This window comes from Protomyctophum parallelum (genome assembly GCF_964188405.1).
Source record: "Protomyctophum parallelum genome assembly, chromosome: 17".
Taxonomy (NCBI): domain Eukaryota; kingdom Metazoa; phylum Chordata; class Actinopteri; order Myctophiformes; family Myctophidae; genus Protomyctophum; species Protomyctophum parallelum.
In genome coordinates, this window is record NC_139719.1 from 18,734,654 (window position 1) to 18,806,742 (window position 72,089).

Here is a 72,089-nt window from a genome sequence, read left to right on the forward strand (position 1 = left end):
TAAAACATTTCAGATAACTAAAGCAAGACTATAATATTATCTTTTATATTCAAAAGACTATGACTAAAACTAAGCCCAGAGCTCTCATCTTTGTAGCCTACTGTACATGATAGTTCAGGTGAGAAAGACAGTATTGAGATAGATATACTGTATAACCAAGAAAGAGAGAGAAGAGTGAGAAGAGAGAGAATATATACAGTAGAAGGACAAATCAACAAGCGAAGCGAAGAGAATAAATAATTCGGTCCACATCACAGTCCATGGAGCACGGCGGCTTTGACAACAAACCAGCAGAGGTTAAAAATGTCCAGTTCTGTAGCCATGCCAGTAACGAGGAGAGCACACAGGCCAACCCACATCATCCCAAGACTTGAACTCAGCCACCATGAAGTAAAGATACCCCCCTATGACTTAACACAGGAAAGACCAATTTATATGTACTGTACATCGTGTGACAAGAGATTCCGTCACTTAGGTAGACTCTCAAGAGACACGAGCGTAGTCACACCGGAGAGAAACCTTTCCACTGTAAACAATGTGACGAGAGCTTCGGTCGTGCAGCTCACCTGTGGAGACACCAGCGTATTCACACCGGAGAAAAAACGTTCCAATGTACACATGCAGTGCGACAAAGCGTTTCAGAGTGTTAGATGGCCTATACAGATACACCGGCGTGCTGTCCACACCCGAGAGAGAGCCTTCTGCTGTAAACTGTGCGAGATGAGTTTCAGTCGCTCAGCTGACCTAGAGGTATACACCGGTGTATTCACACCACGGAAAGGCCTTACCGCTGTAAACAATGTGACAAGTGCTTCAGTCGTGCAGCTCACCTACGGAGACAACAGGAGTTTCAATGTGCTATAGCTAACCTACGGAAACAACTGAATCGTATTCACACCGGAGAAAAGGATTGACAGTCACAGTTCTTGTTTTTCTAAACATAAGCTCAATAAAAGTATGCCTAAACCTAACCTCAGTAAAACTATGAAAATGTGTTTGGCACCGGACCCCCATCTAAAAAAATTGTTGTGGCAGGGATCTCCAGAGCTCATATAGCGCCATCCAATCCCCCAAATGGAGTGGGAATATGCCCCGCCAATCATCTCCTGGCCTATATTATTGCAGCCATCCAATAAAAAGAACATTCATTCTCAGAGAAACCCTATACCCTGGATAAAATGAAGACTTTATTAAGAAAATGCCGTGTGCCGGCAGCTGTGTCAACCGCATCGCAATGTCTCCTTTCTGTTCGGTTCCTTTTCTCCCCCGTTCGTCCCCATTTCGTGGAGCATGGCATGATGCCACATCCGACGTTTCACTGCGTGTACCTGTATGCTCAGTGACAAATACAGGACTCTTGATTCTTCTTGAAATCATACCGGAAGCTCTTCTGAAAGTGATCCACGAAACCGTCCCACGAGTTGTTCCGGAGCAGCCAGTCGCGGTGGTGCGACAGGAGATAGGTGGAGATCTCCCGGCTGACCAGCTCCACGCACCGTTCGCTCTCCCGCTCCCTCATCAGGTCCTGGCACACGAGAGCCCCGAAGAACAGCAGGGTGGCCACGTGCTCCCAGGTGGTGGTGGGGCAGGCGCCGAAGAGGGTGTTCGCCGCGGCCGCTACGAAGCTCATGTCGTCGCCCCGCTCGTCCAAGCGGAGCTCGCTGGTCACGACGTAGCTCGTCATGCCGTTGCCGTAGTGCCGGTCGATCTCGATGAAGTCCTTCACGACCTTTTTCATCGTCGAGTGAGCTTCGCTCTTCTTCTTCCGGTGAAACACGCCCACAAAGTCCAACAGGAAATTGGTGATTAGCCGTCTCGTGTCGTTCTCCAGGATCTCTATCGTCTTCCTCTCGTGCTCCCGCCGCCTCAGCGTTCTCTCCGCAGCCTTCAGAGCGACGCACAGTGCCGCTGCGACACACATGCCCAACGCGTTCACGTTAATAAAGTAACACGTCATTAGTGCTAATGCCATCGCAGCCACGCTAATGTGAACCGCGTTCAGGTTAAGCATCGTTTAAGTTAATTCCAGTGCTTCAGCACCGACTGCAGATGATTCAGGAAACACTTCTTCCGTTAAGTTCTGAACTCTAATCAAACCCTGGCACATTTATTTGTATCCCCAAACTCTCCCAAGTTGGCACGCCCTGGCCGTGCGCTGATTGGACAGTAATGCGAGGACGTCATAGTTTGATGTGGCATGGGCGCCTACACATGGGGCAAGCCTTAAATTGTGGAATTCTAAGTCGAAGCATGTAGCTGACACTTCATTTCCTGAGCCCTTTCTAGTCTGATACGGGCTATAGAATCAGACTTCACTTCAGCAGTGTGCGTGTCCGTCAATATATCTGCAGGCTGATAGAACAGATGAGAGTGAGGTGGTGTAGGTAGGAGAGACAACTAGTAGCGACGCGAAAAGCAAGACAGACAATAGAGGGTATGCGCGTGCATAAATTGAATAGCAAATCGAGTGGCAAAGTGACTTTAACGCAATTAGGTGGGACTTTTCTGTTTGAATGCATGGGGCTGTCCAAGGCCAGAAAGTAGTTTTTCTTTGCCACTCAGTAGGCATTCCTACATAACTCCCGGGTTTGATGATGATGTCACGCGCATACCCTGTATAGAAAGCTGGGTGTAGGAGAGACAGACAGTAGTCAAGTTGTGATGGAGACAGTGTAGGTCAGACCGACGGTGGGAGCGCTGTGAGGGAGACAGCGTAGTGGGGGACCGAGTGTAGGAAAGCCGAAAGACATTGTAGAAGAGACATACTGTACAATAGAAAAGCTGATAGGGAGACGGACAGTATAAGCTGAGAGAGGGTGACCAGAAAAGAGACGGAGTAGACTAGACGGTGTAGGACGGCTATAAGATGTTGGCGGGATTTGATCCCGCAGTCGTGTAAATACATCTGAATGAACTCATAGCTATAGGAAAGTTCCTCCGAGTGCAGATCTCTGCCAGGCTGGGTTGTGTCAGTCATGGGATTCAGCCGCCAGGACACGAGGATGGCTGTCTGTCTCTCTTTATGCGTAAAGAAAGTTAAGATTATAACAAAAGATTGACGTGTCCAGAGTTTGTTGTAATCTTACGTGTGGATTACAGGCAACAATACAAACAAACAAAAGATCTAAACTGGGTATAAGTAATCGATAACCTTCCCTAACCAAAAGAGGCCAAAATACAACTTAATAAACGTAACGCAAGAACCAAAGAATCAAACAAAACATGGCAATCCACTCACCCATACTGGCTCTAAAGTAAAACAATAACAGATGATTTCAGATTACACACATTTCAAGCAGAAGTGTGATGTGTTGGGAGAGGAGAGAGATGGGAGGTATCTGTTCTCCTCAGAGAGAGGAGAGAGATAGGAGGTATCTGGTCTCCTCGATTGTGGACGTCCTCATAGATCAGCCAAGCGGGAGGTTGTCCCACCAACCTGCTACATAAACGGCACACAGACACTCCCCCCACACAGAGAGTGCGAGAGAGGCAGGGCCTTTCGGGCGAAAATAGCTTAACTACAAGCTCTCAACGTTCAGATTGTCGGGGCGCAAACTATCTACTGGAGATGCTGTGTACGACATGGATTTAGAAAACAAATTAGTTCAACACAAAACACTGTGTTCAATCAAGTTCAGGAGACTTCGGGAGAAAAAAAGCAATTCTCCTGAACGCTGCCTTCCGGTATGGCATGGAAAAGGAGTGGCATTTGCATTTCTTTCACCATAGTAACTGATGCATTCATGGTCCGGAGAGGGCAGTTAATTGTTTTACAGAGGGGTAAAAGCCCCGTTTGATGTCTACGTGTGCACATGCATGCCTGATCATCCATCCAATAAAATAATAACAAAAAACACTAGTTGTAACACCATGATTGGAAAAATAACTTTCATACTTGGGCACACCTGGGATAAAATTAAAAAAGTCTGACCAGATGGTGTGTGTGAACGAACCTGAACCCTATGGTCGCAATGTCCCCGTTTATTTTTTTCCGTTCCGTTCTTCGTTTTCCCGCTTGTCCCTGCTTTGTGCAGAATATGCGACATCAACATGTCACTATTCGCGCCCTTATACGAGTGACAAACTGGCTCTTTTTATTTCAAACCCGACTCTCAATGGGACTTTTTTGGCAAAGTAACGTTGCGGAAGTGTTCCACGAAACCGCCCCACGAATTGTTCTGGAGCAGCCAGTCCCGGTGGTTAGAAAGGAGATAGGTGGAGATCTCCCGGCCCACCAGCTCGACACACTGTTCCCCGTCCCTCTCCCTCATCAGGTCCTGACACACGAGCACGCCGAAACACAGCAGGGTGGCCACGTGCTCCCAGGTGGTGGGGCAGGTGCTGAAGAGGGTCTCGGCGGCGGCCGTCAGGAAGCTCATGTCGTCTCCGCGCTCGTCCAGGTGGAGCTCGTCGATCACCTTGTTCATGTAGCTCGACATCCCGTTGCCGCCGTCGTGCTGGTATATCTCGATGAAGTCCTCCACGACACGCTTCATCGTGGCGTGAGTCTCGCTCCTCTCGCAACGCGGCTGACCCACAAAGTCCGACAGGACATCTCTGACGTGCTCTCGCGTGTCCTTCTCCAGGGTCTTCGTCTTCCTCTCGTCGTCCTTCCGGATCATTCTCTCCACAGCCTCCAGGATGTAGTACAACGCTACCGCGACGCCGATGCCACACACGTGTGAGTCAAACAGGTAACCGATTATGATCGCCGATAACACCGCCGCGACGAAAATGTGAAACGTGGAGTGTTCTTCTGAGATGTTCCATTTCATCATTTCGGTCAGGTTAAACATAAACTTCATTGTAGCTGATCTTCGGTGCTTCAGCACTCACTTCAACATTCAATTCAACACTCTACACACAGAACACTCTGTCTGAACTCTAATTAAACTCTAGCGCTGACACATCTATTTATATCCCCCAAAATACTCACAAGTTGGCGCGTCACAGCTGCACGTTGATTGGACAGCATTTTGATGACGTCACAGTTGAAGTGGCGCATGGCGGAGATAAAAGTGTGTTGATCCTTTTGAAACACTCAATCATTCGACGTGTTCAGCCTGTCTTTCGGTGGCTATCCGGCAGACAGTGGCCAGCCCCCTTGGAGTTATGGGTCTTGTTTTGGTGAGGTCAGAGCTGGTCTTAAGCTGAATCGTAATTTAGAGAAAGGAATAGCAGTGGCAGCCATTTTTTGGTGGCATACATATAGAAAAGCCATTCATTAAAATTAAAGAAAGGAAGCGTACATGGTTAAGAAACATGTCATGAAACACCTAGGGAGTGGACCTGCACCCAGGGGCGGCATTAGGAATCTGGAGGCCCATTTCAAGGCCAAATACGAGGCCCCCATACCTGGGGGGCATCCTTTTGTCCGACAACTCATAGGCCCGACGGGGCAATGCTCCGAGGTGCACTGCGGGTGGGGAGAGGGTTGCGGTTAGGTTTAGGTGTCTGCCCCGGGGGAGGTTAGGGTTAGGGTGAGGGAGGAGGTAGGTTGTCGTTCGGACCAATGCTCCGTCGGATGAAAGTACTGCACTCCCCATACCTATGACATAATAATTCTGTTGATACAGGCGTATTGATATAAATACGCAGCAACCAGCTCTCCTCATCCTGTCGTCCCTTCACAATAAAGTGTCCCCCCCTTTACCTCCCAATGTCGCATTTCTATATGAATCACTATACCTTTCTTACTGACTTACTTTAGCCTCTGTTGAAGCCAAAAGAAGCAATGCTCTGCAGTGACACCAACTGTAAAAATGAGAAACATGGGATAGATTTACGTTTTTCTTATAATTGTATTGTTCATGTTGCTTCTAGTAAGTGAGTTACACAGTGCTGCTAGAGGTGCTTGTAAATTATGGGCAGAATCTGGTAGGTCATGAAAAAAATCACTCCCGTGTGAAGTGAGGGGCGCTCTTATCATTGTACATCATCATGACGTAAGTTACGTAACATGTCGATTTGGTCAGATACATGACATACATTATCCATTCATTGTCAAGGGGAATCACACAAAAATCACACCCGTGTGAAGTGAGGGGCGCTAATATATTAAAGTCTAACTCATGTTGCTATGAATAGGTGATGTAATGGTGATGTGAAACAAACGGTGACAAAACAAACATTAAATTCTCTTTATTGTTAATGGCATTTGTTTGTTAGGGACAAGACGAAAATGTTACCTTCATTCTCAATGGAGTTTTTAAAACAAACATTGAACTAAAAACAAACAAACCTGTATATACATACGTAGGAAAATAGTCTATTTGCTCTTCCACATGACATACATTCTCCATTTATTGAATTTAATGTTTGTGTAAGACTACACTAATAGCTGAATATACTGTAGGAGGGGCTAGTGCTCCTCAAAAATGAGAATAAAATGAGAGCTGACTCTCTTGCCAGAAAGCTGCGCAAAGAGGTCAGGGTGTTAAACAACAGTAAAACTCCCCTACCTTCTTCCATTGATGGAGTGTGTGGATCAATAACATTGCTGAACTGTGGCGACAACACTATTCAACTGTGTTGAGAACATGACAGTTAGATCTGAGGAGTTGTAATGTGTGCTGCTTGTGCCAGTCATCAAGGATGAAGCCGGGGAAATTAATAGTATGGATAATTACCGACCTAATGCTCTAGCTAGCATACTCTCCTGGAGAGTGCTGGAGAATATATCCTGTTGAACAGGCTGTAATGGTACATTTCAGTTCAGTTCAGTTCAGTTTTGTTTGTTTTCAGAATAAAATGTGGACATACAGATATATAATTATGAGTGTCTGTTTTCTACAGGCCCTACCCCTGGAGTCCATTTACTTACTTACTGACGGCGTGTGGGTCTTTTCTGAATACATCATTATGAAAGGCACCCCTCACTTCACACAAGTGTGATCCCACCCCACCCCCCTTACGAAGCATGATATATATATATGATGTTACGACCCTCTTCGTCTCTATAGGGCAAGGTTCACAATTGAGGGAGACAACAGCTTTTGTACAATTAATAGTGAACAACGTATTAACAGAAGGAATAAGTATGCTTACAGAAAAACAGAAAAACAGTACAAACTTAGACCAGGCGAACTTCCACGGGAAACAAAACTAACTAAACCTAAACTAAAAGATCTTTAACGGATCAAGATAACATATGACTTGATTTGTGATTACTGAGTCTTAGGGCTGTATTTTGCGTGTCTTAAGTACCAGGTCTTATTCCCTAACTTGAGTAAACTAAAGACCTGGAGGCGTGATAAATGCCATTTGGCTATTCTGAGTGGCCAAAGAGCATTGATCACGCCTCCAGGTCTTTAGTTTACTCAAGTTAGGGAATAAGACCTGGTACTTAAGACACCCAAAATACAGCCCTTATTGTCCCCCAGGAACATCATATTTTCTTTCTATTCACTGTCACATGATGGTGGAACTATAGGTCTCTCCATTCACTGTCACATGAAGGTGGAACTATAGGTCTCTCCATTCACTGTCACATGAAGGTGGAACTATAGGTCGCTCCATTCACTGTCACATGATGGTGGAACTATAGGTCTCTCCATTCACTGTCACATGATGGTGGATTTATAGGTCTCTCCATTCACTGTCACATGAAGGTGGAACTATAGGTCTCTCCATTCACTGTCACATGAAGGTGGAACTATAGGTCTCTCCATTCACTGTCACATGATGGTGGAACTATAGGTATCTCTATTCACTGTCACATGATGGTGGAACTATAGCTCTCTCCATTCACTGTCACATGAAGGTGGAACTATAGGTCGCTCCATTCACTGTCACATGATGGTGGAACTGTAGGTCTCTCCATTCACTGTCACATGATGGTGGAACTATAGGTCTCTCCATTCACTGTCACATGATGGTGGAACTATAGGTCTCTCCATTCACTGTCACATGATGGTGGAACTGTAGGTCTCTCCATTCACTGTCACATGAAGGTGGAACTATAGGTCTCTCCATTCACTGTCACATGATGGTGGAACTATAGGTCTCTCCATTCACTGTCACATGAAGGTGGAACTATAGGTCTCTCCATTCACTGTCACATGAAGGTGGAACTATAGGTCTCTCCATTCACTGTCACATGATGGTGGAACTATAGGTCTCTCCATTCACTGTCACATGAAGGTGGAACTATAGGTCTCTCCATTCACTGTCACATGATGGTGGAACTATAGGTATCTCTATTCACTGTCACATGATGGTGGAACTATAGCTCTCTTCATTCACTGTCACATGAAGGTGGAACTATAGGTCGCTCCATTCACTGTCACATGATGGTGGAACTGTAGGTCTCTCCATTCACTGTCACATGATGGTGGAACTGTAGGTCTCTCCATTCACTGTCAGATTGTGTGTATAAAGTTCTGTTTCACCCTGCAATGACAGTCAATGCAGACAGAACTTAATGTGTCACTCACAGCAGATAATTCAGTTCAAATATTACCGGTACATAATAAATACTTGTGTTATTGTTATATTTGATATTGTATATTTATTGTTTTGATATAGTTCCTCGTCTGTATTACGTTATTGTTTCTTTGTGCTTTTTGAAAAGCACATTGTATCAAACAGTTACTGGGTGAATTTAACTTGATGAAGAAGAAACTTACAAGTAAAATGTATGGCTTTGATTGAAATACTTTATTAACAGTTTGCATCGACAAGCATAGAAAAGTACTGTACAATACAAGCTCTGCTAAAAGGATTTATCCAAGAAAGCCTATGACTTGTTTAATTGAGTATCAAAAGTAAAACCACTATTACCCAGAATGTCACCATTTCACAAGCTGTTGGTAATGTTAAAAAAGTGAAGTGATTAATGTATGTTTTGTAATAATAATAAAACATAAATTTGTTGTCCCTTTGAGGACACAGCAGGCCGGATGGAGACCATCCAACAGGCCAGTCCTGGACCCTGGAGCCTTATGTTGACCCCCATGTTGTGTGTTCTAGTCAGAGTCACTGCTGCAAGCACTGCTGGAAGACTGAAGACACACCCGCGCAAACGCACATGCGCGCAAACGCACACGCACACGCACACGCACACACGCACACGCACACACACACACACACACACACACACACACACGTGTCAATGTATCAATTTCGTCAACTAAGACTATGACAAAAAAATGTTGATGTCTAAACTGAACTACCTTTTTAACTGATGAAAACTAAATCAAAAACCCATACTGACTAAAAGACAAGTCATTTCATGCTTGGTCGTGCGACCAAGCATGAAATAGCCGATCAGCAAGCCGATCTGAGCTTGTAGATCAGCTATTTTCTGTCAGGCATCACGGACGGTGCCACCAAGGCCTGCTGCCAACACACACATTTTATGAGTCAATCGGGGCTGATAAAGAAGGGACTCTTACGCCATGGCTGTCCTTTCCTTTCTTGTGGCAATGGCGATGCTTATGGCCGCCTCTGTGCCTATGCCTGTTCCCTCCGTGCCCGTGACCATGGCCACGCCCATGCCCATGACCGTGGCCATGCCCGTGACCCTGGTCATCGGAGTCGGAGTCACTGCTGCAAGAACTGCTGGAATACTGAAAACACACACACACACACACACACCATTGTTAATTTTGTGGCGGAAAATGGTCAGTGCCGCCGCTACCTATACGTGCAATACGCACTGCGAGTAGGGCAACACACCGAGGGGGGAAAGAAAATGTGCCAAGCCGACCCTCAAAATAACAAATTTCTCCACGGCTCTGCCGCGGCCAGCGAAAATAGCTGATCTGGATGAGGAAATGTAGTGCTCTTATCGGGAGGGGGGCAGCACAAATATCCTACGAGTAGGGCAACCAAATGTTGTTTGTGCCAGCATGGATGATTACATTTATTTCTTGATTGACTCTTGTCTTGATAGTTTCAACATGACGTCATGGGCCGCTATGCTCGATAACAGGCTTGATAAGCCCACAGCTTATTGATAACGGGTACTCAATAAGCTTGTTATTGGGGTTTTTTTCGGTTATCGAGCTCCAACCCTAATTACGATGTCATCGGGAGTGCCTGCCAAGTTACTAAATCAACTAGAATCAACTAGATTTAGTAATATTTAGTCAAAGTTAGGCATAGGCTACTAAATCAACTAGAATCAACTAGATTTAGTAATATTTAGTCAACTAAAACAAAGTAAAACATTTCAGATGACACAAATAATAGCCTACTAATAACTGACTAGTAATTATATTCAAAGGACAATATTTTCTGTCAAAGGTAACGCTGAAACAAACAAACAAACAAGCAAAGTAAAACATCAGTTCACTCAAAAGGGGATAATAAATCCAGTTCCTAAAAGAACCACGTGGGGGCGATATGGGACTGTCAAAGATTAATGACTGTATGGACACTATTAATGTACTGTATCATTATTCCATTCCTTGTTTAATCTGATGCTCTGACGTGTTTGAGCCCATGAATCTGAGGCACCAATCACAGCTTTTGTCTTGTTATTATAGGACAAAAGGTGTCGGTTCTTTTGTTAAGGCTTGATCACCTTTATTTGAACATGCAAGCGTGTAGCACAAAAGATGAACTTCAATGATTTTCCTTAGCGTCTTGACGCTGGACAGCGAAAGCCGTAGCTATAGTTCAAACCTCCCAAACCCTGAGCTTTGACCCGGGAGGTCAGCGCCAGCACCTAACTGTTTGGGATGTCAGTGGTCTTCTTTATAATGTCGCTCTAGTATAGCAATGTGTCAGACACTCTTCGGAGTCAGAGTCGGAGTCACTGCTGCAAGAACTGCTGAGATACTGAACGAGGCAGGGCCCTAGCAACCGTGCCTAGCAACCGGAGCACTTCCAAAAATGCAAAATAGCGAGGCATTCTTTCTTATATCGATATTAATCGCCGTAAAGATACTCGTCTAGAGCATCTATTTAATTGGACGAGTATACCCGTCCTTACAACATTTAGGAAGCAAGCCCAAATAAGCACTTTAGAAACAAACAAGCCCCAAAAACGCAACCCATAAACTATACCAAGCAACTTCGCAACGAGCCTATAAAGCAGACCTGGCAACCCTGTCGTATAGACTAGTGTGGTGGAACTGGCTGATAAAGAAGAGACTCTTACCCCATGGCTGTCCTTTCCTTTCTTGTGGCAATTGCGATGCTTGTGGCCGTGTTTGTGCCGATGCCTGTGCCCGCCATGCCCGTGTCCATGCCCACGACCATGCCCGCGGCCACGCCCACGGTGCCCATGTCCATGTCCATGTCCATGTCCATGTCCATGCCCATGGCCTTGGCCTTGGCCGTCGGAATCGGAGTCGGAGTCACTGGTGCAAGAACTGCTGGAATACTGAACACACACACACACACACCATTGTTAAGTTTGTCGACTAAAACTATGACGAAACATTTTGGTAACTTGGTTGACTACCTTTTTATTCACTGACGAAAATAAAAACGAAATAAAACATATGCCATGATGGCCAAAAAGAAGAGATCCTGTAGAACTAAAGGCTATACCCACTACACACTGTAAGATATTTGCCACGATTATGCTGTCCTGTCGCTGACTTTCTTTGGCCCTCAGCGACAAATCCCTGTGTGAGGCTTTGAAAACCGATGGATTGTACAGTCCAATAAATAGGAAATGAGCCATTACCCGAAGTGAAGGAGTTTAAATATCTTGGGATCTTGTTCACGATTGAGGGGAGGACGGACAAGGAGATCAGCCAGAGAATCGGAGCGGCAGGGGGCGGTATTGCAGACAGTCGCTGTACCGCACTGTTGTGATGAAAAGAGAGCTGAGCCAGAAGGCAAAGCTCTCTGTCTACCGAGCAATCTTCGTTCCTATACTCTCACCTATGGTCATGAAGTGTGGGTCATGACCGAAAGAATAAGGTCGCTGATACAAGCGGCCGAAATGAGTTATTTTATGATTTTATTTTTTACAGCAAAATATTATTTTAACCGCTACCAGGCAGCGACGCGACCATAAATGACCGGAAATAAAGCTTGTTTTGATTACAATCTGAACCTGGGATTAGTATCAGAGATAAAAGGGTGTTAAGATTTCGGCTATCGTTCAAGTCAAACAGGGGGAACCTTTTTACTGACAGACCGACCACTTCCAGTTTATCTCCTAGACATGGAGACGTTGATAGACAGTAGCATAGCCGATATAGCGTGATCTCAAACTGAATCAATATAAAACATTAAGCTATTCTTGACGGGAACCACAAGCATCATGTTTTACTTTAGCTATTGAAAAATAGCAGATCTACAAGCTCGTAGCGCGGCACAGAGAGCTTCTAGATCTGCTTTTTTTTTTTATCGTGAAAATGTGGAACAAATGTTTGAATATATATTCTTTCAGAGCGAACGATTTTAACTCAAATCTTTGCTCCTGGAACAACATATTTTGAGATGAGGGTCTGTGGCCAAATACAGATAATTCTGGGGGTTCTCGACATGAAAAAGGTTGAGCACCACGGACATTGAAACAGGTTTTTCATAAAACTGTTAAGATTTAGAAAACCTTTTTAGAATCTGATCTCAGGTCTAAAAGGGGTTAAAGACGGAGATCTCCGTCCGTGGCAGTCCGTGGCTGATAAAGAAGAGACTCTTACCCCATGGCTATCCTTTCCTTTCTTGTGGCAATGGCGATGCTTATGGCCGCGCTTGTGCCGATGCCTGTGCCCGCCGTGCCCATGTCCATGTCCATGACCATGGTGGCCGTGCCCATGTCCATGTCCATGCCCTTGGTCGTCGGAGTCAGAGTCGGAGTCACTGCTGCAAGAACTGCTGGAATACTGAACGAACACACACACAACTTTTTTTTTTTTATAGTTTGCAGACAAATACATACATACTAAATTTGGAGGTCCTTGGCATGAAAATGTAGGTTTAAACAACATTATAGGAACATGCACAAATAAGCACTACACTTTAGAAACAAGCCCCCCCCCCCCCCCCCCCCGCAACTACCAATAGTAATATTTACAACTATATATATAACAACTTCACAGGAAAACAAACCCAAAGTCACTTATAATAAGCAGACCAGGCAACAGTGGCCTTGTGGTTAGAGTGTCCGCGCTGAAACTGGGAGGTTCGGGGGTTCGATCCCCGGCCGGGTCATACCAAAGGCTGTAAAAATGGGACCCAATGCCTCCCTGCTTGGCACTCAGCATCAATGGGTTGGATTGGGGGGGTCAAATCAACTAATGATTCCCGAGCGCGGCGCACGCTGTGGCTCACCGCTCCAAGAGATGGGTCAAATGTGGAGAACAAATTTCACTGCGGTAACGTGTGTGACAAATCGTAAGACTAGCGTGGAATGGACTGATAAAGAAGGGACTCTTACCCCATGGCTGTCATTTCCTTTCTTGTGGCAATGGCGATGCTTATGGCCACGTTTGTGCCGATGCCTGTGCCCGTGACCATGCCCATGCCCGTGACCATGACCATGACCATGACCATGACCATGACCATGACCATGACCATGACCATGACCATGGTCTTCGGAGTCAGAGTCGGAGTCACTGGTGCAAGAACTGCTGGAATACTGAACGAACACACACACACACACACACACACACACACACACACACACACACACACACACACACACACACACACACACACACACACACACACACAAACACACACCATTGTTAATTGTGTGGACTAAAACAATGACGAAAGATGTTGGTCGTCTACCTTTTGTTCAATGACGAAAACAAAATAAAAAACGAAATTAAACATAAGCCATGATGACCAAAAAGAAGAGATCCTGTACATCCGTAACTATAAGTAATTTTATGCTTGTTTGGACGTGTCGCATTGCGACATGTTTTGGATTGGATTGATAAAGAAGAGACTCTTACCCCATGGCTGTCCTTTCCTTTCTTGTGGCAATGGCGATGCTTATGGCCGCGTTTGTGCCGATGCCTGTGCCCGTGACCATGCCCGTGACCATGGCCTTGGCCTTCGTCATCCGAGTCGTAGTCGGAGCTGCTGCAAGAACTGCTGGAAGACTGAACACACACCATTGTTAATTTCGTCAATGAAACTATATATGACTGCTCCTGGTCGCTGCCCGCACAGAGTACAAAACTCTGAAGCTGGCATTCAAAGCAACCAAAGGTATGAATATCTTAAGTCTGATCGAACCCTACAAGCCCTCCCGCTCGCTCAGATCAGCCGACGCCAAGGGAAGCTGGAGGTACCTTCACTAAAAACACCGGGACAGCGCTCCACACGTCTCAAACTCTTTTCCCTTCTGGCTCCAAAACTATGGAATGCACTTCCCATTGCAATCAGAACTGCAGCATCACTCCCAATCTTCTGCCGTAGTCTGAAAACCCACCTCTTCAGACTCCATTTTTGCCCGTAGCACTTGCTGTAGCACTTGCCATTGCCCCGACGACCTTACAGGCATACGCAAAGGCTCAACTTGTGTAATTTAGATAGCATTTTATGTAGACATAGCACTAGTATGCATACCGTAGTTCATTATATAGATATTCCACTGTTAGGTTATTAGCATACGTATATGCTTCATGATGACTATGTTTATGTATTTGATGTATTACCATGTCTTTTGTTCCTGCTTAAATCGTTCTGGATTAAGATGCTAATTTGCCTACATTGTAAATTGTATGATGAAAATTGTTGGACAACTACCTTTTTTTTCACTGACAAAAACAAAATAAAACCTAAGCCATGGTGACTAAAAAGAAGAGTAGAACTAAGACAGACGGGTCATTTTATGCTTGCAGGTTGCATGTGGGTATCACTATACCAAAACAGTCGAGCTTGTAGAACGGCTAAGAATAAATCAGGCAGTAGGCAATCTTTTTGCCAACAGCTGATTCGGTCTGGCTTATTAGCCAGCTAGGCTAGTAATTTACGACACCAGGCATCAAGGCCTGCCAACATGAATTGTATCAACTGTAGATTTAGTCTACTAAAATCTTATATTCAGACATTTCAGATGACTAAAATATGACAATAGAATAATTGAATAATAATTTTATTTAAACTATATAGGCGCCCTAATTTCACTGGCGAACTTCTTTGCCTTTTTTATTATTTTTTATTTATTTTTTATTTTTTTAAACATCTTTAAATATTTCAAATCTACAATCTACAAGCTCACAACGTGTCAGTGTAGATCGGCTATTTGAAATATTTTAAAATGTTTTTCAAAACAGTAAAATAAGTTTAGGGATTAGGGTTAAGGCACCAGCAAGAATAGGGCCCTATCGGACTAAACGTAATTCAACATTTTCTCAAAAGGGGAGGGGAGAATAAATGCAGTTCCTAAGAGGACCGTGTTGGGGCGATATTGGACTGTCAAATATTGATGAATGACTCTGGATGCTGTTACTGTATTTCATTATTCCATTCCATCTGATGCATCTCCTTGTTTCATCCGATCGATGGCACTCTGATGTGTTTGTATCTGGGGCACCAATGACTGCTTTTGACTTGTTAGGACAACATTTTTGTCAACTCCACACTGTCACAGATTAATAGTGTGGACCGGGCTATGATAAAGAATTCAGGGACTCTTACCCCACGGCTTTCATGTCCTTTCTTGTGGCAACTGCGATGCTTATGGCCGCGTCTGTGCCTATGCCTGCTCCCTGACCCATGTCCATGCCCACGGTGCCCATGGCCCTCGCCTTCCGAGTCCGATCGGTCACTGCTGCAAGAACTGCTGGAAGACTGAACACACACACACACACACACACACACACACACACACACACACACACACACACACACACACACACACACACACACACACACACACACACACACACACACACACACACACACACACACACACACACACGATATGTGTGTATGAGGCCTATGGTCTCATAGTCACATTTCAAACGAACATTCTGTGTTCCGTCTGTGTTTCATGTGTTTAATGCTTTTCCAATGCTGGAAGTCACGTGGTTTGACCAAACACTTGTGTTTGATGGGGGGGAGGGGGGCAATCAAACACAAGTGTTTGGCCAAACCACGTGACTTCCATTGGAAAAGCATCGAGGCGGCCATGAAACACAGACAGAACACAGAATGTTGGTTTTAAATGTGTGTATGAGGCCGAAGTGTGTATGGGGTCCATATCAAACGCGTGTTCTGTCTGTGTTTAATGGCCGCCACACAATGCAATTCCAATGGGAGTCACAGCATGGTTTGACCAAACATTTGTGTTTGATGGCTACGTGTTCTGCCCACAGAACACGCATTCCATGTGAGGCCTTAATAATTACCCCACGGCTTTCATGTCCCTTCTTGTGGCAACTGCGATGCTTGTGGCCGTGTCTGTGCCTACGTCTGCCCCGTCCGTCCTGAGTTGGGCAGGATGGGCGTCCTCCTGGCTGGTCACGGCACCCTCCCTGGTCGGGGTACCCTCCCCCACCCGGGTCCTGGTGACCTGAGGAAAGATTCACCCATGGTCAGTGGGGGGAGGGGAAGTAGTCACGTTTTGTACTTGCGTAAAAGTATCAATACTGCAATGTAGAAATGCTCTGTTACAATAAAGTCCTGAATTAAAAATGTACAAAAGTATTGCTATCAAAATGTACTAAAAGTAAAAAGTACTATTTATGCACAATGTCCCATTTCAAGATTTCAAATGTATTAAAAATATATATATTTTGAAAATGACGGATCTACAAGCTCACTATGCGTCGCAATGCGACGTATTGTGACCTTCTAGATCAGCTATTTTCAAATGGCCGAAATGTATGGAGGGCTGAAGTGGTTAATGTACATGTTTTGCAATGATAATCAGAGTTTACAAAGTCTACAAAGAAACAGTAGGCTACTGGAAATTGGAAATACTCAAGTAATGTAAGAAATACCTCAAAATTGTACGTAAGTAATGTACTTAAGTAAATACCACTGCCCATAATGCATCAAATAGTATTGCTATTATTACTAAACTAAGTTCTGAAAGTTTATTTCGGTCGATGTTTGCTCCCCTTCAATAATACTAATTGGTATCGTTGGAAAGACAATGTGCCACAATCCCCCGGCAGTTGTCCTACTGCACGGGCCTTATCCCCAAGGGACAAACGTGACATGTTAAATGAACACATCAGTACTTTTCAACCCATCTCCATATCATTATATATAGTCCTCACAATGTCCATGATAAACTGCCAGATAGGAGGGCTGTGGGCAGTTCAGAAACCCGTCCACAGTGACATCATCAATGGGGAATCCAAGCTAATAGAAACCGCAGGCTTTCTATTCCTGAAAAGTTGCAATTTGATAATGGAGGCCATCCTTCTAAAATAAAACAAAAAAAAACTGCCTAACAATGATATCACTGGCGGACAGGTTTCTGAACTGCCCACAGTAGTAAAGATAAAAATAGTATGCTATTTTATCATGAACATTAGTGAGAGGACCAATTAAATGAAGATAGGTTGAAAAGTGGTGAAGTGGTCTTTCAATGCTTGGAGCCAAACACACAAACTCAACAAAGTTGCAGGACCTGCATGATCAGGTGCCATGCAGTCAGTCACACTGTCACAGTGTCAGTCACCTGTGACCAGCACACACCTGGCAGCACCTGACACTTAAAACGAGAGTGAATGCCAAAAGGAATTATATGGGGATTTTCAAACGGTTTAGCTGTGTTGTTCAAGCCTTACTTAAGCCTTACTTAAGTTGTACAGTACCTCGTTGTCAAGGTGACTAATCTAGGCTTTCCAACGATATATAAGATGCAATATCAATGGTGTTATTGAAGGGGAGAAATAATTTCGTGAATTAAAGTAATAAATAAAGTTAATGAATAAACGCATAAGAATAAATCAGACAAATCAACAACATCTTGTGAATTACCTTGGACGTGTTGGAACATGTCTTAGTCTTCTCAATGCAGATCCTGGAAAGAATAGGAAGCATAAATAAATAAAACGTCTATAAGACATACCACCAAGCGCAAGCACGCACGCACGCACGCACACACGCACACACACACACACACACACACACACACACACACACAGTCGGACCGGTTGGAGTAGGTACAGGGGGGCAGACCAGGTGAGGTGAAAAATACTGTAAATGTAAACACCTGAACTGGAACAGAATAGCATTGTTGTCAGGCATCATCATTATCAACATTATCATCAGATTCATAACCTTTATTTAAACTCTGAGTACAGTTGACGGGCATGGCAGGGCCCTCGTTTTCACAGTAGCCGACATATAGAGGGTATGCACATGCATGGAGTGAATGGCAAATCGAGTGGCAAAGTAAGTTTAACATTGTTTAATGTTGTTTACTGCAATTAGATATGACTTTTGTTTGTATGTATGGGCTGTCAAGGCCAGAAAGTAGTGTTTAGCCACTCAGTAGGCATTCCTGCATAACTTCCTGGTTTGATGATGATATGTCACACGCATACCCTCTATACAGAACACAATTCAACAACAATATTAAAATACATGAATCAGGAAAAAATACAAAAATAATTAAGTAAACTCAAAGTACTAAAACAGATAAACCAAAAATGTAATAAAGTTATACAACCAAGTGTTGGAAAACCATTGCCCTGAATTGACCCCAAAAACTTTCTGGAGCTCATTCCGGAAACCTTTTTGTCTCCACATTCTTCCCCCTTAAAATGTACAAACTTATACTTGGTCATACTGTACTATACAGCGTTACACATCCACAAGCTACTTTTCAAATAGGGTATAATTTCGTTTTTATGAATTATTTTGCCACTCCCTACTTTTTTGTTCTATTGAATGACGTCTCTGCTCTGATATGCCATACTGGAGATGAGGCATGTTATTTTAGCTCTGAAATAAATCACCCGTTGAACACACACCTAGAATACCTCAGATAACTTGACATGACAGATGAGTGTCTTGTCGCTTCATTCAAGCATGTTCCAGCCATCTAATTATCTCCTTTTCTTATCTGTGCACCGTCTACATTCTATCTTGGGTGTTTTCTTTGTGCCATTGTGTGATCGCTCAGATTTTTGGACAGCACTTTGGCAACTCCTCTTTGAAAAAGCAGCAGCGTGGCGGGGTTCGTTCAGTTCAACTGTAACCTTTCACCAGCTCGACTGCAGAATAAAATAACAGTTCACAAGACAATCTGTCATATTGTCATGCACATATGCATACAGTACTGTAACACATAGATGACAAAATCAGTGCACAGCCAAGAATAAAAACGTAGTGCAGGAGCGTAGACAAGTGCACAATGCACATCAATTATAAAAGAATGCCTGAAGAATATGTGCCCAAACTCGTGCACTGTGCAGTGTGGCAATGTGCAGGCGTGTTCTTTTGTTATTGAGGTAACTTGTGTGCTAGTGCAACAATTAAGTGCTACATAAATAGTTATACAAATGTTTCCAAGCAGACAGTGAATAAACAGACCATAAGATTTGTTAGTAGGCTACAGTACTTAAATAAATGTAAATAAGATGACATTTCGCTGTGCCAAAACCCTTCCTGATTCTTGAGATGATATTCAGTCTTGCATTGCATACTACACTACTATTGCACTACAATAACATTTATCTAAGACTTATACTCAACAAAACCCATATAAGATACATGAATATATGTTTATTAGATGTGCAGATGTGCAGAATAAGCTTATTTGTGCACATGGAATGGCAAACTTCCCATCAACACAAGATAATTTGTCCTGTAATTTGCCCTGATAATTTGGTAGTGTATGTGGGCCAAGAATGCAACCAGCTCTCCAAAAAACACTCAAATGGCAAAATTACTAATGAATAGTGTCATTTTTTGCAAAAAGCACTATGTTTTATTCACCAGTGTCTAGCAACAAAATGTTGTTCAAAGAAATACAGCAACAGTAGATGGCTGAACTGATTGGCCCTCTTTGGCCCTCCCTCCACTATACAGTCCTACATCGACTGCTGGACCATAGAGTGACAACAGCCCCCCCTCACCAACCCTGCTATTCATTTCAGTGGAAGTTGCTCAGTGGCTTTTTGAAGCACCCGGAAGAACGGTCCTTTTTTTTATTTATTTTTTTAGGACACCATTTGAACTATACAGTACATACAGACAGGAGTCAATTATTTGAGATAATCACAATTGTTTTGTCATAGTCGCACATTTTTGCCACTCCCTACTTTTTTCTTGAATGATGCCTGCAGTTCTGAAATACCGTACCAGAGATGAGTCATGTTATCTTATCTCTGGAATCACTTGTTGAAAACACACGTACCTCAGAGCAATGGTTGTCCCACTCAACCGTAAACAGACTAACATTTACACAATTTTACAGTATAAGTGCATGCAGGTAGACTACCGTCTGCACATTTCAAAAGTGAAAGGTCAAGGGCTTTCCTCACCTTTTTAATAGGCTACCTCTAAAATGTAAATAAATACAGACTACGTCAAAAGTTAACCAAACTATATAGGCCTACTATAAAAAATGTCAAATATTGGCCACATTGTCAAATATTACCGAAAGCCTCTTTTTTTTTAAATAGCCGATCTGCAAGCTCACAATTGCGAGGCGTGGTGAGCTTGTAGTTCGGCTATTTTCACAATGTTTCTGTAGCACCGAGCGACACAAAATTAAATGCCTCAACTCCTACAATTCCAACACTTGTCCGAGTGTGTGTGTGTGGGGGGGGGGGGGTTCAACAGGTGGTCAGTACAGTACATGGAAGTATTGCATGTGGTCCCTGACCATTCATTTAGTAATGCAGGATTTGTTGATTTTTAAACGTTTCTTTAACACCTGGTGACCTATGATGACCGTCCGTGTAGTCGTTTACTGACAGGTTGGAGGTCAAGAAATTCAACAGAAAAAGTCGAGTTTGAATCTCAAGAGGGGGAAGTGCATCGTATATTATCATTATTATCAGGAAATGAGTAGTCATGAATGGACCATTGTCTGAGAAACAGTGGCATGTATACACATGGGATGCATAGCAAGTGTTACAAATGCACTACTAGGCCATTAGCCCATATCCCCACCCACCCAACACAACAGTGGTCCCCAGGTTGATTCTATCAGGGTGGTGGTCCCTCGTTCACAATCAGTTGAAAACCCCTGTCACCGTCACGGCCTGAAAAGGTTCAGAATCAAGCTGCCTCAGTCAGATGACAGTATTCTTTTAAATAACACGCGTTCCTCTATCATCTCCCTTTTATATGTGGTCCTTCTATTCTCTTTTGGGCGTTTTCTTTGTGCCATTGTAATGGGACTTTGGTAACTCCTGTTTAAATAATTCGTTATTATATGTATAAGACATAGGTCGGTCACAATTCGTCTAATCACAATTTTCTGAGATAATCACAATTATTTAGTCATAATTGGATTGTAGCTCAAATCAACAGTTAAAAAGGCACCCAGCTAATATTGTGGGTTTAGGGGTAGGGGCAGCCCTAAAAACAGCACAAATTCTATAACACCGTTGATCCTGATCGAGCCACACCCGTACATCCTTCCTCTGAAAGGGAGTGAAATTGGTAGCCTTGGGGAGGTAAGAAATTAGCGTAAAACAAATCTATGAATAGAATTGTACATGTCGAGCAATTACACCCACTTTGAGAGGAAATCACCGAAAAAGCCTTTAAGCCTTTCGGCTAAACTTTTGTAAGCCTGTGGTATGTATGCAAATGTACTGTATTGTACATGCCACATAACCACTGTGTTTGTATTGTGCAGTAAGTACACACTCACTAAATGTCCTTGTAGACGGTTTATGCATTTCTTTTCTGCGTTTTTCCAGATCCCTGCAGGCAGCAGCCTGCAGGGACCATTACCACTGCACATTATTTTGCGGTTGAATGAAACACACACCGTCACTGTTGGATGGAAATCTGGCATGTCCAAACACAAACCTGTTCCTTTTTCATTATTTAAAGGAAATGTAAATGTGATGCGTTGTGAGCTTAGTACTGTAGATCTTCTATTTTCACTACTTTTACGTGACACTCTTTGACTCTTGTTTGAAGAAGCAGGGCGTTAATTCGCAGGAAAGGAAACAATCAATTGTCAAGCATAGCCTACAGTATGAGGTGAAATATGGAGATAAGAGTTGTGCATGTGAAACAGCATGTATATACTTGAGGAGGGGAAAAGGGAGAAATCTATGTACAGACAGACAGACAGACAGACAGACAGACAGATCTTACTTGGTCTTGTAGATCAGACGGCATGCAGCAGGTAGAAAGAGGTGTGCTTCTCCAAGCGCACCGGCCTTTTATGTGCAGACCTCACCCCGGCCTTCTACTGTAGCCCCGCCTCCTTCTGACACGACACCCACAGGGGGAGCGACTATGATGATCTCGTACCACCCACATATAGGGCATAGCAGGGGTGGGCATTTTGTGGTAACACAGATAGAAGAGCCATTCATTTTAGCCTACACAGATTTCCGAAAACATTGATCTAAATTATTTTAAGCATGGAACGAAGCCAACCAAGGCTCCCGGTGAATCATGACCATAATGCTGCATTCACAATTTCACATGGAATCAGGCCAGCGGTAAACGGCAAAACGGACTTCATGTTAGTGGACGGGGCGGCACGGCAGCCCGGCAGCCAGAACCGGCGATGGTATCAATGTTAAAATATTTAGGCTTTTTACCGTGCCGTGCCGTCCGGCAGGTTTTGCCGGGTGCCGTCTACCGCTTGCCTGATTCCATGTGAATGCAGCATAACATCAGCTGTGTCCAAAAATATTTGAAAAATGCAAACAAAAATAATGAAATATTAAATTATTTTGGGACACAGAATCAAAATTTAAATTGCCATTTTCCAGCCATTCAGTTGAAAAACAAAAACATTTTTTTTTTAAATTTATTTGGGGACGCCCGAAATAATTTTGGGGCCCCCCGCGGGAAGGAGAAAATAGAGTCTGTGTATCCTACCTCTTCTCACAACATTGACGACACATGGGTCGGGTTCTTTATAAACGGACATTTATTCGGGCATTCTTCTCATCCCTCAGTTGTTCCGTGAGAACTGTATGTTCACACAAAATAATAAACGATAATCAACAAATTACATCACAGTACATAATATTGATCAAACAAATTAAAATACAAAAGTACAAAACATGTAGAAATGCACGATGCACACAGCCAAGAGAGATAGGCCTATACCTCGTTGGCCGCTTGTGGTGTAAAAGAGGTTCTTCGTTCTTCTTGAGTTGCATACAAGTACGTCTTTAGAATGTCTTTGACCGTCTGTCCTCGGCATTCAGACATATTTAAATAACTTTGGCAGTGCGATGTAACACTAGCTGCAAGTGTACAGATCGACCTCCTTACATGCAGAATCCGAGTGAGTGAGACAAAAATGTTTGCACCATCTGTGTGCAATGCCGATACAATCATGCATCAATCAATCAATCAATCATGGTCCAGTGTAGCTACTGACAGATAGGGAACTTTGTTCTGCCTCAGAAAGTTATCACGTCATGTTTTTACATTTTTAAACTCATATGAAATCAATAATGAACCACTTATGTATTGTGTATCATGACATCATTATGAATTATGCTTTATGAACTTATGACCATGAATTTTAGTATTTGAGCAATTTTAGTATTTTATAGTAAGCATTTTAATGACAGCACTTACAGTCTGCAACACTGGTTTCTACTCAGCTCATCTGGTTGTGTTTCAAAACCTGGTTGGATCTTCTTCAGGAATACTACAGCTTCCACTGTGATAATGAGCAGTGACTAGAACCACCTGAGCTCTGTGATAGACTAATGAGCAGTGACTAGAACCACCTGAGCTCTGTGATAGGCTAATGAGCGGTGACTAGAACCACCTGAGCTCTGTGATAGGCTAATGAGCGGTGACTAGAACCAACTGAGCTCATACCAATCAACATGTAACCATTTCTCCCACACAAGGCAATAGTATACACGCATAACAAGTTTGCATAATGAATCCCAAATAACAAGATATAGCCCTACAAAATAGATAAAATTAATACGCACGACACTCTAAGAGATCAGTATCAGGGATCCAGTACAGGACACAAATAGGTAGCAGTTAATCCCATTTCATTTCAGAAGTTACTTATTACTTATTTATTTCTTTTACATTTTGTTTTGGTTTTTAAAGGACATATCGTTGGGAAGTCCCAAACAAACCTACTGGCAACCAATTGTGTCCCAAACTGTGAACAAAATGGCTAAAAGAGAGAAGATATTGAATTAAGAGGACTAGTAGATTTTCGCACTGGGGTCCTTAAACATCACAGTCCTTAAACATCAGATCACCTACAGAGACCATAGAAGGAATGAGAAATGTTATGTGAGTCACTCAACATTACAGTGTAGGGCCCATTGAAATACGGTATGGGTTCAAAACAACATGTAAAGGGAGACATTACCCAAATTGTAATCTGGTATACACTACTGGACAATTGGGCTCTCGCCATAGTAGTATACATATAATATATCATTGGGCACCCTCTTGAATTCTTATAGGTGACCTCAAGCTACAAGAATCACTTTACATTTACTGACGAAACCACGTTCACCCCCACAGCTCCCGGACTATAAAGTCAAACAGCGCTGCGTAACACAAGTGAGGCTGAGGTGAATCACCTGGCTGGCAGTGGAGTTAGTCGGACATGCACTGCTTGTTGTCAGCTGTCAAATAGGAGTCTGTGCGACAGGAACACTTGTAGCCCCCTCCAGGTGAGAGCAGACACAGGTGACTGCAGCCTCCATTGTTGGTCTGACATGGATGACCAGACACTGCATGGGTGGAGAAAACATGCACACATGGAAGGAATATGAGAACACACACCAAATATGTTACAACAGTGCTTTTTAAACCTTTTTAAACCCAAGACATCAAGACTCAACATCATAAGGCACACCAGTCTTTCTTTCTTTCCTCATTATTATTATTATTACTAGAATTTCGCCGCCCTTCGGGAAGCTCATCCCAGTTACGTTGCATGCGCACTCACTCGCACACTTGTTAATTCACGTCCCCCCGGCCCCGCAATGCGAGAGAGAGAGAGAGAGAGAGAGAGAGAGATGCGTGTGGGTCTCACGCTTCTATCACGGCATCCTGTATGTGCATGTCAAAATTAATTGGAATAAAAAACATATGTATCGGGTTTGGATCGCATCTTGGTGAACTCTTGCAGTGTGTGATTTCTGGTCGGAAATCATCCCGGTCACTTGGTTCATGTAACGCGTGTGTCACTGTGAAGGCCGTAGACTACAATGCGCCATTGGACTGGCCCCATGAAGTGAACGGAGTTGGCATAACTTGGCAAAGTGATGACGATTTTGACGTAGGCTGGTGGCGCAAGAATGTGTTTTCATATAAATGGGTATTGTACTGTAAAAATATTATTATTAATAATAATAATAATAATAATATCTCAAACTTATATAGCGCTTTTCTGAGTACCCAAAGACGCTTTACAGAGGTAACAACAAAATAAAAACGACTTTATTCGAAAAAAGAAATAAACACTAAAAGCTATGAAAACATAAAAAAACAGTGAAAAGGGTTAGCTAGGGAAGGCAATGTTGAAGAGGTGGGTCTTGAGGGCGCTTTTGAAGGTTTGGAGGGTGGGGGCATCTCTGAGTGCCTTAGGGAGGGCATTCCACAGGGTTCGGGCAGCAAAGGCAAATGCTCTGTCACCCCATGTACGGAGTTTGGTCTTATTATTATTATTAATTATGTATTTATATATTATTATTATTTTGGTGGGTGGGGTTGAAAAATAAATAGTGCTGAAATAGCGTATAGCCGATCTACAACTTCACCACAGTATACGTTACATTGTGACATGTACCAAGACCTGCTATTTCGTGGTGGGGAAATGCGGCCTAAAATGGAAGCAAGCGGCGTCCACACTTTTCAAAAGATATCAAATAATACAATTATATTACAATAAATAGAGCATGTAGAGTAATAATGAGAGTGTTACAGCAGGCGGTACAGACCCTCAGGTTGTCTCTTGGGGTGGTAGATGCGGATGTCTAATGTTAAGGACGGGTGGTTGAGGAGTCTGGTCTTGTCGATGCCATGAGTCTTGTTGGCTCTGTCGATGGAGCTGTTGGGCTGGAACCACGTTGCCGCCCACTGTGTCCAGTAGATGTGATCCTCAAACACAGTAATAGCCATGATGTTGTGCTGACCCTCGACAACTATACAGATGCACATACAGAACCAAAAGATTCACAGTGCTATAAAATGCAGGAACAGGATGTATTAAAAAAATGTTCTTTCCTTGCTTTTTCGTACTCTTAAGTGTTAAATACTAGGAAAAAAAGAAGAAGAAAAGAATAATAATAATAATAATAATAATAATAAAACATTTAACAAGAAGGCTAAAGCTGTGTGTGCGTGCGCGCGTGGGTGCAAGACAGACCTGTGTGTCTGTCGGTTCCATCCAGGTTGGCACACTCAATGTATGTCCTCCCATTGGTCCAGTAGATGCGATCATTGATGTAGTCTAACGTCAGGGAGCCTGGCCAGGAGAGCTTATCCTGCACGATGACTGTCATGTGGGTGCCGTCCATCCCCATCCTCCCTATGTTGTTGTTATTTATGTCTGACCAGTACAAGTATCTGTAAGGGAGACACTGTGTCAGGGTCACTATTCACAACTAATGTACAGGACTATAGTGGACATACAATATTGAAGAGTTCATACCAACTAAAATGAATGAATGAATGATTCACTCTATCACTGTAGAAAAAAAATCACACCCCCTCTCTCTCTCTCATTAGCAGGCAACAGTGCAGCATGTGCAGCACTATCTCTCTCTCTGTTTCTGGCACAACAGCGCCCCTACTGGTACCAATAGTCATACTGGTGCTCATTAACGTCACATAGGCGGACACATACTGTAGGTCACAGTAGGTGAACCAACACATAGGTAGGTGAACACGGACATTGCTGTTCCTTGGAGTGGTTGCACCACTCAAAAACAGGGATCTGGGCAGGGAAACAAACCTACCTCCTATGATGTCACTCAGCATCATGGAGGTACTGAAAACCCACCCATCAGCAACGTTATGAAAATTACAAAAATATAATTCACCCTTTGTCAAGTCCCGCCCCTGGTTGTGCCCCTCTTCGCACCCATTGGTTGCCGTTGTGTGGTTTGACAAAAATCCTTTCTCTCCATCCACTACCATTGAAATAACAGTGTTTATTCAGTTTTCCTGTATCCGTGGTGTTTCACAGGATGCTTGATGAATTCAGTGTGAGGTTCATAATGATCTTGTTCTTACCCGTGGCGTACATCCACAGCTATGGCGTATGGATTGGAGTTGAGCAGGGCAGTGTTGACCAGGACTCTTGGGTACGACCCGTTTAGTTTGGCCACCCGTATGCCACCCAAGCCACACAGGTAGAGGTTACCTCCGACCCAGTCAACAGCCAGACCCGTGATGTGACCCAAGTGGTGGAAAATGACCTGTCAATGAACCATACATGCACTCATGAATATATCTTCATTCTTACATAATCGTTGCTGTCGGGAGGAAACCGCCTAACTCCGTTTTTGAGGTTTTAGATTTTCTTTTTGCATACATCATGAGTGCTATTGAACACCCTTTACGTCTGTGTTTTGGTTAAAAAAAAATTAACCAATGCAAAGTAGTAAAAAGCGCTTCGGACAAAACCTCTTAACTCCATTGGACCCTCAAACTGTCTGCTAAAGCAACTAATTTAATATCCATTTGCTTCCCGTAGGACCTATATTAACCAGCTTTGAGGCGTATCTCTTACCAGTGCCCACTGTTATGGCGACGACATTAGCTTTACTGCTCATTTGATTCAAGCCTTTCCATGAATGTCTATCGGCCATCAAATGCAGAATCGTCAATTAAATGCAGAAAAAACAAGACAACAGACAAGGTTGCTGCAGATGTTGCCGACCACAAACATTTTATCCGACCCCAGAAACCTTGGAATTGTTTTAGATCAGGCTATATGATCCTGGATAAGCATGTTAACTCTGTGTGCAGTGCCTGTTTTTAATCACCTTCGCAATATCGCCAAACTTAGATCAGTTGTTGCACAGCCGGAGGTAGAAATTACCATCCATGCATTTCACGTCTGGATTACCGTCTGTAATTCCCTTTTCACCTCTAAAACTCTCTAAATCATCATTAGACCGCCTGCAACTGCATGGTCCATGAATGCTGCATCATCAGCGCAATGAGCGCATCTGCACTAAATTGAGCGTGGTGCCATGTGCAGGCACACAGAATCATAGCAGATCTACTAGCTCACAACGCGTCGCAGCGCGACATCACGTTGTGAGCATGTACATCGGCTAGTTTGGGTGTGCTGTACAAGTACAACAATCTAAACTACACTGAGCACTGCATGATTATTCATTCATCTCGAGCGGAGAGCTTCAGAGCCACACTGCTGCACAGTGCGCACACAAACCAAACGAGTGAAGTGAACCGGTCCGAGATAGATAGCTATACGTTTTATACAGTTAATTCCAAATAATTATTACGACTCAAACAGGAACGAGGGGCCGTCAGCTCTCTCTTTCTCTCTCTCTCTCTCTCTCTCTCAGTCAGTCCAGTGTAATTTCACAATTTTCATTGATTAATGGGTTATGAAAACAAAGATCACTATACAGCACCACTACAGGCTAGTGCGTTAGGCCCAATGTTGTCATTGTCACACTGACCTGGATGTCACTGCCGGTGATGTGCATGGCAAGGATCGACGAGTGATGCTGCTTCGACACACCTATCCAGTAGATCATCTGCTGCTGATAGTCAAAGTCCAGAGCCCAAGCAAGCCTGAAGTCCTATCACACCATAGCAGTTGTGTTAGTCTCAGACTGGAATACATTCCAGCATGTCAAAAGCAGTGTAGAATACGGTATAGGATTAGGCCTACATATAATCCGTTGTGATGTCCAGTGGTTATCAACACTGTGGAGCTGGAGCCGTCCAGGCTGCTCATCATCAGGCCCTCATGGTTGGCTAAGATGAGGAAGGGCTCCACCTCTGGATAAGGTGAGACATTACATTTGAGTTGGTTTACTTTTAAAAATACACAAAGCCAAAAGCAAGACTATCTCATTCCAAATAACTCTGTGCAGGCAGGCAGGCAGACAGACAGACAGACAGACAGACAGACAGACAGACAGACATACAGACAGACAGACAGACAGACAGACAGACAGACAGACAGACAGACAGACAGACAGACAGACAGACAGACAGACAGACAGACAGACAGACAGACAGACAGACAGACAGACAGACAGACCTGTGGTGTCGTGTGCCTGGAGACCTGTGGAGAGACATGACAAACTACATGAGCTTCAGTGTAACAACAGCTGGTTGGTTGTATTTGTGGTTTATCTGTTGAAATACAGGGAAAACATGTCCTTCGATCGTTTCTCCTCTTCACTTCACTGCTATTTATTTGCCCCAGGATGGGAATGAGTAACTGCTGAGTAATTTCTATCAGAGCTCAACATGAAATGAAAATAGCTGGCGAGCAATAGCTTGTTGTAAATTAACAGGTTGGCTCGCATTTTGTGATTTGGTCACACAGACACAGACCTTCAGTGCACAAACCTAGGAACCTTAAGACTCTGGCACCCAGACTCTGGAATGATCTACCTCTGGCTTTAAGGCTAGCTAACTCAGTGTCAACTTTCAAGTCACATCTGAAAACATATTTGTACACTTAAGCCTTTTTCTTAAATGTATCTTGTTGCTCATTTTCTCATGTCCATGTATGTATATGCTTTTGGTTATATTATTGTCTTATTCTGTCAATGTTATGCATTTCATTTGATTGCTGTTGGTTATCCCTTGACACTGTAAAGCACTTTGTAAACATTGTTTTCGAAAAGCGCTTTATAAATAAGGTTTATTATTATTATATTATTATTAAGAAGGAACATGCACGGGCGCATGGCACGGTCTCCTGCGGGAGGTTTGCACATGCTCAGTGTAAACAGGAACTGCGATGATGGAGTGTTCCAGCAGAGGTGCTAGATAGAAAGCTCATAACGTGTGATTATTACAATATATATTATTATATATTATTTGTATTATTTCAGTTCAGGGTCAGCAACTCTCATGCACCTCTAGCACCTCTGCTGGAACACTCTATCATCACAGTTCCTGAGTTTCTTTTCTAGTACTAACCCTATCTCTAACTCTAACCTAAACATAACCGCAAGCAACTATTATCGTATCCCTCAGCAACCATAATCCAAAAACTATTGTTGTATCTCTCACCAACCATAATCCAAAAACTATTATATTGTCCAGCGGGGTAAAAAAGTCAGCAGTTGTTGAAAAGAAATTGTGGTGGCAGGGGGATTTGAACACGTGAAGCATGGATTGCAAGTCAGCATAGTAGTCCACTAGGCTAGCGAGGCATCTGGCAGAAAGGGGTTTTGTATTTGTATTAGAAGGATGGCGGCGCTTTCCTTGGCTACTAATATTAGGGCAGGGCTCGGCGGGGTAAAACGAGCACTCCTTTCCTGAGCTATATTTTAGGAATAAAAAGCTTGCCCACAGGAGACCGTCTCACGCCCCTATGCATGTTCCTTCTTAATGTTCCTAGGCACAAACCAGGAAGGGCAACTCCCTCAAAGAGAATAGTGCCCATCCTGGCAGTCCAGAAGGCTGTGTCTTTAGACGTCAACGTTTCCCCAAAATCCAACGCAGTACATTTTATGAGCTACTTTCTGTCGAGAAATTACTTTTCAAAGTGTAAGAGTTTGGAAGCGCTTGTTTCCAATAGCGCAACGTCCTGCTGCTTCCTGCATTATGTGCCATTTAGAAACAGGTGCTACGCAGGACCGCTGAGTGATTTCCAACGAGCACATCCAAACTCCAATGTCTTGCTGCTCGATGTCTTGCTGCTCGATGTCTTGCCACTCAGTCTAGATGAGGGGGGCAAGTGAAGCATGTGCATACTCTATATGAGACGGTATGGATTACTAACATTGTTGAAGTCTTTTTTTATTTATTTTTACCTGAACAGATCACCTCCAGTCTGTCCCCAGAGCTACCAGCCTGCATCGTTACACACTCCTCCAGTGCAGATTCAGATCCAGCGCAGGAAGATGTAATCCACCATACAGGTTGACGTGTAGAACCACCAGGACCCCATTTTGTGTAAACAGCAGAGCCACAGCCTAGCTGTTGACACACCACAGATGATGACTTCTGGTTCCAGCCAGACCTAACCAGAAGCGCCAGCGGAACCGCCACTGGTCTCCAGTCTCCCTGGTATTTCACTTCCAGTTTACCAGTACAGTCACTGGTTCCTTCAACCAACCTGACAACAACAGACTCTGTACAGAGACAACAGAATAAACATTTTAAAGGAATATTATTTGAACACACATACTAATGCACGACAAGCAATGGCTTGCTGTGAACAATCACAAAACCACACCCGTGTGAAGTGAGGGGCGCTCTTATCATCGTACATCATTATGACGTAAAATAGACACTAATATGCCTATTTGCTCAAGACACTTGACACTATGAAGTAAAATTCTCCATTCATTGTCAATGGGAATTTAATGTGTGTTTAAGACAAAATCTGTGGACGGTAACCAAAAGCTGGATGTAGGAGGGGCTAGTGCCCCTCAAAAACAAACATGGTGGTTGTCATGGTGATGTCACTTTCATGAGTTTGACATTGTGAAGAGTTTCATTCAGTTCACCTCACCTGTGACAGTGAGATGGAGGAAGTCGCTCTCAGAGGAGACGTTACGATCGAAAACATTGACGTGATAAACACAGCTGTAGGTCCCTTGGTGGGTGTGGTCTGCTGCAGAAAACAGGAAGTTGGCAGAGTGACTGACGGCTGGCTGGGTGTGGTTGGGTCCAGTGAGCTGGAAGGAGCCTCCGGGGTGCTGTGGCTGGACGGAGCAGCTGATGGTGAAGCTGGAACCCTCCATCACCTGCTGCTGCTCCTGGCCCTTGGAAACCCCCTTCATATAAGGGGAGAGGCTGATGACTGGCTTAAACAGATCTGTAACGAGACAGATGGTTGGCTGAAACAGCGGATCTGTAACAAGACAGGTGATTGGCTGAAACGGCAGATTGGTGACAAGACAGGTGGTTGGCTGAAACGGCGGATCTGTAACAAGACAGGTGATTGGCTGAAACGGCAGATCGGTGAAAAGACAGGTGATTGGCTGAAACAGCGGATCTGTAACAAGACAGAGGTTATTTAAGAATCAAGAAGGTTATATTTGTCTAAGGGTGCATGGAGGCACGTTGTCGTGGCAAGAGGCGTCTAGAGCAGGCGTCTCTTCCTGGTTTTCAAACAGCTGGTTAGTGTTAGGTGTAAAGTGCATTTAACTCTTACGTAGGCTACAACTTCGAGGTATTTTTTGTAGTTTTACTTCTACGCCACTACATCTCAGAAATATTATACGTTTACTCCACTACAATGTTACTAGTTACTTTGTAGATTTTTGTTTGTATTATTACAAAACATACAGTAACCACTTCAGCCCTAACATAATTTACATTTCAGCAGCCATTTTGTTGTATGCATGTTGCAACAGTGTGAGTGAGGCCTTAGTCTTGGACCTCCCCTTCAACCTTAACACCATGGGTGACCCTACCGACATCACTCTCAGGTTCATTGGAACATACAAGCCTTTCCACAACTACCAGGTGACAATCCATGGAAAGATATAGGACAGACAGACAGACAGACAGACAGACAGACAGACAGACAGACAGACAGACAAAATTACAGTATAGACAGTATATAGCCTATCGGTCTCAGTGTGTTGTGTTGTTATTGTTTTTTTTACCTGAACAGATCACCTCCAGTCTGTCCCCAGAGCTACCGGCCTGCATCGTTACACACTTCTCCAGTGCAGATTCAGATCCAACGCAGGAAGATGTAATCCACCATACAGGTTGACGTCCAGAACTGGACCTCCACGTTGTGTGAAGAGCAGAGCCACAGCCCAGCTGTTTACACACCACAGATGACGACGTCAGGTTCCAGCTAGATGTCAAATCAGCCGCTGGTCTCCAATCGCCCTGGTGTTTCATTTCCACTTGACCAGTACAGTTACTGCTTCCTCCCACCAACCTGACATCGCCAGGCTCTGTACAGAGACAATAGCATACGTATAATAAAACATGTAATAATACTTTGATGAAAATAAATTGTTGTTGTTTTAGCTTACAATGATGTGTAGTTGTTTGTTCATGTTTGACTACCTGCTGTGTGGAGTGTTGGTTGAACCTGGAGAGCTGAAGGGAACAATGATCAGATTAATGAGGTTGAGTGTATAACAGCTAGTACGTGGAAGTATTTTTGAGACCAAAGTAGGAATGATCAAGGCATGCTTTTATGTTGAACCACAAACCACTTCCAGCATAAATACCAACATGGGAAATGTTCAAATAAGTTTAGAAATAGTGAAAATAGCAGACTTTTTTTTATTATTGATTAATCAGGCCATGGGAACTTGAATTCATGGACATTTATTTATATTTTTGTCGGTTTCCTAAGCCAATAATTTGATGACCAGCGGTGGTTCCCTATGGAGACACAAAGGAGACTCTTTGTGTCCCTATGGGATGAGTAACAAAGTCAATTTTGTGGGTCAACTATCCCTATTTTTGACACAACTTTCAAGAGAATGGAATACAGAACAGTAATTAGGCAATATTTTAACTTGCAGTGTAAACATGATGCACAGTTCATTCATACAGTATATTAAAGCAGAGACTTACCATCTTGAACATTAAGATGCACTTCTATGTATGAATCCATCATCAATGCTCTCTCCAGTCCACACAAGTAGGTTCCAGAGTCTGACCTCCTGAGTTCGGTGATGGATGCCAATAAGTATATTCCTGCGTTGGTCAAACTGATTCTATCGCTTACTACAGTTTCACGAAACTCTGCCTTGATAATGTCTTCATAGTTGCCACATGGACTTCTACAGAGGTACTTTGGAGAGTCCATAGTGTCGGTCAAGACATTCCATTTTGAGCACCGGAAAGACACTTTGCCCCCAACATGGCCTGTTATGCTGATAGGCTTCTTCGCAGTACTCAACACTGCAAGAGATAAGCAACGAAAAAGCATCAGTATGACACACAACTTATTGACAACATGATGTGAGGAGTGTTTTTTTGCAGAAGGTTTCTAGATGCTCTACTGCAGTACACCAGTGGTTCCCAAACATTTTAGTACGTGACCCAAAAGAGAAATGTCATGTCTCCCCGCGGGACCCAAACTGGTGTAAAATAGTGAATAGCAGATCTACGAGCTTGTAGATTGGCTATTTTCACCGTCACGTTCGCTTAAAAGTTACATTCGTGAATTTACTTTAAAAACTGTCCGGGGTGTTCACATAAGCCGGAGTAGATTATGACCAAAATATCCCAAAAGAAAAATATACAAAAACATTAACATTTAGTTAATTTACTTGTCCTTGTCTTTCAGTCTGTTATATACACACTTTTTTTTATGTTGTGAAATGTATATACTTTTTAAGTGGTGCAAACCACTTCTACATCCAGCTTACAATGCCCTGTACGTGTTTGTGTGTGTGTCTGTGTGAGCATGGAACGAGAGAAGTATGTGACATGGCTGCCACCTGCTGGACGCACGGGAGTTGCACCACTTGGTTCACACTGGTGTGATTTTTAATATAAAAACAAATCAACATTGTACTATTCTCTTTTTTTATATTCTTTTTATTATTTCAGTTCAGGGTCAGCAACTTTCATGCACCTCTAGCATCTCCGCTGGAACACTCCCCCGTGCATTTTCCTTCTTAATGTTCCTAGGCACAAACATAGGAAAAATAAAGAGGAAGGTGCACGGAGGTGTGGCCCGGTCTCCTGCGGGAGGTTTGCACATGCTCAGTGTAAACAGGAACTGCAATGGAGTGTTCCAGCCGAGATGCTAGAGGTGCATGAGAGTTGTTGACCCTGAACTGAAATAATAAAAAGTATATACAAATTAAGAGAATAGTACAATGTTGATTTTGTTTTTATTTTAAAAAGTATATCAATTTCATAACTGGGTGGAAAAGATTTTGTGTATAACAGACTGAAAGACAAAGTCAATTTACTAAATGTGAATGTTTTTAGTACATGTGTTAAACTTTTCTTTTTGTGAAATGACAAAGGAACATGGATACTGTTCATTCAAGTGCTGTGGATGATATAAAACATTTTAAAATAGAAGGGTGACTGCTGTTTAATTCTCAACTGTTCTGGATCTCACATCACAAGGTTTGAGCTTTCTATCTAGCACCTCTGCTGGAACACTCCATCATCGCAGTTCCTGTTTACACTTAGCATGTGCAAACCTCAGTCTAGATGAGTGGAATTTCCGGACTATAAAGCACCCCTGAATATAAGCCGCACCAGCTAAATTTAGGGAAACAAAACAAATGTGTACATATACAAGCCGCACTGGACTATAAGCTGCAGGTGGCCATAGAGATAGATTTAGAAGGTCCCCTAGTGGCCGTTAGCTGTAAAAATCCATAGATTAGCTGCACCGTTGTATAGGCTGCAGGGTTCAAAGCATGGGAAAAAAGTAACGGCTTATAGTCCGGAATTTACCGGTACTCTATATGAGAGGGTATGGATTACTGTCATTGTGGAAGTCATTATTTTGTTACCTGAACAGATCAACTCCAGTCTGTCGCCAGAGCTACCAGCCTGCATCGTTACGCACTCCTCCAGTGCAGATTCAGATCCAGCGCAGGAAGATGTAATCCACCATACAGGTTGACGTGTAGAAGCACCAGGACCCCATTTTGTGTGAACAGCAGAGCCACAGCCTAGCTGTTGACACACCACAGATGATGACTTCTGGTTCCAGCCAGACCTAACCAGAAGCGCCAGCGGAACCGCCACTGGTCTCCAGTCTCCCTGGTATTTCACTTCAAGTTTACCAGTACAGTGACTGGTTCCTTCCACCAACCTGACAACAGACTCTGCAAGGAGACAACAGAATACACTTTTTAAAGGGATATTATTTGAAGACACATACTAATGTACGACAAGCAATGGGTTGCTGTGAACAAATGTATCATCGTACATCATCATGACGTAAAAGGCTGTCACGATTCTCTATTCATCAAATCAAAATTGACGTTCGATAAATCGAAATCACCAGCCGCCTTGCGATATTTCATTGCAAGCGCACGGCCGTCCATTTATTCACCCCGGAACATTTCCCACAGGACCAGTTTCGGCCTGTCGGACTTATATGCTGGTGCACAACCCAGCCAGTACTAGCCCAAGGGGCCAGCTATGCACTCCAATGTTGAAGCGCTGGGCCCTAGTGGTAAGAGGAAGGACTGCAGGCGGACCCGTGGATTCTTGCCGAGGAAACCCCGTGCAACCGAGCGCCCAATGTTAAAGCCCAGCTGCACTTCCGCATTTCCGGACACCAAAATTTGGTGTCCAAATGCTGAATCAGCGAAAAAATGCGGAAATAGACGGTACTTCCGGCAGCCTTCCGGGTGCTTCAAAACGCCACTGAGCAACTTCCACTGACATGAATAGCGGAGGGGCGGAGCTTCGCGCCAGTTTAGTCTCTATCCTTTTAATACTCTATGGTACTAGCTCATTGCCTGATTGCGGTGGCATCATCAGAGAACACACACAGAACACACAGAGCACAACACACCCAAATTCACCCAAAGGAAGAAGCCGTTTATATCGCTGTTTATATAGTATGGTTGTGTACAATAGCGGAGTGAAAGGTTCCACATGGGACTGCCTGGAGTCTGGACTGGCGCTGGTCTCCACGCTACGGCTGCTTCGACATGTATCACATTGCAACGAGGACCGCAGCGCAAAGCTGTGTTCAGTGCAAGACATGAGGCAGCCGGCGTAGAGGCTAACGCCAGCCCAGCCCATGGAACCTCTGCCTGAAGCTGCTACATTAGAGCGCCGGAGTGAGCTCCTTTAGTGGGGCTAATGTTAGTCCCGAGTCCCGGCTCCAAGTATAGGAGTAGGCAGCCCTGAAACAGGACTGAACAAGTCATGGCTAAATGCAAGTCCAAGCTAGCCAAGTGCAAGCGCTTCGACAGTGATCTCCAAACCAAACTGTGCAACCTAAAAACCCAGTGTAACAAGCTAAGAAACGGTGTAATTGCCATGACCAAATCAGCCAAATGTAACTTTATCAATGATAAAGCCGAGGAAATCAAAAACAATCCTCGGGAGCTCTGGAAGTTACTAAACAACCAACTAGGCTGTGGTCAGAAACTAAAAACCAGGTTTACTAACATAAACATCAAATCGAATAACACCCTCATCACTGACAAGCTTGATGTAGCCAACCACTTGAACATCTTCTTTACAAACATTGCAACAAAGCTGGTTAGCAAACAGCCCTCCCACTCTGGGCGTTTTGGTGTAGAGCACATCAAAGCCTTCTACAAAAACCTTGGCGTTTGTAAAGATGATTTTAAAATGGCAATGGTAACATTGGCCATGACAATATTCCCTCCAAATTTCTCAGAGACTCAGCCATTTCCATAGCTCCAGTCATCACCCACATAGTTAACCTCTCCATCAAACAGGGACAGGTCCCCCAAGATTTTAAACTGACAAAGTAACCCCCTTGTACAAAAAAGGGAGTAAATTAGAACCCGGCAACTACCGCCCTATTTCTATTCTAAGCTCCATCTCGAAAGTGATGGAAAAAATAGTCTATGAACAGGTTGAAAAGTATCTTGCCACTAATAAATTGCTGTACGAGTTCCAATCTGGTTTCAGAACATCCCACTCCACTGACACATGCCTCCTCTATTTGAGCGACCATATCAAACACGAGGTGGATGCTGGAAAATACTGCGGCATGGTCATGCTGGACCTCCAAAAGGCTTTTGACACTGTGAACCACTCCATACTGGTTAACAAGCTTAAAGCTATTGGTTTTGATAGCACATCAACGAGCTGGATGCAATCCTACCTGGAGGGGAGAGAACAGATGGTGGAGGTGAACGGAACACTGTCCCCCCCCCTCCCAGTGAGCTGTGGCCAGGGGGGCAGTCAGCCAGATATTTCGTGAAGCCTCATTTGAAATCGGTAGTTCATATAATGGCCTGTTGTGGCGCTGGACTGGACCCAAAAAGCCCCATAGCTCCATAGAGGCCCATGTATTTTGGCCCAACTTCACCTAGACTGTATTACCTTAATAAACATGGTCATGAATACTTTCTTCTTCCAGTCACTAGTTTAAAGTCTCATTTCTAATGTCATAATATTCTTTTTGGAAAATTATGGTCCCATTAATTAAAAAAATGACCATAAAGTTGCGTATGTTCTGAGGGGCGTGGCTACCGTTACAGTCTATGATCGGGATTCCCCTCCCACTCAAGAGTCTTCTCCTCCCACTCGAGTCAAAATAAAAACCAACGGAGAAGAAGGGGGGAAGACCCGCCTCGTTGTCTGGGCAGCCAATGACCAGCTGGTACAAAACGGAGCCAGCCAATGGCCAGCTGGTACCAAAAGATGGCGACTTACATCAGGAATTAGCATATTATTACAGGCTTCATTTTACGTTCATGTTAGACCCGGGGAACGCTTTGTCCATATTTTTTACAGTCTATGGCTGTGGCGTCCCACAAGGAAGCATACTAGGTCCATTACTGTTCCTAATATATGTTAACGACATGACTTCAGCTTGTGACTGCAACTTGTTCCTGTTCGCAGATGACTCAGCACTGCTGGTCTCGGACAGAAACAAACTGCAGGTTGAAAAGACCCTCAGCTCTGAACTCGGTAGAATCTGCACCTGGCTCGCTGATAACAAACTATCCTTACACCTGGGAAAAACTGAATCCATTCTCTTCGGATCAAATAGTAATCTCAGCAAGGCAGATGGGTTCTTGGTTAGAGTGGGTGACAATATTATCACACGAAAAGATGAAATTACCTACCTAGGTTCCATCCTGGAGGCCAATCTTTCCGGTGATAAAATGGCCACCAACGTAATCAAAAAAGTCAATCAAAGAACAAGATTCCTTTACAGGATCTCCTCACTGGTCAACAAAAACACCTTGAAGACCTTAACAGGAGCCCTCGTACAAGGTTTCTTTGACTATGCATCCACCTCTTGGTACCACAGCACCTCAAAGGCTCCAGACCTCCCAAAACAAACTGGTCAGGCTCCTACTTGGCCTCACCCCCCGAACCCACCTCACCCCTGCCCACTTTGACAGGCTGGGATGGCTTAGGGTCGACGACAGAGTACAGCATCTTGCAATGGGTCTGGTCCACAAGATTCGATACACCACCAAGATACCCATGTACCTGTCTAAATACTTCCTTAATGTAAACGAAGTCCACACCCACAACACCAGAGGGAGTACAACAAACCATGTACAACCCAGATTCGGTACAAACAAGGGACTAAATTCTTTTCGCTCCTATGCCACCAAAATGTGGAACGCCCTACCAACAGTCATTAAGACATGTGAATCCCTTGACTCCTTCAAAACCGCTCTCAAAGGGCACCTACGGATGGATGCAATTCAAAACTGGCCTCTGTAGAATCTGAATCCCCCCCCCCCCTTTTCCCCTCACTGTATATGTATCCCTTCCCTTTTTGCTTCCTATATGATGAATTCCTGTTCTGTTCTTTAACTACATAGAAGTGTCTATTTGTATGTCTCTAAATGTTTTGATGAATTGAACAATGTGGACCCTGTTGTAAACAAGTGTAATGCTTAATTGGGTCGTCCACTCACAGTTAACAGTCTTTGTATTGAGTTTGTGCTTAAAATGTTCTGTCAATTCTACAAACTGTTAATAAATATTTCAATCAATCAATCAATGGCTAGTATAGGAGTTACTAGCTAGCGCCCCTCAAAAACAACTAGAGGCATAGACAAAATCTAGTGGCTAGCGCCCAGCCGCTCCTCAAAAACAATGTTATATTGCTTAATCTTTTGTAGTCGCTATTCATTGATTCACTGGAATACCTTTGAAGAAAAAAAAAATCTCACTGTTATATTGCATATTGATATGCGATTAAAATGTGATTAATTGAGATTAATTAATTATAAGGCCTCTAATTAGATTATAATTTTTTATCGAGTCCCAGTCATATTATTTACTTTTTATTTTATTTAGTTACTTAGAGTAGAGCTTAACAATAATGTGTTTTTCTTTACAATTCAAAACATTAGCCTAAATTAATGATCATACAGCACTCTGTGCTGAAAATAGGTTTTTAAAAATATCCATTGAATCGTATCAAAAATCGTATCGAATCGTGCCCTTAACATCGAAAGTTGAATTGAATCGTGGATTAGGCGAATCGTGACAGCCTAATGATTTGCTCAATGCTCAGACACTTGACACTATGACGTAAGATTCTCCATTCATTGTCAAGTTTGTTTAAGACTAAATGTGTGGACGGTAACCAAAAGCTGGATATAGGAGGGGCTAGTGCCCCTCAAAAACAAACATGGTGGTTGTCATGGTGATGTCACTTTCATGAGTTTGACATTGTGAAGAGTTTCATTCAGTTCACCTCACCTGTGACAGTGAGATGGAGGAAGTCGCTCTCAGAGGAGACGTTACGATCGAAAACATTGACGTGATAAACACAGCTGTAGGTCCCTTGGTGGGTGTGGTCTGCTGCAGCAAACAGGAAGTTGGCAGAGTGACTGACGGCTGGCTGGGTGTGGTTGGGTCCAGTGAGCTGGAAGGAGCCTCCGGGGTGCTGTGGCTGGACGGAGCAGCTGATGGTGAAGCTGGAACCCTCCATCACCTGCTGCTGCTCCTGCAGCAGCAGCTCCTGCTCCTGCTCCTGGCCCTTGGAAACCCCCTTCATATAAGGGGAGAGGCTGATGACTGGCTTAAACAGATCTGTAACGAGACAGGTGGTTGGCTGAAACAGCGGATCTGTAACAAGACAGGTGATTGGCTGAAACAGCGGATCTGTAACAAGACAGAGGTTATTTAAGAACCAAGAAGGTTATATTTGTCTAAGGGTGCATGGAGGCACGTTGTCGCGGCAAGAGGCGTCTAGAGCAGGCGTCTCTTCCTGGTTTTCAAACAGCTGGTTACCGCTCTCAAAGGGCACCTATACGGACGTATAAGTGTTTCTCTCTCTCAATTCAATGCAATTTAAACTAGAACTGCACTCTAGTCTAGTGCCTACTTGCTTGTTGCACACTAGTAGGCCATAAATGGCCTACTAGTGCGCAAGCAGAGCGCGCAAGTACTGTTGACCGTTACAAACTGTCAAATCTCCGCTTCTCTGTGAAGGAACGTTTTAAATGTTGAATTATTAGGTTTAGCTATTTGCTACCTACCTACTTTATGCATGTAAAAAAGTAGTATTATGAAGTATGGTAAAAGTTTCTACCAAAGAAAAATAAATCATCGATATCCGAAAAAAAGGTATATAAACTGAAATAAAATATGTTATCACATATACAATATATATTTAAAAAAGATTATTGCTTTAAATGTACTTAATCTTGGACTATAGTGATATTAATACTAAATGCCTATGTGTATATGTATATGTAATTTGTAAGTTGATTAGCAGTATACTGTGGTTACTTTGCGCCACTTTTGATGTGTATGCACCGTCCCAGCATGACGTCAGGCTATAACTGGTATAACTAGCTCTCAATGATGACGTAATAAAGATATGGATTAAAGTACCCAATGCCAGAGTGTAATTGGTTTTCGATGGTGACGTAATGACGATATGTTTTAGTGTCGGATTAAAGGTATTGCTCCTATGTATACAGTAATCTGACACCACTGCCGTATCAGGCACAAGTAGTCATTACGTCATTTGCTGGGACGGTGCATACGCATCGAACATAGTCCTGGGCGAAACTAGTACTTGCACTCTCTGCTTGCACAAGTAATGAAGGTGAAGTAAAACTGCACTACATCGCGGCGAGTTGGTAAACTGGCGAGTTCTCCGGATACCTTTCAGAGCCTGTGTGCCCCCAGGCACAGTGTTTGGATCAGGCTTAGTCTTGGACCTCCCCTTCAACCTTAACACCATGGGTGACCCTACCGGCATCACGCTCAGGTTCATTGGAACACACAAGCCTTTCCACAACTACAAGGTGACAATCCATGGAAAGATACAGGACGGACTTACAGACATATGGACAAAATGACAGTGACAGTATATATCGGTGTCAGTATTGTGTTGAAGTTGTTTTGTTACCTGAACAGATCACCTCCAGTCTGTCCCCAGAGCTACCAGCCTGCATCGTTACACACTTCTCCAGTGCAGATTCAGATCCAACGCAGGAAGATGTAATCCACCATACAGGTTGACGTCCAGAACTGGACCTCCACGTTGTGTGAAGAGCAGAGCCACAGCCCAGCTGTTTACACACCACAGATGACGACGTCAGGTTCCAGCTAGATGTCAAATCAGCCGCTGGTCTCCAATCGCCCTGGTGTTTCATTTCCACTTGACCAGTACAGTTACTGCTTCCTCCCACCAACCTGACATCGCCAGGCTCTGTACAGAGACAATAGCATACGTAATAAAAAATGTAATATTACTTTGATGAGAAGAAATTGTTGTTTTAGCTTACAATGATGTGTAGTTGTTTGTTCATGTTTGACTACCTGCTGTGTGGAGTGTTGGTTGAACCTGGAGAGCTGAAGGGAACAATGATCAGATTAATGAGGTTGAGTGCAACAGCTACTGTAGTACGTGGAAGCATGTTTGAGACCAAAGGAGGAATGATCAAGGCATTTTTTATGTTGAACCACAAACCACTTCCAGCATAAATACCAACATGGGAAATGTTCAAATAAGTTTAGAAATAATGAAAATAGCAGATTTTTAAAATTGGTGGTTCCTTATGGAGACACAAAGGAGACTCTTTGTGTCTCTATGGGATGAGTAACAAAGTCCATTTTGTGGGTCAACTATCCCTTTTTTTGACACATCAACAATGTAGTGCTTTCAAGAGAATGTATTACAGAACAGTAATTAGGCAATATTTTAACTTGCAGTGTAAACATGATGCACAGTTCATTCATATATTGAAGCAGAGACTTACTATCTTGAACATGAAGATGCACTTCTATGTATGAATCAGTCAGCCAGAAACTCTCTCTCTCCAGTCCACATATGTAGGTTCCAGAGTCTGACCTCCTGAGTTCAGTGATGGATACCAATAATAATGATCTTCCTGCGTTTCTCAAACTGATTCTATCGCTTACTACAGTTTCACCAGACTCTGCCTTGATAGTGTCTTCTTTATCTTTGCCACATGGACTTCTACAGAGGTACTTTGGAGAGTCCATAGTGTCGGTCCAGACATCCCAGTTTGCGCACCGGAAAAACACTTTGCCCCCAACATGGCCTGTTATGCTGATGGGCTTCTTCGCAGTACTCAACACTGCATGAGATAAGCAACGAAAAAGCATCAGTATGACACACAACTTATTGACAACATGATGTGAGGAGTGTTTTTTTGCAGAAGGTTTCTAGATGCTCTACTGCAGTACACCAGTGGTTCCCAAACATTTTAGTACGTGACCCAAAAGAGAAATGTCATGTCTCCCCGCGGGACCCAAACTGGTGTAAAATAGTGAATAGCAGATCTACGAGCTTGTAGATCTGCTATTTTCACCGTCACGTTCGCTTAAAAGTTACATTTGTGAATTGACTTTAAAAACTGTCCGGGGTGTTCACATAAGCCAGAGAAGATGATAATATGACCAAAATATTTTTTTGATAGTGAAATATCCCATTAAGAAGTAGTGAAAAAGCTGATCTCCAAGCTCGCAACACGGCGCTTGTAGATCTGCAAACGTCTCTCTTTTGGGCCACGACCTGAACAGTTTGTAAACCAGTGAGTGGTTCCCAAAGTGGGGTCCGGGGACCCCTAGGGGTCCTTGAGGGAGTTCCAGGAGGGTCCCCAGCTAAATGATAGTTAGGATGGGTCTGTAACTCAGAGAGTGTACAAATGGAACCAAATGGACCCTAATGGGTCTATTTGGTTCCATTTGTACACTCTCAGTGTTAAATTAAGTTTGATTTTACAATATGTATTAGGGTCATTTTTTAGATAGAAATGTCATTAACTAAGGGGCCATAGCCTAATTCAGGTCAAACCGGGGGAATTTTAACCGTAAAAATCTTCTCTTATGGGTGTCCTTGGCATAATTATTTTCTAATGGGAGGTCCGCCAATCATTTGGGGGTCCTTGACATGAAAAAGTTTTGGAACCACTGTGTAAACTATATGAATTAATAATACAATTAAAAACTCACAATGAAACTAAAAACTCACAGTGTGCATCAACAGTGACTCCCGGTGAACTGGCTGTGGCGATGTTGTTCTTTGCCTGACAGTAGTACGTCCCACTGTCACTGGGTTGGACGTTAGAGATCGTAAAATACTGATTCTCTGCCACTATAGTTTTGTCTTTATAAATGACGTAACTCTGCGTTGGTGACCCACTGCTGCGGCAGCGGAAAGTGACCGAGCCTCCATTGGAAACATGAGCTGCTGGTGGACTTACGTCCAAAAGGACATCCTTGGGTCCATCTGTTGGAGAAACACGCACGATGCATGTCACTTTCAGTGGTGGAAAGAGTACTCAATTGTTTTACTTAAGTAAAAGTACCAATACTGCAATTTAGAACTACTACAGACACACAAAGCTGCGCATAGGAGGGGCTCAAAAACAGAGAAAACAAATAACCTAACAAGTTAAAGGAGAATTTTGGGCTAGAAGGCTTTCTTACCTTTATTTGTAGTTGTTAGGTCCCCATACATTATAAAAATACATTATTGGCTATTTCCACTACCATAAGCTCTCATTGGGCGTTGGGTTTTAGTGCTAATTCGCTCATTTCCATCGAAATAAGTAGTAAAGTGTGCCGCTTGGGATGTTATTTACATTATGAAGAGAGGATATATACAAAAACAAATATTTTTGAGCGATGGAAATAAGCGAATTGGCACTAAAACCCAACGCCCAATTGAGGGCTTATGGTATAGGGGAAATAGCCAAAAATGTGTTTTTGCACAAAACAACACCTGGAGCACTTTGGTGGGGACGTAACGACTACAAATAAAGGTAGGAAAGCCTTCTAGCCCGAAATTCTCCTTTAAGTTCACTTACACTGAACCTGTAGCTGGTGTGCTGATGATCTGCGTGATCCATGTGTGTTGGTCCACTGACAGTAGTACCAGCCAGAGTCTGCCGGGGACACATTGTCCTTCACCAGCTGAGGACCAGTGGAGATAGGTCCGCCGTCTCTGTACCAGGTGTAGGTGTCTACCGGTGGGTTGGCGACGTCCCTGCTGCAGGTCAGAGTCACTTTGCTGCCCTCGACAACTTCTCCCGGTGAATTGGCTGATACCGAGTGGTGGCCTGTGGAGGCGTAAAGACGTATACGACGTGTCGTGCACTAACGTGACTGACGTGCAGGATTTATAATTGGAGTGTATTGCTCGCTAGGAATGACAATTAATGCTTTGAATAATGTGCCGTTAAACATTACACCAGATTTGGTCAAAATAATAAAATACTGGACACTATAGGCCTACTCATGAATAACATAAATTCTCTCAAACTATGACACTGTGGACAATACGTGAACTGCACGCACACAACATGGTGGGCACTAGGGAAATGTGGGCACCTCAGAAGTGTTTTGTTGTCTTGTTTGAGTACTCTGGTGCAGACACCAGATGTATTTTAAATGCCCACATGATCCCCAAAGTAGCCCTTTATACTTGGTGCCATGCTATATGAGATTGTTGTAGATCTGCTATTGTCCAGCAATCTTTGTTTTAACACTCATTTTCAACAGAAATATTTGCTTCTGCCGGTCCCTGGTGGTACAACATAATAATCTTCCCTGGTAAAACATATGTTCATATGGGAGTCCCTGGTACAAGATATTTTCAGATGGGGGTACCTGGTACAAGATATGTTCAGATGGGGATCCCTGGTATAAGATAGTTTCAGATGTATTATGTATAATATACATAATACATCTGAAACATGTTCATGTCAAGAACCCACAAATTGATATATTATATCAATTTGTGGGTCCTTGACATGAACATGTTTGAGAACCACTGGTATTAGACTTAGGATAGGTATAGGTATGTAAGGTTTCAGTTGGGTTTAAACTAGGTAGGGTATACTCGTTTAGGTATTAGACTTTAATTGGAAGGTACGCAGGTTTTTAGTTTTAAACTAGAACACTTTGATGGTCTCTGTGTTTTCGTCATGTTGTTATTGTGGTGTTTTTTGTGTGTTGGGTAAAACGGATGGAAATGAGCTTCTAGCTAAATCCTGCGTGTTTACATGAGACCATGTTCAGGTGATTGAATTCACATTCATGTATCGAATGTTCATTCATTCAATGTGCATTGAGACAGACAGACAGACAGACAGACAGACAGACAGACAGACAGACAGACAGACAGACAGACAGACAGACAGACAGACAGACAGACAGACAGACAGACAGACAGACAGACAGTGTGCGTTACCTGAACAGATCAGCGCCATACTGTAGGAGGAAGTAACAGTCCACATTGGTCCACACTCCTTCAGTAAAGATTCAGATCCAACGCAGTTAGATTTAATAAACCATGTTGATCGATCCGTAGAACCAAGTCTATTCGTTTTTGTAGAAACAGCAGAGCCACAGCCTAGTTGTCTACACGCGACAGATGATGCCTCGTGGTTCCAGGTAGAAAAAGGATTTACTGGTCTCCATTCTCTCTGGTGTTTCATCTCCAGTCTACCAGTACATTGGCTGGCTCCCCCTACCAACCTGACATCACCAGGCTCTGTACACAGACAATAGAATAAGCATTAAGAACTGTAGTGTTCCTTATAGTATAGAACCCTTGGGAATACAGTGAACTAAATATAGGATTTAACTTAAGTGCTTAAAAAGTGCTTAAGTGCTTAAACTGATAATCAAACCTATAGTGTAGTTTGTCTTTTACCCGAGCAGGTGAGTCCAAAAGTGTTGTCAGGTGAGCAGGTGTTTCTGGTTGAGTCTGAGGTTCTACAGTCCAGGAGAGCAGACTCGTTGCCTTCACACTGGAACTCTTTGGTCCACATTGGAGCCTTCACTTCACCATAGAACGCCTCCGGGAGGACTGAAGCCCCACAGCCAAGCTCTCTACAGACTACTTCTGCATCCTGTTGGTCAAAATTACCTACACACACCGAGACCCACGACTGATCAGACTTTACCTCCACTCTGCCTGAACACAAACCACGCCCATTCACCAACCTCAATGACTCTGGGGAGGGAGGAAGGGAGAGATAGAGAGAGAGAGAGAGAGAGAGAGAGAGAGAGAACATGTAAGGACTTTTAGACCTCTTAATACAAAATAATTTATTGCTTCATCAAAAGTAATCAACAAACTCAAGACAGCAAAGCAAAGAAAAGATAGAAACACCACACACTCACGCGGGAGTGACAGACAGACAGACAGACAGACAGACAGACAGACAGACAGACAATATAGATTAAAATTAGTGTCATCATTGTTTTGAAGTCATCGATTGTTACCTGAACAGATCAGCCCCAGTCTGAGGGAGGTAGGAGAACTCCAGTAAGGCCGTATTGGTCCACACTCCCTCAGTGAAGATTCAGATCCGACACAGAGAGACGTGTCCCACCATATAGATTCACCTGCAGACCCACGTCTCTCTTCTGTGTAAACGGCAGAGCCACAGCCCAGTTGTCTACACACGACAGAAGACGACGCGTGGGTCCAGTCAGAGAAAGGAACCACTGGTCTCCATTCTCTCTGTGTCTTGTTGTCGACATGTCTCACCTCCACTAAACCAGTACAGCGGCTGGCGCCTCCCACCAACCTGACATCATCAGACTCTGTACACAGACAATAGCATAAACAGTTATGAAGTAATATCACTTCGATTAGAAGAGAACGATAACGATCTACAATATTAGTTTTTGAGCGGTGCTATCCGCTCCAAAGTGTGGAGTTGTCTATATGTCTAACCCACCCTGTGACGTCATGTGGCATCCCCCACCCCTCAACTCATCAAAGACACCGCTCACTTCACATCAGTGTGACTTTTTGTTTACCAGTTGTGTGGAGAGCACAGAGAGGTGCAGAGAAAAGCAGCAGGGAGGTCCCAACCAGCCACAGAGCCATCTTCATCCTGTCTGCTGCGGCAGCTGCACAGTGCACACACATACACACGCACACACACACACACACACACACACACACACACACACACACACACACACACACACACACACACACACACACACACACACACACACACACACACACACACACACACACACACACACACACACACACACACACACACACACACACACACACACACACACACACACACTTATCATGTATCATATTAAAATACCTGTCTGAAGTGAGTGGTGCAACAGGGACCCTTGGTGGTCAACAAATGCTATTGTGTCTGGTAGTCTGTTCTGTACTGTTACACTAAAACTCAGCTTCCCATCATGCACCTATGCACAGTGTGAAGCTCGACAGCGCCACTGTTGGTAAACCTAAACATACATACAGGGACATCGATAGGGACGGACATTGGAGTGGCTGCACCACTCAAAAACACAAGTAACAAGTAACTCTGCTATAGCGGAGGGATAGGTTCCATATGGGGCCATGCTCTCTGTGTGTGTGTGTGTCAGTGTGTGTGTGTGTGTGCACAACAGAGTGCAAAGTAGCCTATAACAATGTGCAAACACAACAGCAAGATTAGTGAGGTTGAGGTACCTACATGCTAGATGCTGTGTTAGGATATCAAATGGAACAATAAAGACTATACTAATCATTGTATCTATTCTGCACAGAGTGACCTCGGTACATAGAAACAGATATATGGAATATTCTGACCATTTCAAATCAATTGATTTTGATTGTATTGCTTTGTGGAAAGCATGTTTTCTCATATGTCGATAAAGCCAATTGAATTGTGCTATGTGACATGTCACATGTCATACTAGGGGTTATTTATTTAAATGATGCTTTAAGTAGCATGTGACATGTCAAACTAGGGGTTATTCATGATTCTGAATCCATTGCAAGCATTCGTTTTGCACGAAAAACAATCCTTGAGTTAAATTCGGCCATATAGCCACTTGCCCAACATGTGATGACCTCATCCTCATCACATTTGTGAAGATGGCTATGTGGCCGTTTTTAATATGCCATTTTTAATGTTATTTGGATCATGGATGACCCTATAAGGATCATAAAAAACCTTGAACAATTACTATTGCGGTTTATTTTGAAATGTTTAGCTTAGATTGACTGGCCTGGAAGAGTGAATACAGTTAAGATGATAGTGTTACCAAAATATATTTATCTATTTCAATGCATCCCATTCTCTATAACTAAAAGGTTTTTTAAAGATCTTAACAAAATAATTTCCTCCTTTTTATGGCAGAGCAAAACGCAGCGGGTCAAGTTAAGTACGCTCCAAGCCCCTTACAATAAGGGTGGCCTTAATCTCCCAATCTCCCTAATTTTAGATGTTACTATTTGGCCTCGCAATTCCGTCCTTTATGGATATGGTTGCACCCTGAGATTGGTGAGGTTAGGTGGCTATGTATAGAACAACTAGACCTGGGCCTAACTCCCCTGAAAACCTCTCTTTGCTTACTAAAAATCCTATTATCTTGAGCGCTTTTGAAGCATGGCAGGAATCTCATCAATTATTGGGGATAGATACATCTCTAATGAGAAAGACCCCATTATGGGAAAACCCTAATATTCCTTATCCCATAGCTGATGGTGTATTGCAGAGATGGGTTAATAATGGAATCAGGACTGTGGGTGATTTATACACCCACTGTTTTTTAATGTTTTTTGTCTTTTCTTTTTTGAGTTTGTCTTGTCTTGTTTAAAAAAAAGAAAAATAAATCATGATTCTGTAATTCATTGTTGTAAATATCTGCATTATCAATAAATAAATATAAAAAAAAAAAGATTGACTGGCCTACAAATCAAACAGGCGTCCATGCCAGAACGAGGCAGAATAACAAATCATACGGTACTCTATAGTCTATAATGATAATAATTATTATTTATTATTATTAAACACAGAGTAACACAATATATTTAGCTACTATGTGTAATTAATAATTATGTACATCATTGTGTCTTTGATTGGTCTCTCTCCCTTCCCTTTCTCTTAACTAACGCGATAGAACTTTACTCCTGTAAACCTGTGATGTGTAATTTTAAATGGAAAATATCTCACCTTTAAGACAAGAGCAGAATCCCTTCTTGTCGCCTTATACTGCTCTCTCTCTCTCTCTCTCTCTCTCTGCGTGTGTGTGCGTGTCTCTCTCTCTCTCTCTCTCTCTAAACAACATGTTGTATTTGGACTTTTGGATATCATACAAGGTAAACAATGAACCTATCTGTCTAAACAACATTTTAACCGTTGCATTGATGCCCTCCACATGGAGCACCATAGGTCACCGTCGTTGCACACATGCTGCAATTGCTGATATTTACGGTTTGAGAACCTGTATGCAATGGCTTATCTCTTATGAGAGACCAGCCTATTCTCCAAGTCCAAACCATCATATCTTATGCTTTGCTAGGTTGTACAAAATAATATTCGGTCAATTTAATTTGCAGAAGGACTCACCCAATTGCGCACAGCTGCCTTGTCTGTGTTGTTGACATGGGCTTGCAGGACAGAACTTTTATCCGTGACAGACACATCCTTTGCAGACAATACAATCTGCTTCTCATTGGTCAGTCTGAGTCACAAAGCTCAGAAAACAGTAGCCTACTTTTTCTGCATGTCAATGATGAGATAGTTCTTTGGCATTTCCTCACGGAGAGCAAGATCGGAGACAACAGTCTAACAGTATATCAGTACAGATAACAGTAGCCTATCTGCAGACAGCGGAGCAGCAGCGAGCCTTTCTCTGATCTGCGGTTCGGGCTGAAAAGCCGCCTTTTGATTGATTCAGTTTGCAGAATTACAGTACATTTCAAGCACAAACTCAATACAAAGACTGTTAACTGTGAGTGGACGACCCAATTAAGCATTACACTTGTTTACAACAGGGTCCACCATGTTCAATTCATCAAAACATTTAGAGACGTACAAATAGACACTTCTATACCGGTAGTTAAAGAACAGAACAGGAATTCATCATAAAGGAAGCAAAAAGGGGAAAAAAAACATATACAGTGAGGGGAAAAGGGGGGGGGGGGAGTGGGGGGATTCAGATTTTACAGGGGCCAGTTTCGAATTGCAGCCACCCATAGGTGCCCTTTGAGAGCGGTTTTGAAGGAGTCAAGGGATTCACATGTCTTAATGACTGTTGGTAGGGCGTTCCACATTTTGGTGGCATAGGAGCGAAAATAATTTAGTCCCTTGTTTGTGCCGAATCTTGGTTGTACATGGTTTGTTGCACTCCCTCTGGTGTTGTGGGTGTGGACTTCGTTTACATTAAGGAAGTATTTAGACAGGTACATGAGAATCTTGGTGGTGTATCGAATCTTGTGGACCAGACCCATTGCAAGATGCTGTACTCTGTCGTCGACCCTAAGCCATCCCAGCCTGTCAAAGTGGGCAGGGGTGAGGTGGGTTCGGGGGGTGAGGCCAAGTAGGAGCCTGAACAGTGTTTTGGGAGGTCTGGAACCTTGTTTTAAGGGCCTTTGAGGTGCTGTGGTACCAAGAGGTGCATGCATAGTCAAAGAAACCTTGTACGAGGGCTCCTGTTAAGGTCTTCAAGGTGTTTTTGTTGACCAGTGAGGAGATCCTGTAAAGGAATCTTGTTCTTTGATTGACTTTTTTGATTACGTTGTTGGCCATTTTATCACCGGAAAGATTGGCCTCCAGGATGGAACCTAGGTAGGTAATTTCATCTTTTTGTGTGATAATATTGTCACCCACTCTAACCAAGAAGCCATCTGCCTTGCTGAGATTACTATTTGATCCGAAGAGAATGGATAAACTACACACATCATATTAGATTATTTTATCATCTTTACTATGCTATTGCCAACAAGTGTATCAACCAACTGCAATCAACGGCAAACCATTTCACTTGTGGGCAGTGGGCCACAGGTGTATTGCATAATGCAATTTGCAACTTGCATTCAACTGCATGTGGCATATTATCACATTATTCTGTTGTGTCTTGTGTGAGATCTTTTTTTTTTTTTTTTTTTTTGAGCGGTGCTATCCGCTCCAAAGTGTGGAGTTGTCTATATGTCTAACCCACCCTGTGACGTCATGTGGCATCCCCCCCCCCCACCCCTCAACTCATCAAAGACACCGCTCACTTCACATCAGTGTGACCTTTTGTTTACCAGTTGTGTGGAGAGCACAGAGAGGTGCAGAGAAAAGCAGCAGGGAGGTCCCAACCAGCCACAGAGCCATCTTCATCCTGTCTGCTGCGGCAGCTGCACAGTGCACACACACGCACACACACACACACACACACACACACACACACACACACACACACACACACACACACACACACACACACACACACACACACACACACACACACTTATCATGTATCATATTAAAATACCTGTCTGAAGTGAGTGGTGCAACAGGGACCCTTGGTGGTCAACAAATGCTATTGTGTCTGGTAGTCTGTTCTGTACTGTTACACTAAAACTCAGCTTCCCATCATGCACCTATGCACAGTGTGAAGCTCGACAGCGCCACTGTTGGTAAACCTAAACATACATACAGGGACATCGATAGGGACGGACATTGGAGTGGCTGCACCACTCAAAAACACAAGTAACAAGTAACTCTGCTATAGCGGAGGGATAGGTTCCATATGGGGCCATGCTCTCTGTGTGTGTGTGTGTGTGTGTGTGTGTGTCAGTGTGTGTGTGTGTGTGCACAACAGAGTGCAAAGTAGCCTATAACAATGTGCAAACACAACAGCAAGATTAGTGAGGTTGAGGTACCTACATGCTAGATGCTGTGTTAGGATATCAAATGGAACAATAAAGACTATACTAATCATTGTATCTATTCTGCACAGAGTGACCTCGGTACATAGAAACAGATATATGGAATATTCTGACCATTTCAAATCAATTGATTTTGATTGTATTGCTTTGTGGAAAGCATGTTTTCTCATATGTCGATAAAGCCAATTGAATTGTGCTATGTGACATGTCACATGTCATACTAGGGGTTATTTATTTAAATGATGCTTTAAGTAGCATGTGACATGTCAAACTAGGGGTTATTCATGATTCTGAATCCATTGCAAGCATTCGTTTTGCACGAAAAACAATCCTTGAGTTAAATTCGGCCATATAGCCACTTGCCCAACATGTGATGACCTCATCCTCATCACATTTGTGAAGATGGCTATGTGGCCGTTTTTAATATGCCATTTTTAATGTTATTTGGATCATGGATGACCCTATAAGGATCATAAAAAACCTTGAACAATTACTATTGCGGTTTATTTTGAAATGTTTAGCTTAGATTGACTGGCCTGGAAGAGTGAATACAGTTAAGATGATAGTGTTACCAAAATATATTTATCTATTTCAATGCATCCCATTCTCTATAACTAAAAGGTTTTTTAAAGATCTTAACAAAATAATTTCCTCCTTTTTATGGCAGAGCAAAACGCAGCGGGTCAAGTTAAGTACGCTCCAAGCCCCTTACAATAAGGGTGGCCTTAATCTCCCTAATTTTAGATGTTACTATTTGGCCTCGCAATTCCGTCCTTTATGGATATGGTTGCACCCTGAGATTGGTGAGGTTAGGTGGCTATGTATAGAACAACTAGACCTGGGCCTAACTCCCCTGAAAACCTCTCTTTGCTTACTAAAAATCCTATTATCTTGAGCGCTTTTGAAGCATGGCAGGAATCTCATCAATTATTGGGGATAGATACATCTCTAATGAGAAAGACCCCATTATGGGAAAACCCTAATATTCCTTATCCCATAGCTGATGGTGTATTGCAGAGATGGGTTAATAATGGAATCAGGACTGTGGGTGATTTATACACCCACTGTTTTTTAATGTTTTTTGTCTTTTCTTTTTTGAGTTTGTCTTGTCTTGTTTAAAAAAAAGAAAAATAAATCATGATTCTGTAATTCATTGTTGTAAATATCTGCATTATCAATAAATAAATCTTAAAAAAAAAAGATTGACTGGCCTACAAATCAAACAGGCGTCCATGCCAGAACGAGGCAGAATAACAAATCATACGGTACTCTATAGTCTATAATGATAATAATTATTATTTATTATTATTAAACACAGAGTAACACAATATATTTAGCTACTATGTGTAATTATGTACATCATTGTGTCTTTGATTGGTCTCTCTCCCTTCCCTTTCTCTTAACTAACGCGATAGAACTTTACTCCTGTAAACCTGTGATGTGTAATTTTAAATGGAAAATATCTCACCTTTAAGACAAGAGCAGAATCCCTTCTTGTCGCCTTATACTGCTCTCTCTCTCTCTCTCTCTGCGTGTGTGTGCGTGTCTCTCTCTCTCTCTCTCTCTCTAAACAACATGTTGTATTTGGACTTTTGGATATCATACAAGGTAAACAATGAACCTATCTGTCTAAACAACATTTTAACCGTTGCATTGATGCCCTCCACATGGAGCACCATAGGTCACCGTCGTTGCACACATGCTGCAATTGCTGATATTTACGGTTTGAGAACCTGTATGCAATGGCTTATCTCTTATGAGAGACCAGCCTATTCTCCAAGTCCAAACCATCATATCTTATGCTTTGCTAGGTTGTACAAAATAATATTCGGTCAATTTAATTTGCAGAAGGACTCACCCAATTGCGCACAGCTGCCTTGTCTGTGTTGTTGACATGGGCTTGCAGGACAGAACTTTTATCCGTGACAGACACATCCTTTGCAGACAATACAATCTGCTTCTCATTGGTCAGTCTGAGTCACAAAGCTCAGAAAACAGTAGCCTACTTTTTCTGCATGTCAATGATGAGATAGTTCTTTGGCATTTCCTCACGGAGAGCAAGATCGGAGACAACAGTCTAACAGTATATCAGTACAGATAACAGTAGCCTATCTGCAGACAGCGGAGCAGCAGCGAGCCTTTCTCTGATCTGCGGTTCGGGCTGAAAAGCCGCCTTTTGATTGATTCAGTTTGCAGAATTACAGTACATTTCAAGCACAAACTCAATACAAAGACTGTTAACTGTGAGTGGACGACCCAATTAAGCATTACACTTGTTTACAACAGGGTCCACCATGTTCAATTCATCAAAACATTTAGAGACGTACAAATAGACACTTCTATACCGGTAGTTAAAGAACAGAACAGGAATTCATCATAAAGGAAGCAAAAAGGGGAAAAAAAACATATACAGTGAGGGGAAAAGGGGGGGGGGGGGGTGGGGGGATTCAGATTTTACAGGGGCCAGTTTCGAATTGCAGCCATCCATAGGTGCCCTTTGAGAGCGGTTTTGAAGGAGTCAAGGGATTCACATGTCTTAATGACTGTTGGTAGGGCGTTCCACATTTTGGTGGCATAGGAGCGAAAATAATTTAGTCCCTTGTTTGTGCCGAATCTTGGTTGTACATGGTTTGTTGCACTCCCTCTGGTGTTGTGGGTGTGGACTTCGTTTACATTAAGGAAGTATTTAGACAGGTACATGAGAATCTTGGTGGTGTATCGAATCTTGTGGACCAGACCCATTGCAAGATGCTGTACTCTGTCGTCGACCCTAAGCCATCCCAGCCTGTCAAAGTGGGCAGGGGTGAGGTGGGTTCGGGGGGTGAGGCCAAGTAGGAGCCTGAACAGTGTTTTGGGAGGTCTGGAACCTTGTTTTAAGGGCCTTTGAGGTGCTGTGGTACCAAGAGGTGCATGCATAGTCAAAGAAACCTTGTACGAGGGCTCCTGTTAAGGTCTTCAAGGTGTTTTTGTTGACCAGTGAGGAGATCCTGTAAAGGAATCTTGTTCTTTGATTGACTTTTTTGATTACGTTGTTGGCCATTTTATCACCGGAAAGATTGGCCTCCAGGATGGAACCTAGGTAGGTAATTTCATCTTTTTGTGTGATAATATTGTCACCCACTCTAACCAAGAAGCCATCTGCCTTGCTGAGATTACTATTTGATCCGAAGAGAATGGATAAACTACACACATCATATTAGATTATTTTATCATCTTTACTATGCTATTGCCAACAAGTGTATCAACCAACTGCAATCAACGGCAAACCATTTCACTTGTGGGCAGTGGGCCACAGGTGTATTGCATAATGCAATTTGCAACTTGCATTCAACTGCATGTGGCATATTATCACATTATTCTGTTGTGTCTTGTGTGAGATCTTAATTGTATTGCATATTAAAGTAATAACTACTTTTTGGATATGGCAGGGTGGGAAGCTTTGATGATGGAGAGGGTCACTATATTTCACACTCACTCCAGAGGGCCACAATGCATATTGTCAAAAATAGCTGATCTACAAGCTCAAACTGCGACGTGTTTGGAGCTCGTAGATCTGCTGTTTTTGCTAATTTTAAATTGGAATCCTGAATTATTCTTAGCTACCGGTATTTCTGAATTGGAATCCTGAAAATTAACATTTTTATTTAATTTCAAATACATTTATATGTTCTTAAAAGGAGCATTCAGTAATTTGGGTGATTTGGAGGGCCCATCTCTTTCTTGATTGGATGACGGCTGGGCCACTTATAGTCACAAACGAAACCTACGTTTTTTTTATACCCCAGGGGTTAACTGGGGACAGAGAGGAATTCCATATAATATATGGAATTCCTCAAATATCACTTATTTTTTTGTTTTGTGTCAGTGTGTGTCACCATATTATGGTGACACACACTGACACAAAACAAAAAAATAAGTGATATTTGAATTAAGTGAAATCACTGAATATCCATTTAACTTTATGAACTTAAATGCAAATACATTGGGCATAAAACAGACTAGTACTAGTCGTTAAGCTACTAATATTGAATTGAATTGAATTGAATTGAATTGAATTGAATTGAATTGTAACAGCTGAAATCAATAATATATCAGTATTCAAATATTAAGCTGTGGGCCGCAAATCATAGAATGTACTGTATCACGACAATATCTCTGAAAAGGCATATCGGGGAGACATTGTATGGTCTCAACGATATTTAACACCATCTCTCTCACCCCTACATGTAGGTGATACTTATGTATATCAAGTATGGTTTTATTGAAACTGAAAGGCAATCAAAGGCTAGACCCTATGAAGCAAACGCCGGTTGTCCAATGTAATCGTGACGGTGATTGGTTTTATTATTGTAACGCCCAAACCACACCTGCTAATTTCATACAGTATTTGATTTCAATAAATTAACCCAGTACACAATGTTGATTAATTCTTATCCATTTAAAAATAGAAATATAAGTTGCTCTCCTATACCTCATTTAGATAAAAACCTGCTACCCAAGTACCGGCTACAGTTGGAACAAATAAGGCCTGGGCCAGTGGGCCACTATTAGAGGATTTACGGGTATATCAAAAACATCTTATTGGCTCCAAACAGTCTAATTTGCCATTGCACTTTGACTGTGGTGGAAATGGTGGAAACACCGTCTCAGTGAGTTTTGCACTGTAATTTTGTATTGTAATGATACTACTAGATTCTACCGCCTAGCTTCTTTCGAGTTGTGCTGATCAGACATCCAAGGTACAGGAAAAATAAATTGAGATTTTACGACCTACAGAGTTATAAGCCAAAACGTAAAGTGGGCTGTTATAGCGCCACCATGAGGCCAACCGATATAATTATATTATATTTATTATAAAGTTAATTAATTTTAGAAATGATTATAAACCTCCCCTCCAAGTTTTGTAACTATAGGGCTTACAGTCTCCAAGGGGAAAACAAAAATACTTGAATGTGACTTTTCACAATTTCTCATTCATGTCAAAGGGGGAATTTAATGGACAAATACATTTATATAAATTAACCCATTCTGGGCGGGAACCCATTTTGGTGTTTTAAGCATTATGTCATGCTTTAGCTATTTTTGAATAATCGTGAAAATGTGGCACAAATCTTTGAAAGTTTGAATATGTATTCTTTCAGAGTGAACTTAAATCTTTGCTTCTGAGGGGTTCCTGGAATAACATATTTTCAGATGGGGGTTGGGGGCCAAATACATATCATTTTTGGGGTCCTTGACATGAAATATTGAGCACCACTGATACAGAAACATGAGGTATTTCAGAAAACTGTCAGGATTTAGAAGACATTGTTTAGCAACATGATAGTGCTTACTTTACAGGTGGTCGTCAGGTTGCTGTTCCTGTCCAGTGCAGGCTGGTTGTGGAGAACTCATGTTGACCTGCAGGCTGGACTCCACACACTGGTCTGGAATGAAGGAATCGAAGTGAAGGACGTAAACATAAAGACATTCAACAATTGTGCAGAAAATATGAAACGTGGAACGCCTGAGAAATAGCCTATGATTGTATAATAGTGTCATCTTGTGCTATGACTATGGTGTGATAAGAATAGCTGCAGATAATTTATAATAATCTTAGCACCCCATATTCTGGTACCCGAGCACGTGTATGTGTACGCATCACCAGACAGCACAAAGTATAACAAACAAACAGTAGCTGCAGATCATTTATAATTGCGCGCACACACATTTTAACCATATATTCATGTCCACACAAGGGATATGCATACAAGGACACAAATATTATAGGTGCATTAGTTACATCTGCAAAATCATGGCATGTGTTTTCATGATACAATAGGCATGTCACTCAGTACTCTATGGCTATACAGTAAGTAACAGCGTCTCCGCCATATATGACGGCTGCCAATTATAGCAGAGACACCACAATACCTAGCCAGCCTTTTAGCCTAATTTTTGGGCATCCCAAGTTGTTGGAACACTCCAACAAACAGTCTGTGCGCATGCCCTAGGCTGCCAAATAGAAAGACAAATAGACTGCACCTAGAGCCCAGCTCTGAGATGGTATGTAGAAGTATTTTATGACCTTGGTCATAAAGGCTTCCTCTAAGCTATGGTCAAAGGTGCAGGCTATCTCTAATACCGACACTTCTCTGGACTCTTCATCAACCACAACACTATCTGGTGTATGCATAACATCCATTCAAGATGTGTGGCAGTGTTTCAGTGATCTGTTCTGTGGTGCAAGCAATGAGGGACCTGAGTGGTGGGGAACCAGATGGAAAGATTGAGTCTGGTGGGAAGGACTTGTAGTCGTCCTCATTGAGTGCAGTGTTCTCTCACACACACGCACACGCACGCGCACACGCACACGCACACGCACACGCACACGCACACACACACACACACACACACACACACACACACACACACACTTTCATGGAGCCCACCAGAAGTATGACCGTGGACTGCATTCATTCATTATTATTGCTACTACTTGTATTTGCCTGTATCTCTTTCCCTGTCTATCTCTCTTCTATTCTTTCTTCCTATTTCCCCACTCCGATTCGAATTAAAAAAAATAACAATAAAATTGCTGTGCGAGTTTTGGCGAGACTGCCACGTAAATTAAAACATTGTACAAAAATTAGGCTATTAAGATAATTATGAATCATTCATTTGATCTCGCAAGACTTAAGAGAGTACATTTCTCAGCACCAACCGCAGCCCATACAGGACCGGACAATATAGATAAAGAAAGAGAAAGTTTTACAGTATATTATTCTGCAATATTCATATCATATTCATATTAAAATCATGTACATTCGACATTCAAAATAATTCGAAGATTGTTCGAATACATTTTTGGCCAATTCTGGCAGCACTAACATGCACTGCTGTCATGCGCTGTTTCAAGACCAGCGTTTGCGCCAACACATGCACCGTCATGCGCTGTTTCGAGACCACAACATGGAATTTGGCTATACACTCCCAAAGCTACATTACTGTGACAGCGCAATGACCGCCATCCCGTGCCGTCGGTAAAATAATATGATAAATACACACAGACAGTTAAGGACAGATATCTATCTATCCATGAGTCCATGACAATCTATCCATCTATCTTTTATAATAACATTAATTTTGTGCCCAAGTTCAACCCAACTTCCCAAGATCATCCGTTAACAATTCCCTCCCACTCAATGTGATCTATTATAACTAGAGATGCAGAGATGCAGATACAGTCTGAAAACCCACCTTTTCAGACTCCATCATGGCCCATTGCACTTACCCCACCCCCTTAGATAGCATTTCTGTAGACTTAGATAGCATTTGATACAGACTTATAGCATATTATGTAGACAGCACTATAATTGCATTGTATGTAGTCATAGCACGTCATAGTACATATGTATAGCATAGTAGTAGATGTAGATGTATAGTTTATATGTATAGCTTCATTATATAGATATTCCACTGTTACTTTCTTATCTTACGCATGTTTCTTGATAAATGTTTTTATGTGATGTATTCCCATGCTTTTTGTTCTTGCTTAATGTAAGTCGCTCTGGATTAAGAGAGTCTGATAAATGCCTAAATTGTAAATTGTAAATTGTGAGATGTCCCGATACTGTATCGGTATCGGGAAAAGTATCGGATCGGCCCTTATTTGTCATATCGGTATCGGTGAATATGCCAGTCTAACCACAGATCTGACACAGGGGTAAGGGGTTTACACTATGGCAGGTAAATACATGTGGAGTTTGCATTTGGAGTTGCCCAAACTGCAAGTGCACATTTGAGTGAGGAGTCTATAAACACAACACGAGATATATAGCTAGATAGCTATAAACATAACATGAAATCACAACACTAGTATCTAACACAGAAATGTAGGTATCGGGAGCGAATCCCTAATTATAACTCATTATCCACACTGTACATCAGTTCCTGTTCATATATTACGGGTACGGGTAAGGCCCTAGTAATGTAAATTATTAATTAATTTAATTGGTGATTGATTGATCATTCTACCGGTATTCATAGGACCAAAGTACTAGGCCTCTTTCTGCAGCCTGCACCAACTTGCACGCACAATAGGGACTTTAAGCAACATGTGGCAGTTGGTAGTGCTGTCGCCTCACAGTTAGAAGGTCCTGGGTTTGATTCCCGCTGGGGACGCTGTGGGCACTGGGGGCGTGTTCCCTCCTCCGCGTCATCAGTGCCCATACCCGAGGTGGGGTTGGCGAAAGGGCCTTTCTGTGTGGAGTTTGCATGTTCTCACAAAAAACAGTAATCCTGGTCTCTAAACTACCTCCCCGGCTGGCCAGGGAGCCTGATGGAGGGGAATGGAACTGGTCGGAATAACGTGTTCCTTCCACGCGCTAAGGAAGCATGAGGTCAGTCCGCTTGCCCCCCAGGTTGGCAGAGGAAGTGTAGCGCCCAGGATTACATTAGATAATTGACACTGGGTGAAAAAATGGGTTGCAAAATTGTGGGATAAAAATCATAAAAAAGGGTCTTTAAGCAACGACGGTTTTCAGGACCGGTCCGCTAGGTGTATGTACGGCAGCTATGCCGCAATCGCCGTAGCTGTCAAATCGTTAAGCAAACAGCCGTCCCATAGCTTTTTGGTTCCCATGGTGACGACGCATCTATGCAGCATGTGTCAAACATAAACACAGACATAAAAGAAAAGAACCTGTCGTACGTCAGCTAACTTGCAGATAGCTTAATTGCTTCTTACATGCGCTGGACATGATCAGCAGTGGAAAGGCTTGAGCAATTTGTGTTCTAAAACAGTTTTAATATGGTTATTATGACATAAGGAATTAGTGTTATTTCTTCATTCAAAGCATGCCAACACATTACACAGCAGAAGAGAGGTGATAGACAAATCAGTGTAAATATATGACAGTTTATTTCAATAAACATGTTTGAAGTTTTTGGCAACGTTAAGTGTTAAAAGAACACAACATTATTACCGTCTCCCCTGTATGAATCCTCGTATCGGAGGTGAAATTGACAAATGCATTTTCCAGAAGCTCTACCTAAAGTGGTTGTTCCCCTGTATGCGTCTTCATGTGTTTCCTAAGAGTACATACTGCGGCAAAGCTTTTGTTACAAACATTACAAGTAAAGGGCTTTTCTCCTGTATGAGTCCTCATGTGGTAAGTTAGATGACCCATACCTCTAAAGCCTTTGCTACAAACTTTACAAGTAAAGGGCTTTTCCCCTGTATGAGTCCTCATGTGGTAAGTTAGAGCATTAATTTGAATAAAGCCTTTGCTACAAACATTACAAGTAAAGGGCTTTTCCCCTGTATGAGTCCTCATGTGGTTAGTTAGAGCACCCTTTTGCCTAAAGCCTTTGCTACAAACTTTACAAGTAAAGGGCTTTTCCCCTGTATGAGTCCTCATGTGCTTTGTTAGATTACTCTTTACACTAAAGCCTTTGCTACAAACTTTACAAGTAACAGGCTTTTCTCCTGTATGAGTCCTCATGTGGTAAGTTAGATGACCCATACAAATAAAGCCTTTGCTACAAACATTACAAGTAAAGGGCTTTTCCCCTGTATGAGTCCTCATGTGGGTCCTCCTGTGGGAAGTTAGAGTTCCCTTTTGACTAAAGCCTTTGCTACAAACTTTACAAGTAAAGGGCTTTTCCCCTGTATGAGTCCTCATGTGCTTAGTTAGATAACTTTTTTCACTAAAGCCTTTGCTACAAACTTTACATGTAACGGGCTTTTCTCCTGTATGAGTCCTCATGTGGTAAGTTAGATGACCCATACAACTAAAGCCTTTGCTACAAACTTTACATGTAAAGGGCTTTTCCCCTATATGAGTCCTCATGTGGGAAGTTAGAGTTCCCTTTTGACAAAAGCCTTTGCTACAAACTTTACAAGTAAAGGGCTTTTCTCCTGTATGAGTCCTCATGTGGTTAGTTAGAGGACCCTTACGACCAAAGCCTTTGCTACAAACTTCACATGTAAAGGGTTTTTCCCCTGTATGAGTCCTCATGTGCTGGTTAAGATGTGCCTTCGTATTACACATTATGCCACATTCTGTACAACTAAACATTTTCTTCCCTGTGTGACTCCTCGTGGAATCAGTTTGTTTTGGTGTTTTCAGGTCCTGGGACAGCTTGTTGCTCAACGACCAGGCTTGACCTTTCACATTTTGTGTCTTGTGTGACATCAGCGTGTTTAATGGACCCTCCCTGGTCTCCTCAAACTCACTCTCTTCAGTGTCAGATTCATTGTGCGATTGAGAAGAGTGTAAAGTGAGGGGCTGGTTATCACTAGTTGGCTCCCACTCATCATCACCGTCACATTTATTGTCCGATTCATAAGCATGTAAAGAGAGGAGCTGGTTATCACCAGCTGGCTGTGGTGTTCCACAGTCCTCTACATCAGCTTGTGTATTCATGTGTTGAGTTGAAGTGCTGGCTAGAGGCTCTGTCTGTCTGCCTTCCTCATCATCATCATCACTTTTCACTGCAAGTAATGTCAATGTTGACCCGTCATCCTCCACTGGTCTTTGAAGTAGCTTCTGTTTAATCTGTAAAGACTCTGGTTCCTCCTGGACCAGACTGGACCTCCTCTCCTGATGTTCAGGGGAAAGCTCTTCTTTAGGCAAAAGATAACATGAAAGAAATCAATTAAATGTTGAACTTAACATTTTCCATGCAGTGTTTCCTCTGTTGTACTACAAGGAAGTAAACACTTCAGACAAACATTTCCTCCAACTACCACAGGGTACAACAGTTGGATGGAGAAACTTCCACTCTATCAAAGGTCCATAAAAACGATTGCATTATTTATTTATTAAAACGAAAACGTGCTGCGTGATGACGTGTAGAGATACACATCGATAAAAGCCAATAACAAGCTCACCCGTTTAATTTCCCATATTTGTGCGTCCGTCCATCACAGCTGCTATTGATTACAGAATACTCCGTTTTTATTTCCATTCCAGATAACATCCAGACAGTGTATTACTCGCTTTCAACTATATTTTTGTATAGTGATATCATAGAGCCATATCCTGTTTATTTATTTATTTTTTGAAGGTCAATGCAAATGCATCAATGCAAAATACAAAACCTGATCTAGCTTCTCTGTGAGACTACAGTTATTTATATAACATCAATTCACTGCAGATGTTTTTAAACTAGCAAATGTACAGTGAAAGAAGCACAATCAGCTGTCAGTCAACTGATTGTATCAATCAGCCTAGCTTCCACACACACACACACACACACACACACACACACACACACACACACACACACACACACACACACACACACACACACACACACACAGCTGTCAACCAGGGGCATGGAATCAGAATGACGTTTTAAACCTTTGCCTTCATACTGTATAAGATATCTGACCGAGACTATTACAGATTTTATGGAAGATGCTTCAGAACATATGTGACAGGGTCTGGCATTACAGATAATTGAAGTACAGAATGTAAGCTTTCATATGATGAAAATATTTGAAGGAGATATGACCATTTTAAAGTGATTGTACCATTTGCCCCAAAGCTGAGAATACATTCCAACACCTAAGAGCTGGCTAGAAGTGGGTGTGCCAATGGGAGGGACAATAGGTACTTAACTCCACCCATAATGACTCACTAATCACCCAAACGACCCACACATGTAGCTGTCAAGGGAAGAATGCAGCCTCTGTAGCAGATAGGAACAACATTTAAAAAAGAATTTGAGATCTTACACAGGTTTGCTCCAATGGCGTTTTCTTTTATTTAAAACACCATAATATTGTTATGGTGTTTTAAATAAAAGAAAACACCATTGGAGCAAACCTGTGTGCGGACTCTCTTCTCTTCACTGTACTTATGGATGTGCGCTATAGCCTCCTGCTTTTTAATCTGGATAGAGAGAGATAGACGTGTTAGAGAGAGCGTCTGCAAGAGAGAGAGAGAGGGAGAGGGAGAGGGAGGAAGGGGGTCCCGTTAGCAACAAGCTAACAGCATAACGGTACATTCCTTCCATGATCCATCAAACGACAGATCCACAATGCGCATGGGGCTGCAGGCTGCAGCCACATGCGGGGCTGCAGGCTGCAGCCACATGCGCTCTGCAATCTGTCGTTTATGTTCGTTGCATGAAGGGCAGATCAGCGGGCTCGCAGCACATCGTGTCACAGACTCATTACTCACTCATTGTAGTAGCCTAGTATAGGCTGTGGGATAGATTTCACTTGCAGTTAGACTGCTGCTCTCATTACCGGTAGTTTTATTGTCCGTGACCTGAACAGTGCTTATTGGCGTTTGTCGTGTAATTTCTACCTCAAGTACACTAAACTAAACTGGACTAAAATAGACAAAGGACGAAGAGTATTTCGGCATCAAAACCTCAGACGATCGGACCAGGAAAACACGCAGGCAGATGTGAACTGAAGATCCATGGATTGTATTTATTGCAATTAGTCAGACCGAGACAAACAGCAGAGTATCCCTGTGGGCCAGGCTGGCCCACGGGAGCACACGGACACAGCCTAACCACTCTCGTGGCTAGGCCACTATAAGACTCCCCTAACATTATTTTCAGGTGCTTATATGCTCACATCAAACATTGGTGTCCCTGGGAGGACAGACGGTATTTTTACATACGAATGTCATTGAGATGCAGATAGAGTGACGTATGAGACTTAATCAAGTGACCTCTTGGTTGTAACAATAGCATGCTAATTCCTCTCACACCCGGCAGAGCCAGGCTACTTACTATCTACAATGGGCTAGACTTACAGATTGCCAATATCGACTTTAGTATAGTACCTTAGTTATTTAGTTAGTTAATGTATAGAAATTATACGACACGTTCTCTCCCGAAGTTAACTTTGTTGTTAACTTTGTTGAGAGCCGAGCAGCGCGACCACCCGCATCTGGACGCTGAAGTGACAGGCACAGCCAGCCAGAGCAGTGAAGGTATAAAAAAAATAAAAAAAAAAGGAGGCCGGAATTTATATACTTAATTCAATGCCTTTCCCGGTCATTAATAAGGCTATAAAATCCCAAATGTTCCTCCATACTATAGCCATGTTGAAGAATTGTGAAAGTGTGAAACCTGAGGACAAAGACATTCCAAAGACCAATCGAAAGCTACATGCAAATCTCGGAACTGCTCTTCTCCGCCCCCAAAACAGAGGTAGAATTACCGAAAAACAAGCCTACTTTGACTTATAAATGTATACATTTAATTTACCCAAATCAATAATCTGTTGGAATGAAAACCTTCTTCAACATTCAATATGTTAATATGAAAAAAACGAAAATCACAAAAAAAAAAATCTAGTTTATTTAGAGATTTTCTGCCTTTTCATTATTGGCGAGATGAGGACCATTTTGCTAGACTCGGTCACATATTTGCTAGTTTGACCACATCAAATGCTCTAAAATAATAACTGAAAATAGACAATCTACGAGATAGGGTGAGAAGTTCAGTCACGCGAGAGAGAATCGGAGTAGAACCGCTGCTTCTTCACCTGGAAAGGAGCCAGCAGTTCGGGCATCTGGTTAGGATGACTCTTGGGCGTCTCCCTAGGGAGGTCCTCGACGCACGTCCTACTGGGAGGAGACCCCCAGGGGCAGACCAAGGCGCAGTTGGAGGAAACACATCGACTCACTGGCCTTGGAACGCCTCGGGATCCCCCAGGAGGAAATCACTAATGTGGCTCTGGAGAGGGAAGTCTAGAGCCCTCTGGTGGAGCTGTTGCCCCCGCGACCCGACTACAGATAAGCGGTTGAAGATGGATGGACGGATGTCCATCTGGTTTGTCTGACAATGTTTAGATATAGTTTGAAACCTTCGCTTTGAAACCTCGTAGCCACGCTCGAAACAGCTGCCCAGGGACACTGAAGCGCACCTAGCTTTGATAGAGTATGCTGCTGCGAACACAGACATATAAGCGTAGACGCCCTTTCCGGCTCTGAGGCGCGTGTCACAATAATGCACGATACGGCTTTTTAGAGTTATCGTTTCCATCACGATAAATCAGATGCAGTGAATGCACGTTATATGATGTGTAATTTATACTTCTGCAGTACGAGGGTTTCGTTCACCAAAAATAACAAATCTACAAGCTAACACCGCTTCGCTACTGCACCGCAATGCAAGGCATTGTTTGCTTATAGATCGGGTGGGTTTTGAGCACTCCCAAAGTCCCCGCCCCCTTTCTTCTGGGAAGAGAGGGAAGCAGGAGTTTGTCTACCTCACTGCACACTGCGCTCCGCACAGAGAATATGTAAAGAAAGACGAAATAAATGGACGGGCAATTATATGGTATATCATATTTTGCTGCTAAAGCACTGCATATTCCATCTCATAATCAATATTAAATAATTATTTTTTTGCCCACGTTTTTCTGGAGTGTCTACTAAATAGTATTTTTTTGTTTTGTTGAAAATAACCATACAAAATCACACTTGTGTGAAGTGAGGGGCGCTCTGATTGCTATGATGTGATGTAATGATGTAAAACAAACATTTAATATTTTTTTTTATTGTTAATGGGATTTAATTAATTTCTGTTCATTGTCAATGGCATTTTTAAAACAAACATTGAATTAAAAACAAACATTAAACCCATATAGGAGGGGCTAGCGCCCCTCTAAAAAACGCGAGAAAATATCGTAATAACGTTTATCGTGATACGGCTTGAAAAAAATATCATGATAATATTGTTTATCGTGATACAGCTTGAAAAGAATATCGTGATAATACTTTTGTCCATATCGCCCACCCCTACTCCAATGAACTGCAACGGCCAGTGAGGCATCTATTTTTTGAGAGGTGCAACCACTCTAAGGAACAGCAATGTCCGTGCACCTATGTACCTATGCGGCCATGAGCACCAGAATATGACTATTAGTACCAGTAGGGGCGCTGTTTGCCAGAAACAGAGAGAGAGAGAGATAGTATTAGTGCTGCACTGTTGCCTGCTAATGAGAGAGAGAGAGAGAGAGGAGAGGAGGGGGGAGAGAGAGGGGAGTTGCACCACTCAGTTCACAGGGGTGTGATTTTATAATATCTGAGTGAGTGACAAAGTGAATTTAAAGTTGTTTTAAAGACATTTAATGCAAGCAGATAGGACTTTTCTAGTTTTTGCCACTCACTAGGCATTGCCGCATAAATTCCGGGTATGATGATGTCACACGCATACCCTACCCTCTATTGCAAATAGTTTGCCAAGAAAGCAATGTGGATTGCATGTCACAAGTTCTACCACTCCTAGATGACGTCCTGTGAAGTTACCTGCTGATAGCTGACTGCTGTGCTGTTCTTCCATGTTAATAATATCCAGGTGACAATATTGTATTTCTTTTAAAATAATTCAGTGGTCAGGCTTTATTTGAATACAGATTATGTGTGTGCATTCTTGTACTGAAGATTGTCGTAGTCAATGAGGGTGTAATATAAGGCAAGGAACTTAAGCTGACAAACAGAAAAGTCCAATTGCATTAATCGACATTAAACTCACTTTGCCACTCACTCACACCAAAAGTGAAGTCTGAACCCACTCCCATGTCACCTAGAAGCATGTATGGGCTGCTATAGTATGACTTTTAGACTCGTATTAAAGTAGTGAGGCTTATTTTTTTACCTGGGAGAGAATGGCACCTTCTCTTCCCACGTAGTAATGTCAATGTTGACACATCAGCCTCCTCTTCCATGTTCTCCTCTTTAATGTGTGGAGGTTGTGGTTCCTCCTGGACCAGACTGGAGCTCCTCTCCTCATGTTCAGGGGAACCCTCTTTACAAATTACACAGAGAGAAGAGCTAGTTGGCATCAGCACAACAACTCAAAGTGCTTTTGTAAATGTATGACATTTATTCTCCTATATGTTGATCTGTCAGCTTAAAGGACCTATAACATAAAATTCTACTTTTTCCATTTCTTTTGTGTTTTTGGGGCTCCTATAATGTGTTTTCTATCCCCACAAATAACCCAATTTTGAACAATCAGGCTTTCATATCATATAGGTGCTTTAATGGAAATTGCTCTTAGGAACAGCTCAACTGATTTTGTCCTCATTGTGATGTCATCAATGTCACTACTTTGTATAATTCCTCTTCTTCTTCAGCATTTATCATAAAACATGCGTAAGCTAAGAAAGTAACAGTGGAATATCTATATTATGAGACTATACATATAAACTATATATATATATACTACTATGCTATACATATGTACTATGGCGTGCTATGACTATATACAATGCAATTATAGTGCCGTCTACATAACATGCTATAAGTCTGTATCAGATGCTATCTAAGTCTAAGTCTGTATCAGATGCTATCTAAGTCTACAGAAATGCTATCTAAGGGGGTAGGGGAAGTGCTATGGGCCATGATGGAGTCTAAAAAGGTGGGTTTTCAGACTACGGCGGAAGATTGGGAGTGATGCTGCAGTTCTGACTGCAATGGGAAGTGCATTCCACAGTTTTGGAGCCAGAAGGGAGAAGAGTTTGGGACGTGTGGAGCGTTGTCCCGGCGTTTTTAGTGAGGGTACTTCCAGCTTCCCTGCGTTGGCTGATCTGAGTGCGCGGGAGGGTTTGTAGGGTTCAATCATACTTGCAAGATATGGGGGAGCCATACCTTTGGTTGCCTTGAATGCCAGCATCAGAGTTTTGTATTCTGTGCGGGCAGCGACCGGGAGCCAGTGGAGGGAGCGGAGCAGGGGGGAGACATGTGAGAATTTTGGCTGGTTGAAGACCAAGCGAGCTGCGGCATTTTGGATCAGCTGGAGAGGCTTAAGTGCACATGCTGGTAGGCCAGTAAGGAGGGAGTTACAATAGTCGAGTTTTGACAAGACTGTTGTCTGGATTAGGAGCTGGGCTGATTCCTGGGTGAGGAACGGTCTAATTCGTCGTATGTTATAGAGTGTGAACCTACAGGATCGAGTGACAGCTGTGATGTGAGCTTTGAATGAGAGCTGACTGTCCAGGACAACACCAAGATTCCTGGCTGTTTGGCGCTCTGGACAGACTCATGACATACTGTATTACAGTACGTAAATATGTAAATCTTTCCCCCTGAATGTGTCACGAGGAAAACTTGAGAGCAGTAGGCCTATATTTTATTTTCCATTATGACAGACTGAACTTCACCCTTGAACACCAGCATGGCCTATTCCCTACCCCTTAGGGGAAACAAAACATGGAGGCGTGATCAATGCTCTTTGGCCACTCAGAATAGCCAAATGGCATTGATCACGCCTCCAGGTCTTTAGTTTACTCAAGTTAGGGAATAAGACCTGGTACTTAATACACGCAAAATACAGCCCTCAGTTCTTTAAATTCTAACAAATACCATACATTTTAAACTGTAAGATAAATCCACACAGACACAGGTGGTATGTTTGAAAGTTACATTAATTTGTTACAAAGCAGTAGGCCTACCATGTGTTCTTCTTGCTTACTGTAAATCACTCTGGATTGAGAGCGTCTGCTAAATGCTTACATTGTAAATTGTACAAACAGTACAAAACGAGGTGTTATGAAATGGTTGCATCACATTCTTTTTTTTCAAACTGCTGAGTCATGATAATAATAATAATTATTATTATTATTCTCATAGTTGATTTTCAGTGATACAGATAATAAAACGGGAAAGAGTGCATGTATAATGTCTAATCTAACATATTGCTGTCAGGCAGAAACCTTATACATTAGGTCCTTAATTTTAAATGTATTTATTTTTTAAATACATTGACACCTTATTTTAATCTACATTAATTAAGAAATAGAGAATATAATATTCAAGCTCACAATGTGTCACATTGCAAACAATGTGTTGTGAAGTTTGAAGATTATATTCTCGATATTTCTTAATTGTTTTTGACATGTTCTTAAATGGGTTTTTTTTTTCACCTACATTTCCAAAATAAGGAGGCCTGGTTGAAGCTGAGGTGGTCAATAAGAACACAGGTTATTGTTTCTTCCATTTCCTGAAAGGTAACGGCTTTGGACAAGGTCGGAATAACGTGTTCCTTCCACGCGCTAAGTCCGGCTGGGGAAACTCGCCCCTGTCAGGTTAAAAGAAGCAGCTTGGACTCCTCATGCATAGAAGGAAGCATGAGGTCAGTCCGCTGCCCCCCCAGGTTGGCAGAGGAAGTGTAGCGCCCAGGATTACATAAGAGAATTGACACTGGGTGAAAAAATGGGTTGCAAAATTGTGGGATAAAAATGATAAAAAGGGACTTTAATCAACGACGGTTTTCAGGACCGGTCCGCTAGGTGGAAGTACTGCAGCTATGCCGCAATCGCCGTAGCTGTCAAATCGTTAAGCAAACAGCCGTCCCATAGCTTTTTGGTTCCCATGGTGACGACGCATCTATGCAGCATGTGTCAAACATAAACACAGACATAAAAAAAAGAACACCCCGTCGTACGTCAGCTAATTTGCAGATAGCTTAATTGCTTCTTACATGCGCTGGACATGATCAGCAGTGGAAAGCCTTGAGCAATTTGTGTTATTCTAAAACAGTTTTAATATGGTTATTATGACATATGGAATTAGTGTTATTTCTTCATTCAAAGCATGCCATCACATTACACAGCAGAAGAGAGGTGATGGAGCAACCGGTGTAAATGTATGACAGTTTTTCAATAAACATGGTTGAAGTTTGTGGCAACGTTTTAAGTGTTAAAAGAACACAACATTATTACCGTCTCCCCTGTATGAATCCTCGTATCAGAGGTGAAATTGACAAATGCATTTGCCAGAAGCGCTAACTAAAGTGGTTGTTCCCCTGTATGCATCTTCATGTGTTTCATAAGAGTACATACTGCAGTAAAGCTTTTGTTACAAATATTACAAGTAAATGGCTTTTACCATGTGGTAAGTTAGAGAAGCCTTTGAACCAAAGCCTTGGTTACAAACTTTACAAGAAAAGGGCTTTTCTCCTGTATGAGTACTCATGTGGTAAGTTAGAGCACCCTTTTGACTAAAGCCTTTGCTACAGACTTTACAAGTAAAGGGCTTTTCCCTGTATGCGTCTTCATGTGTTTCCTAAGAGTACATACTGCAGTAAAGCTTTTGTTACAAACATTACAGGTAAATGGTTTTTCCCCCGTATGAGTCACCATGTG

General features: G+C 42.6%; 3 protein-coding genes and 1 long non-coding RNA gene across 4 annotated transcripts in view; all 4 read right to left on the reverse strand.

The window, feature by feature from the left end:
* The window catches only part of asah2 (N-acylsphingosine amidohydrolase 2), a gene marked incomplete at both ends in the record, with an annotated part of 31,526 nt that extends 29,605 nt beyond the window's left edge, over nt 1–1,921 (reverse strand). The window contains 2 exons of the mRNA XM_083787494.1: nt 509–566; nt 1,351–1,921. Of these exons, the coding sequence (XP_083643620.1) occupies nt 509–566; nt 1,351–1,921 (629 nt within the window). The remainder of the gene's footprint in view (nt 1–508; nt 567–1,350) is intronic.
* A 6,718-nt stretch (nt 1,922–8,639) lies between these two features.
* On the reverse strand, nt 8,640–17,159 carry LOC310874637 (uncharacterized protein; the record flags this gene model as incomplete). Its single annotated transcript, XM_083787498.1, has 9 exons — nt 8,640–9,002; nt 9,396–9,569; nt 11,108–11,332; nt 12,609–12,791; nt 13,346–13,546; nt 13,869–14,018; nt 15,562–15,714; nt 16,275–16,438; nt 17,151–17,159. 9 exons carry the CDS (start codon nt 17,157–17,159, stop codon nt 8,834–8,836), a joined length of 1,428 nt encoding a protein of 475 aa, XP_083643624.1. The 3' UTR covers nt 8,640–8,833.
* A 7,000-nt stretch (nt 17,160–24,159) lies between these two features.
* LOC310874638 (uncharacterized protein) lies at nt 24,160–46,822 on the reverse strand. The gene is made up of 20 exons (XM_083787499.1): nt 46,523–46,822; nt 45,138–45,389; nt 44,300–44,557; nt 43,062–43,403; nt 42,622–42,654; nt 42,209–42,511; nt 40,546–40,878; nt 35,664–35,981; nt 33,754–34,083; nt 33,235–33,267; nt 32,817–33,119; nt 31,715–32,020; nt 31,011–31,331; nt 29,279–29,302; nt 28,904–29,013; nt 28,689–28,811; nt 27,268–27,452; nt 26,399–26,598; nt 25,971–26,174; nt 24,160–24,758 (listed from the first exon to the last, which is right to left on the reverse strand). The coding sequence occupies exons 1-20, from the start codon at nt 46,767–46,769 to the stop codon at nt 24,622–24,624; spliced, it is 4,362 nt and encodes a 1,453-aa protein (XP_083643625.1). The 5' UTR covers nt 46,770–46,822; the 3' UTR covers nt 24,160–24,621.
* A 210-nt stretch (nt 46,823–47,032) lies between these two features.
* Nucleotides 47,033–48,206, reverse strand: LOC310875179. The gene is made up of 3 exons (XR_014570619.1): nt 48,106–48,206; nt 47,563–47,886; nt 47,033–47,290 (listed from the first exon to the last, which is right to left on the reverse strand). It is a non-coding gene; the product is annotated as an uncharacterized lncRNA (long non-coding RNA).
* Nucleotides 48,207–72,089: the final 23,883 nt, after the last annotated feature.

Bases quoted from the DNA above. Each gene is read 5' to 3' on its own strand.
- LOC310874638 (XM_083787499.1), bottom strand. From the start codon at position 46,769: ATGAAACACCAGAGAGAATGGAGACCAGTAAATCCTTTTTCTACCTGG. The intron at 42,512-42,621 runs GTAGTCAAACAT...GTCTCTGTACAG, and splicing joins ACCAACACTCCACACAGCAG to AGCCTGGCGATGTCAGGTTG. The intron at 32,021-32,816 runs GTAAAAAAAACA...GTCTCGTTACAG, and splicing joins ACTGGAGGTGATCTGTTCAG to ATCTGTTTAAGCCAGTCATC.